This window comes from Ochotona princeps, chromosome 5, assembly GCF_030435755.1.
Source record: "Ochotona princeps isolate mOchPri1 chromosome 5, mOchPri1.hap1, whole genome shotgun sequence".
NCBI lineage: Eukaryota > Metazoa > Chordata > Mammalia > Lagomorpha > Ochotonidae > Ochotona > Ochotona princeps.
In genome coordinates this window covers 66,478,669-66,545,327 of record NC_080836.1, presented here as the reverse complement: position 1 = coordinate 66,545,327, position 66,659 = coordinate 66,478,669, and the positions used below count along the sequence as shown (strand labels likewise).

The 66,659-nt window shown below is 40.2% G+C and overlaps 1 protein-coding gene across 1 annotated transcript; it reads right to left on the bottom strand.

Annotated features, from left to right (window-relative positions):
- Positions 1–6,414: 6,414 nt before the first annotated feature.
- On the bottom strand, positions 6,415–33,347 carry WDR75 (WD repeat domain 75). Its single transcript, XM_058664711.1, has 21 exons — positions 33,179–33,347; positions 31,055–31,184; positions 30,198–30,263; positions 29,282–29,372; positions 26,575–26,699; positions 25,434–25,504; positions 23,402–23,521; positions 22,829–22,917; positions 21,117–21,275; positions 19,642–19,701; positions 19,436–19,551; positions 17,568–17,743; positions 15,755–15,912; positions 15,165–15,345; positions 14,334–14,428; positions 13,653–13,748; positions 12,597–12,766; positions 12,000–12,059; positions 7,534–7,680; positions 7,106–7,197; positions 6,415–6,800 (listed from the first exon to the last, which is right to left on the bottom strand). The coding sequence occupies exons 1-21, from the start codon at positions 33,262–33,264 to the stop codon at positions 6,596–6,598; spliced, it is 2,493 nt and encodes an 830-aa protein (XP_058520694.1). The 5' UTR covers positions 33,265–33,347; the 3' UTR covers positions 6,415–6,595.
- Positions 33,348–66,659: the final 33,312 nt, after the last annotated feature.

Genomic DNA, 66,659 nt, shown 5'->3' with positions numbered 1-66,659 from the left:
AAATACTGGGCAAATGGAGACTATATGATGGACTATGTCAGTCAGTGGATTCTCCAACGACCGCATCGTGCTTGGAGTGGTGAGAGTGGCAGCAATTCAGAACTGTTGAACTAACAAAACCACTTAAGCAAGTATCTCAGAGCATGCCCCACATCTGGGACCTGGGATGGGTGGGAGACTGGGTGGAGCTTCTTCCTCAAAATCCCCTTACATCAGATATATTAGGGAAACAATACAGAACTAATTGTCATTTTTTTTTTAAGATTTATTATTATTGGAAAGCCGGATATACAGAGAGAGGAGGAGAGGCAGAGAGGAAGATCTTCCATCCGATGTTTCACTCCCCAAGTGAGCCGCAATGGGCCAATGCGCGCCAATCCGAAGCCGGGAACCTGGAACCTCTTCCAGGTCTCCCATGCGGGTGCAGGGTCCCAAAGCCTTGGGTCGTCTTCAACTGCTTTCCCAGGCCACAAGCATGGAGCTGGATGGGAAGTGGAGCTGCCGGGATTAGAACCGGCGCCCATATGGGATCCCGGGGCGTTCAAGGTGAGGACTTTAGTGGCTAGGCCACCGTGCCGGGCCCCGGAACTAATTGTCTTGCCCATCTTCCTGTAGTGCCTGAACCTTTTTACCCTAATTATGTCAAGATTGTAAAAAGTAATAACAACAATAATAATAAAAAACATCATATAAAAAATAGGGCCCAACGTGGTAGCCTACTGGTGAGGTCCTCACCTTGCCTGCACTGGGATACCATAAAGGCTCCAGTTCATATCCCAGCTGCTTCGTTTTCCTTCATCTCCCTGCTTGTGGTCTGGGAAGTAACAGAGGACAGGCCAAAGACTTGGGACCCTGCACCCATGTGGGAGACCCGCAAGAGGCTCTGGGAAGTTGGCTTCGGATTGGCTCAGTTCCAGCTGTTGCACCTATGTGGAGAGTGAACCAGAGGATGGAAGATTTTTCTGTTTCTCTTTCTCTCTGTGTATCTGGCTTTCCAATAAAAATAAACAAATCTTTAAAAAAAAAAACTATAAATAAATAAAACAAAAAGTACCAAAAATATTATTCAGGGTACCATTGTGGCATGGTGAATAATGCCAATACCTGCAAGCTGCCATCCAGTTTGGGCACCAGATTGACTTCCAGCTGTTCACCTTCAGTTCAGACCCATGCAAAAGACCTGGGAATGCAAGAGAAGATGGCTCAGGTTCTTGTAGATAATCTTTGGCAAACCATATGAGTCCAATATGGAGAGAGATCAGAAATAAGAATGGATTATGGAATAAATAGCTAATTCTTCCTGTTGACTGATTTACATAAGGTTAATTGCAATTAGTTGTTCCTCTAACTAAAAATTTCTCAGTCCACGTACCCAGGTGGCTCCTGCTTTCAATCTGGCCTTTGGCAATTGTGTGAAGCTAAACAAGCAGATAGAAGATTTCTCTCTCTCTCTCTGTTCCTCTTTCTTTCTCTCTCTCTTCCTTTCACCCTCCCTGTTTTCCCAACTATCAAGATTTAGTAAATACCTTTTGCTTTCCTACCACAAAAGATGGCTTAGGGTGTAGAGTTTAAACTATTCACCCACAGCCTTGTATTGATTCAAAAATTGTGTAAGGTATTTTCAAATTCTGGCCAAGGAAACCAACACTTTAGGGTTGAGCTACAGTGCCCTCTAGCTTGCATGTCTGTACAGCCTGACTGAACTTTAGGATTCTATAGCAAAGCTTCAGACCTCAGAAGGCTAAGATTTTCTTCATACAATATGTTTTCTTACATGTTTCTTATGATGTTTATTATTTGAGTTATGCTGTTGGAATTTCTTATACAATTTCTTAATCTGATCTGATTTTGGGAATCTTAACAGCTTATGAAGTAGTGATATTATTAACAGCATTGCAATAAATATATTATTGACGTTACTGAGGGGTTGTATTGAATGAAGGCAAAAGAAAGGATTCTGGATTTGCAGTCCAAAGATACAAATTATAATTTGGGTTCTATTCATTATTGCAATGATGGTGAGGCAGAAATTGTCATAGGTTGTTTGGGGACAGTTCATCTGGGAGAATCTTTTCTGTTCATGTACTATTGAATCTGCTTGTATGTGATGGAGGAGGGCCTGCCTGCACAGTGTAGCAAGATTCTCTGTTCTACTGGCATATTCAAGAATGTACCAAGAGTATCACAGTATCAATGATCATAATCACTAACAAAGGTTTTGTGCAGAACACTTTCAAACATAGGTTAGTGGAGCAAGAGATGATGCAGGTTCTTTGCATTAATCACGATGTGGAAAGGACTGTCTTACAGAAGTCCAGGTATCTATTCCAAAAATTCAGCCCAGCCGTTGTGACTGAGCTGTTTCAACTTTACTGTCTTTGCACTCAGATAGTTTCCTTGGGATCAGTTTCATAAACTACTGAACAGAAAATATGGACCTAGAGAGGTTGCTATGCAATTTCCTCCTGCTTATAGAGATGCCTTAAAAAAAGAGAGAAATACTCAGAGTTGCTCAGTTTTCCACTAAAAGCAGAAGTTGGGTGAGTCAGGAAGGAGGCAATAACAAATATAAAATAGTGATGTTTTTGTGCCTAGTTCAGAACACTCCTGATTATAAAACATATAAATAAAAGGTTCTTGATTTTTAATGGCCTATTACAGCTCCCTTTTCACCTTTACAAAACAGGTGCAGACATATGGTATACTTGTAGTGCAAGATGTTTCCTTTACATTGTCTTATACAATCAATATAATATCTGCTGACAGAATCTGAACAGAAAGACTGAGAGAAGACTTACAGATTGAAGACATGAGAAGGATAGAATGGAATGGAATCAGACACACTTGGCAGAAGTTCCCATTTCCCCTCACTACACGACAAGAAGTCACGAACTGTACTGCCTGTGTTCCAGAATACACTGCTCTACAGTGGCTTCTAAGCATAGAGGGAGCTTGGGGAAAATGTGCTTATAAAGGACAAGCATTGATATTTCATTTTTTGCATTGATTGCTGAGTGTATTAAAGCCACAACACTACCTTTTCTGTTTCTTCATTTTCTAGTTCACTATGACAACAAACATGAAGATACATCAAGCATTTGTGGGAAAAATAAAAGACAAACTTATCTGGATGCAAAGAAAAATTGTGGGCAAAGTAAAATTTAAATTTTATTCTCTATGAACATTTTGAAGTTTTCTCTTAAGCGTGTGTTTTGTATCTCATGCAACATGCTTCTAATACTGTTTTCATTTATTTATTTTGCATCATTTCTGGGGATATGGCTAATGGGTTGACACAAAATGCCTCTCTGGTGTAAAGTGTGCAGAGATATAGGTAAAGGGCATCTTGAGCCAAAGGAAGAATAGGACCTGTTATTTCCTTTATTCTTTTTTAAAAAATATTATAATTCAGTTCCATAGGCTCCAAGATTACCTTTCCCTCCTCCCGAAAGTCCCTCTCTCTCACTGATTCCCGATCTCCACCATATAGTTACAATAATATGATCCTTTATAAACAGTCCCGAGTCCGTCGTTCTGTTCTTTTCGTTTCCTGACACTGTAGGTATGGACAAAGGCAGAGAGTCCAGCATCCTACTGTCAAGATGTATTTAACAGTTTCCCTGGTTAGGTTAATTTCAGGGTATTTGAGTTTCCTCTTCACTATCTTAAAGTTCTTTCTTAGCCATGGACTTTTGTTGTATTCCAGTGCCACTGATTTATGTTCATTAATTTTGTATTGTTACCCTACCAAACTCTCTTATGACCAATCAATAGTCTTGGTTCTCCTATGTGGAGAATCACGCTATTTGCAAATAGGGATAATAGTAATTCCTTAGTTCCAATTGAAAGTCTTTTAATTTGCTTTGCTTGCCTAATAGCTCCGGCAAAGACTTCCAATACTATATTGAATAGCAGTGGTGAAAGTGGACATTCTTTTCTAATTCCAGTTCTCAGTGGAAAAGCTTCCAGTCTTTCCCCATTTAGTATGATGCTGGCATTGCTTTTTCTTTTCTTTCTTTTTTTTTTTTTTGGTATATCTCTTTGATTGTTTTATAGAAGTTTCTTCTATTCCTATCTTGCTCTAGGTTTTTAGCATGAAGCGGTGTTAGATTTCATTAAGATCCATCTATTGAGATGATCGCATCATTTTTATTTTTCAATTTGTTAATGTGGTGTATCACAAATAATAAAACATCCCTGTATGCCAGTGGTAAATCCCACCCGATCTGGGTGAATGATCTGACTGATGTGCTATTGCATCCTGTTGGCCAGTATTTGTGTAGATCTTTGCATCTATTTTCATCAGATAACGATCTTTAGTTCTGTTTTACATTGTGCCTGTATCTGGCGTTGGTATTAAGGTGACATCGGCTTCAAAGAAAGCGTTAGGAAGGTTTTCCTCCCTTCCTCTTGTTTGGAATAGCTTGTGGGGGATTTTGGTAAGTTCTTATTGAAATCTTTGGCAGAATTCTGCAGTGAGGCCAGTGGGTTCAGAGTTTTTTTGGTTGGCAGTGATGCAATTACCGATTCAAGCTCAGTCCTTGATATAGGCTTGATTTAGATTGTAAATAGCATCATGACTCATGATTAAAGAAAAAAGTATAAGCACAAAACCACTAAAAGGTAGAGTTGCCACAAGTCATCTTTTGACTGAGATCAAGGTTCTTTCTGGTGAAAACCAACAAAATGAAAGCTGAGTTACGGCACTTGGATTTTACAGCTGCCCATAGGTATTTCCAAAGGAACAAGTAGTTTTAGTTCGCATTTACCATGTGAGCTGGAGCATATCAATGTTTGTATTTGAAGTACTTGTTTCCAGAGCACTTATATGCATCCTTCTGTTAAAGGTAACCAATAAGTAATCAGGATTATCAAAACCCAAGACAATGGGAAGTACTGAAGCACTTTTTATTTGTTTTTAGAGTGTTTGGATGCTCTAAGGGTAGAGCTGTCAGTGGCTGTCTGATTTGCACGAGTATTAATTACTTGAGAGAAAAGCCATCAGAAAGCTGAGGGATGGAGGGAGAGACCTGAAGATCGAACTGGGGCACTTTTCTGTGTGATTATTTCTTTTTTTGTGAACCAAATTCTCTAATCTCCTAAGCAGTTTTTTTCTAAAAAAGATTTAGTTTATTTTTATTGGAAAGTCAGATATACAGAGAGGAGACAGAGAGGAAAATCTTCCATCCGATGGTTCACTCACCAAGTGACCGCAACGGCTGGTGCTGTGCTGATCCGAAGTCAGGAGCCAGGAATTTTCTCCAGGTCTCCAACACAGGTGCAGGTTCCAAAGCTTTGGGTCATCCCCGGCTGCTTTTCCAGGCCACAAGCAGGGAGCTGGAGGGGAAGTGGAGCTGCCGGGATTAGAACCGGCACCCATATGGGATCCTGGCGTGTTCAAGGTGAGGACTTTAGCTGCTAGGCCATCGCACAGGGCCCTCCCAAGCAGTTTCTATACTAGACATGTCATGGCTGAAGATGGGGAACTGTGTCATGGAACACAGACTTAGTGCTTGGGAGACCAGTTTCTTGACTCTTCCGGGTATGCGTTAGGGGTGAGGCTATACTCCATCACATTGGCATCTGATTTAGTTTTCTGGTTGGAGGATCAAAGCTCCAAGTGGTGGTCATATCATCTAATGTCGTGATTTGAATGATAGAAACTGTTACTCAGAGATTAAGTGATTTGCTCATGCAAATATCCATATAGGTAGTTTTTCCTAGAAGATAGGTTGGAGGTGAGTATTCTAAATAGTTTTGGGAATTGTACACAACTTCGTGAATGCAAAAAAAATTAATTTTGAGCTATATGTTTTGTTCATTAAGTTAATGTTACTTTCAATATAAACAGTTCCTGTTGGCTAATCATCCTTTTGTAACCATTATTCCACTGTGAAATTCTATGAGATCAACTTTTTTTGATTCCACATGTTTAAGAGCATGTGGTACATTATAAACAATGTGTACATTGTTTATTTCATTTAACATAATGTCCTCCACTATCACTTGAATTTTGGGTAACACAGATTATTGTATCGGTTTTTGTAAGAAATTACCACACAATAGGCAATTTACATACAGGAAAATGCTAGCCCGTAGCTCTGGAAGCTAGAAAAACCAGCAAGGAGTCACCAGCACACTCATCTTCCGGTAGAGTCCATTCTGGGTCACAGATGATTCTCCTTTTCCTGTGTCCCAAGTGATGAAGGGAAGGGCAATTTTCCAGGGTCTCCTTAATAAAGAAAGGCACTAATCTCATCAATGAACATGAACCTCCTGTGACCTAATCACCCAATTATCCACTCTAAATCAGAATGAGAACACACACTCAAAGCAAATTTGTGTACATTCATGGAAATATACTCTTTTTTAGACTTTATTTTAAAAATTTTTTTCTTTTTTTTTTCTTTTTACTTATTTGAAAGGCAGAGTGACATACAAAGAGAGACAGAGACACAGTTCAGTTGGCTCACTCCCCAAGAGGTAGGTCACAACAGCCAGGGTTGGGCCAAGTCAAAGTCTTTTTTTTTTTTTTAAGTGTCAACGTATTTTAAAAAATCAACAACGTATTAGAACTCTTCGTTACATCCAAGGCCTAAAGAGCAGAGATCCAGCTGTAGTCTACTTTCCTGAGTTTTCTCAGTTCCTTTTCTTCAGATTTTGACAACTGATGGAAAATGTCTTCTCCCACATCCATGTGTTTTATATCCTGTGCCTTTTCCGTAAAAGTATTTTCTTCATCGGAGTTGTCACTGTCTTTCTCTTCTTCCATATCTATATCATCTGGAACTTCTTCAGCACTTTGACAGAATAAAATCAAAACACTACTAAAAAGTATTTCTAAACAATGACTTTCTAAAACACACACATATATAATCTTATAAATCTTGTAATGTGTGCCCCTTGAAGATTGCCAAGTTATTATTAATTATACACTAAATCCTTAAAACACATACACAGGATCTCTTTCCTGAGACTGGTTTCAAAGTATTTCACTTGACCTAATAGCACTCCATCTTTCCATTATACTTAAAATCTGAGACAGAATCTCACCAGCCATCTTGTTGCCCTAAACAGAATAAACTCATTAGAAGATCTGCCTTACCTCCTTGTCTCCTTAGACAGCAACAGGGAATTGACGAACAACGAGCACAGGAAAGAAGCAGATGGCAGCACGTGGGCTGGAGTGTGAAGGAGCTATAGTGAAAAAGAAACACAAGCTCTCATTTACAAAGTTTATCTCTGAACACTCAGTTTCTTCAATGTTCCCTGTGCACCTATTATTGTAAACCACAGGACTCAAACATTAAAGGTTTTTCCCATCCCCAGAAAAATACCAAGCCAAACAAAAGTATTTCTTTCTTTCCACATTTATGCAAACTACCCACAGGCTTCCCAAGATCACAGCAAATTAATGTCAAAATCAAATAGTGTACAGCATACAAATATTCAGGAATGGTTTATTACAGGTTGAGTATATAAAACCCCCAACTTATAATCTGTTTCACATTAGTTATTTTATTAGACACTGACCTCATTAACTGCAGGTATGTTTTCTGTTACAGGTAGTTGTACCAGTTCATTCTCTGAAACCTCATGAAATTTTTCATCCTGTTGTTGCCTGTGCTTTCCCAATATGAAATAAAATGGGGTTGTTGGAAGGCTTTCTTCTGCTAGCAGCTGTAAAGATTTAAGACAAAAGCAATCACTTTTGTGGAGAGGACCTGCCTCTGATGTAAACACAAATTACCTGGAATGGAAGAAACGTGAAGGCCTAGTGTTTCACTTCTTTTGGAGATGTTAACAGTGGACCCTTATGTGACGGAAAACAATATGGATTTACTTAGCAGGTTCCTCATCAAATCTTACACAAACACCAGCAAAGCGTATCCTGCAACAGGACATTAACTTCTAGTGAAAGTAGGAGAGATGGCCATAGTAGCAAGGAGCTAAGAAAAACACAGGCTGGCTGGAGGACTACTGAGAAAGCACTTGGGTCTTCATCTGTTCCTTGGTGCTGGCAGGCACTCACAGTGCATTCTTGGATAACAGAATCAAAATTTTAGAGTTTTAGACTGGGGGTGCGGATGTTCTTTCCATGGCTGAGTCAATTACACTTCATATCCAGGGGCTTTGAGCACACTGGCAGTCTGATCCAAATTCCTGAGATGAGAACTCTGGAAAACTTTAACTGGGCATTTTGGCCAGATTGAGAGGAAACCTAAATTTAATGACACTGAGAATTTTCCTAACAAAACAGCACAGCCAAATAATTTTGACCAAAATATAATCCCCTTACAGGAAGACAACTTTCAGAAGGCTTATTTGCTAACTTTTAAATAACAGCAGATAACCAAAAGGCATCACTGTTAAAAACCTACATTATGAAAGACAGTGATCAGAGCAGACTGGAAAGAATCAAATATCTGGGGTTGATGTTATGATATGGGTGGCAGGTTAAGCCACTGCCTGCTCTCAGCTTTGTTCTGACCAACCCAAGGCTGTTACAGGCACTTGGGGAGTGGATCAGTGATGGCCGAACCATCTTTCTGTCTTAAAAAAAAGAACCAAAAAACCCTGATTGGTAAAGACTGAATTAGGTCAGAAGTTAACAGAAAACTAAGAAAATGGAAAAAGAAAGTAATTCTTTAGACAAAACAAGATTGGTCACAAAATAAAAAACAATCGGTGACTTTTCTGCTAAGCTATGATGTGTTTACATAGTTCTGACAAAGAAATATTGACTTGATAAATTAAGATTTACTTTTATTGGGAAACAGAGGAACATATCAGAGAATGTGTTATTATTTATATGTGAGGTGTGGTGGTATGAAAGCTAACACTTCAGATTCAACAGTAAGAGATAATATCCAAATAAAAAAAATCCAGAAATACAAATAGAAACACGTCTCTTCACACTATGGAACTTAGTAGAAACTCCAGCTGAAAACAACTGCGAGTGACTGTGTTTGCGGGTAGCGGCCGTGGTAGAGGTTTCCCTGAACAGCACTGTAGTGCTACTTGTCCCTCACAAAGAACTGGCTCCAGAACAGGTCATGCCGCGTTAGGCTATTGCACCTACTGGTCTGTGGGAGCCAGGGATGCTAAGCCACAGTGTCTAACGCAGGTGAGGGGCTGTGCCAAGCTGAGTCAGAGAAACCACTGGCAGGCGCGTGATCTATGGCTGGGCACAGGCCCGGCTGGGGAGCTAAGGGGACACCCTAACTGGGTTGAGGTTCCCACCAAGGAATACTGGGCTGGTTTGGGGGCTGTGTTCTGATCAGGATACGGTCGTAGTCTCCCCTGGCACAAGTGTGGACTGGTACTGGATGAACCAAGCCGGGCCAGACTCCAACACCATCTGGTGTTCTGGAGGACTAGGGTAGACGTGGGATGGACTAGGCTAGGCCTCATCTACTACTGAACCATGTGTAAGCCATATGTGGGTATGGATGAGCCATGGCTGGGCTGAAACATCCAACAGCAAGAACCAGATTGGGTTGAAGGCCAGTCAGGAAAGGCCACTGTTCCTGCTAGGACAGGAGGTGAACTGAGTAGGGCTGCTCATGGACCCACCAATATGCGCAAAGTCTGGCATTGGGAGAGGTTCTGATGGAGGAGCCTGGGCAACTCCTCTGGCAGGACACAGACCCAGCAGGTAAGCGCAAGCAGCACGATAGGAAACAGCCCAGAACAGGCCATGGAAAGTTACCCACTGGCATACATTTGGCATGAGTTGGAGGCAGACCAGGCTGAACCAGTTCTCGTCACCCACTGGCGAATCCGAGCACCAGAACAGAGTGTGGGTCAAGCCAGGTTCGGTCGCAACAAAAACTAGTGCACAAGGTGAATGCCAAGGTGAGGTTACCTGTACCAGATGTGACCACAGTGCCCAACCAGCACACGTGAGAACCAGGAAGGGATGGGGCAGAGCCGGCAAGCGGAATATGGGTGGGTTCCCTTGCTGGACAGCTACTCCCACTGGAGAGCATGAGCTGGGATGGGGGCAGACCAGACTGGGCAGGGCTACAACACCTGTGCACCTAATGTGGACTAGATCAGGGAAAAGCCAGGCTGGGTTGATTATTCCTACTGGTGCAAACAAAAATTAGGGTGGGTAAGGGTTGTTTGGGTTTAGTTGCAGCATCAGCTGGCAATGCTGGCACAGGGGGCTAATTCTGTGAAGTTAAACTGCAGAACCACCTGGAGAGTGCATAATCCGGGAGTGGGAAAGGCCTGGGAGGGAAATAGTGGACTCGTCCCTCTTGGGTTACCACTCCCACTTCCACGGGAGGGCACGACAACTAGGACAGGGGCTGGGGTGGCTAGACAGAAAGGCACCCAACAACATCTGTGTGGACTGCATAGTGGGAGCTGGTTAGATGGAACTAAGCTTTAATACAAATTGACATGTGTGAGAGCCAAATGTGGTGTGGGACAGACTGGACTACTGCTACACATACCAGGGTAGGTGGCGGGCCTGGTGGGGGTTATTGTGGGTCGCTCCAACTAGGCTGCAGCTCCCACTGGTTTATGTGAGGCCGGAGTGTGTGCTGGGCAGAATTAGGCTGGATTGCAAACACCCATTGGTTCCAGTGGAAGACAGGGATGGAAACAGAACCAACCCAGCAATTGCAACCACCAGCTGATCAGGGCAATGGACTGTGCCGGGTCCTGTACTCTCTAGTACATTCAAGAATCTGGACTGGGAACATCTCAGACAAAGTTTCTTTGAGACCTCCCCAATCGAAATGCTGGACTCAGAACCCTATCTATGAAAAGAAGAGGACAAAACAAGCCAATCAACCACCTCAGGTATATGTTGGCAGCGAAACACTGGGCAAATGGAGACTCTAACATGGAGTATGTCAATCAGTAGATTCTGCAACGACCTCATCGTGCTTGGAGTGGCGAGAAAGGCAGCAATTCATGACTGTTGAAATATCAAAACCGGGCCCGGCAGCGTGGCCTAGCGGCTAAAGTCCTCGCCTTGAAAGCCCCAGGATCCCATATGGGCGCCGGTTCTAATCCCGGCAGCTCCACTTCCCATCCAGCTCCATGCTTGTGGCCTGGGAAAGCAGTCGAGGACAGCCCAATGCATTGGGACCCTGCACCCACATGGGAGACTCGGAAGAGGTTCCAGGTTCCTGGCTTCGGATTGGCGCGCATTGGCCCGTTGCGGCTCAACTGGGGAGTGAATCATCGGATGGAAGATCTTCCTCTCTGTCTCTCCTCCTCTCTGTATATCTGACTGTAATAAAATGAATAAATCTTAAAAAAAATATATCAAAACCACTTGAGCAGGTCCCTTGGAACATGCCCCACATTAGGGCATGGGAGTGGGCGACTGGGTGGGGCTTCTCCCTTAACATCCCCCTTTACCCCAGATACATGAAGGAAACAATGTGGAAATAACAGTCTTACCCACTTTCCTGTAGCCCTTGAAGCTTTTTAACTATGTAACGATCATCAAAACTATAATAAAAAAAATGGGGAGAAAAAAAAAAAAACTGGTTCCAGAATCAATGGCCAATGTATTCTGTGTAGATGCCAAAATACAGAGATGCTTAAATCTGAGACGGTGTGCATATAACTTATGCACGTACTCTTGTATACTTTAACTGACCTCTAGCTTACTTGCAATTCTTAATACACATATCATGTGAGTAGTTGTTACACTATCATTGTGAAATACTTAAAAGCAGTCTCTGTGTTCAGTGCAGATGCAATCCCTATCCCAACATCCGCCCCCAGCATATTTTCTATCCATGGTTGGTTGAAATGTAGAGTGAATCTCTGAGATACAGAGCACCAACTGAATTTGACTCTTGAGATAATAAGCTATATTACTGCTAGTAATTTTGAAAAATTTGAACTCGGACTGTAAGTCCAGTTAATAAATCTGTTTTAAAATGTTCATCTTTCTCAAACTTGAGTTCCAAAAGACAAGCCCTTTTTAGGGAGACAACGAAGCCTACCCAATCAGCGGCGCAGCATACCTGCTTGCTTGTCGGTGTGAGTTTCTCTTCAGGAGACTTTGTACTAAATGTCAACAAACTCTGAAAAGACAGATCAATTAATGATGCAAAAAACTGTAGAGTGCAAAGCTAAATAAAGTGATGCAGATGTTAAAAAAAATGGGAGCTTGAGTTTTTTTGCTGATATATGTATCTGCCCACTGAAAAACAACCAAAACTAACTTACACAATAAACATGGTCACAGTTAAATGACTGTGTTCTGAGATACATTTCAAGAACTGCCAACGAAATAAAACTTGCCTGATGGATCAGATTCAAGCTACTATTTTTTTAGAATGGCAAATCAAATGATTAAAGTTAAAAGAACCCTGCTAATAAACACTATTTAAAGTATTTTAGTTGTCTTATGCATGTTGACTACCCTGGAGTTAATACAGGAAATACAGCTTTAAAGGAAAAATAGCTTTAACAAACTCACACTAGTAATTCTGCTGTACTGAATACATAAAACTGTTTCTTTGGGGGAAATGCTATCGCTTTTGGGAAATAATCCTTTAGTGAAAGTATTGTACCCAGAAATAAACCAAGCAATTATCTCTTTTGAGGGTAGTGGTTACCTGTGATCTTGTTAGGAAGTAAAACTGGGACCTGTTGAGCCACTGGTAAGCTTCTAAGGTGAACGATTCAGGGACATCACGTGGAACAAACACTCCCCACTGCACTTGCTCTGTGGAGATATTCTTTTGAATATACAATGGCCTTGGTTCACTAGGCTTAAATACAAACACTAGAGGGGAAAAAAACAAACAGATCATAACATGTTGCCTGAAAATTTAGTTCCAGACTCTGGCTGGTAGGTAATACGCATGCTACAATTTACTCCATTTAGCAAATGGCTCAGCTCCTGGCTATTTTAGGCTATGACCCAACAAGTGTCTATTGGTTGCCTACTATGTGCCAAGAATATTAGTAATGAGGCATATGATGATTAAAAAAAAAAAGAGAAAAGAAAGGAATCCTGCTTCAGAGACCAAAGCCTACTGCAGAAGATAGGCTTCAAAATATTACTGCTAAATTGTCTCAAGTGAGAGAAGTGTGACCATATACATAACAAGTGAGAGAAGTGTGACCATATACATAACAAGTGAGAGAAGTGTGACCATATACATAACAAGTGCGAGAAGTGTGACCATATACATAACAAGTGCGAGAAGTGTGACCATATACATAACAAGTGCGAGAAGTGTGACCATATACATAACAAGTGAGAGAAGTGTGACCATATACATAACAAGTGCGAGAAGTGTGACCATATACATAATAAGTGAGAGAAGTGTGACCATATACATAACAAGTGCGAGAAGTGTGACCATATACATAACAAGTGCGAGAAGTGTGACCATATACATAACAAGTGAGAGAAGTGTGACCATATACATAACAAGTGCGAGAAGTGTGACCATATACATAACAAGTGAGAGAAGTGTGACCATATACATAACAAGTGAGAGAAGTGTGACCATATACATAACAAGGGGTTGGAGTAGGAAGGAAAAGGCAATGTTGAGATACAAAATTGTCAAAAGCACATCTGGTTTAAGGCAAGTGTGACTGCAGTTACATTAAGGACACCAAAATGAAAATCTTGACTGCCAAGTATGGCTTCTACTTACAATCTGAGCCCACTGAAGACCAAGAAACTGCAGCGATATTCTCTGATTGAGGATCAGGTTCCATTACGCTAACATTTAATTTTGTACTCCATTCCACTGGGAAAAAGACAAAGGTGAATCACTTCTAAAAGATTTTTAAAAAGCTTTTAACATACACAAGCCACTCAACCCAATCTGCATGTGCTTGTTTACTCCCCAAAGCATGAAAAATAGCCAGAATTAAGTAAGGTTGAAGCTAGGAACTACTGATGCGAAATGTGAGGAAAAATGTTGAAGAGTTACTTCCAACAAAGTTACCAAATCCATTCAGTATTAAACAACTATGAAGCCTTTCAAATATACTCTGATGAGCAAAACACCACTGGTTCATACTTGGAGCAGACCAACATGAAGGTGCCAGAGTCACTGCAAGGTTGACACACATTAAGGAAACATTACAATGGAGCGCAGCTGAAAGCCAGACACACTCAGTGGAGAAAGCCAGGATGATCCAATTACAATTAGTTTGCCATCAAGTAATCTGCCACAAGCCTAGCACTCTTCAGGTTTTGGATATCTAATGTGTCATGTGAACAGCTATACTCTCCAGACACAGACAGGATCACTGAGTTCAGAGTGCTAAAGTTTGATGGCAGCTGCCCAAATGCATTCTCAAGTTACATTCAGAGTAAAAAGTCTTACATGCACAACTGAGCAGATTCCAACAGCAAAGAATGCCATTTTCAGTGGTACCGACAAGATATTTAGAGCATGTCATTTTCCCAAAGCAAAGGTGCCTATGAAAAAAAAAACACAAGGAAGTTAGCAACTCGCCTCTGGCATGTCTAGTTACAAAGCTGTAGGCTTCCAGAGGCTGTAGGTAGTGCTATATTTAAATGGATGAGTTTTTGGTCATCATTCTGATAAGAAAAGGGGCAACCATATACAAAAGGAGAGGTTTATTTTACTATTCTGGTTTTGTACTTGGTTTGATGGCTAGTTCCGTAACATGAGCCTTTTTCTCTAATATGCAGCAACGAATATGCAAGAGAAAACATGTTACAATGTACCAAAGTCACTGATAAAAATGTATCCTCTTTACCTATAAAGGAAAACCTGGAATTTTAGAAAGAAATTCAGATTCACGTATGCAGAGAATTATAATAATTTCATTGGTCATCTGCATTGTGTGCTCATGCCCAGTTATCTAAAGTAAAATGAGGATACACTGTTACAGTCCCTGGCCCTTCTCAGACACAGGTTTGAATGTAGTTTAGGTTTTCTGGGAATAACCAGAATACCACTGAGGCTTACGTACAATCTCTATTATTACCTGAGACACCCAAGGAAAACCTGTAGGCTATTTAAATATTAATCCCAACGACAGAAATGTTGGCATAGTTCATGTTATAATTTTCAGCTTCTTGTTTCATTTATCCATAGGCTATCTTTGGATAAAAGCACAAATTCTCACCAAAGTGTAAGTAAGTAAAACTTAAAAGTGCTACATGTTCTCCAAATGGATTTCCATACCTTATTTTTCCAGCTCGTTGGCAAAATGTACATTTAAGCTCCCATGTTTCTGAATCCCATATTGTGACTATTTCCTCAAAACTAACTGCTAGTAAAGAGCCATCTTCACAAAAACAACAGTTAGTTGCCTGGTATTTGTGATAGCTACCCACAAAGTCGCAGGTCCAGCCGACAGCTTTTTCTGTGGAAATAAAAGCCATGATGCTTAGAAATGGTATCAATGGGGATAACATAACAGAAAAAAGAAACAAAGACATACACACAAACAAAAAACCAAAAAAGTCTTCTCACACAACTTCAAGTTGAAATGCTATGAAGTGTGGACAGATTTGATCTATACCCCTTTTGGAAGACCTTGGCCTCCCTCTATTGGAGCAGGGAAAGAACTTAAGGCAAGCCAAAATCCACTTTGCTGTACCTTGTACAAGCTAGAATAATCAGAACAAGAGTCATCAGGAAGGCCAATAAAACGCTGAGGGAAAAAGATGTAAAATGTTGTCTCTCAAACCTATTAGAATTAAGCAAAATGCTATAGAATTCAACAAGCTGGAAAATGTCCTTGACATCCAAGTCTGAGGTAATTAACTTACTGTATATATCTGAATCGTCTGTTAATATCCATACTTTGAAGTGACCATCCTTACTGGTGGTAACCAAGGTGGGATTGTCAGACCTCTCCGCATTACAGAAACAGAGAGCTGTGATTTGGTCTTCATGTGGCATGCTGATCTTTGTGTTAAGGACAAACCTAGTGGGAAGGAAATCACAAGTTCATTCTTGTATCAGAAGAATATGATATTCTGTACATATTATACATTCTAGAACAGTATCTATCAGCATGGGCAATGGAGAGGTTATCAACCAGAATGACAATGAAGTACTCTAGTACCACAGGATGTAGTATTTTTGTGTAAAATGTACTTTATAGGGATCATTACGTATAATAGTCCACCTACTGGCAAAAAATGAGTATAAAAGTCATCAATCAGCAATACCTGAAGGCCTACTGTACCGCTCTGTAGGAAAATTGTACTGATTATGATTCACGGTCTGCTTTTGCAAATGACTGGAATGCCCATGAAAGTCACTGTGTGTGGCATAGAAACTCAGAAAAGCTATTCAAACCACCTTGATCACGGTTTTCTGTTTTGAGACACCCAACTACTTCTTAAAGCTGTTTTCCAGGTTAAGAGGTGAGTGCAGTGATCTTTACACGCATAGATTGTAAGAGGAATGACAAGAGATAGCTGCCAAATCCTTTTGGGACCTTTGTGCAAATGTAAAATGTAAAACAGGCTTCTTTACAGTATTCCTCTGAAAACTGGTAACACAACAGGTATGTGAGTACTAAGCCTGGTTCATGCCATATAGCAGGGAAGTGATAAATGTTTGCTAGAGTTATCAGTCAAGAAATCAGAAGGCTCCTTGTCTAATCAAAACACAAAGATTATGGGCCCGGCGGCGTGGCCTAGTGGCTAAAAGTCCTTGCCTTGAACACACTGGGATCCCATATGGCCGCTGGTTCTAATCCTGGCAGCTCCACTTCCCATCCAGCTCCCTGCTTGTGGCCTGGGAAAGCAGTAGAGGATGGCCCAAAGCCTTGGGACTCTGCACCCGTGTGGGAGACCTGGAAGAAAGTTCCTGGCTCCTGGCTTCGGATTGGCTCAGCACCAGCCATTGCGCTCACTTGGGGAGTGAATCAGTGGACAGAAGATCTTCCTCTCTGTCTCTTCTCCTTTCTGTATATCTGACTTTGCAATAAAAATAAATAAATCTTAAAAAAAAAACCACAAAGATTACATATTATATCTTCAACTACACTTTAAAGAGCAAGGAAATATTTTTATTCTAATCTGGGATTTTTCTGTAATTTTAAAATATGTCTTTGGTGCCAAGAGCAATGGCTAAATCCTTGCCATGTAAGCATCAGGATCCTATATGGGTGCTGGCTTGTATCCCAGCGGTTCCACTTATCATCTAGCTTCCTGCTTATGGCCTGAGACACAGCACCTGGCTTTGGACTGGCTTAGCTCTGGCCATAGTGGCCATTTGGGGAGTAAACCAGTGAATGGATTGTCTCTCCATAAACCTGATCCGCTTTCCAATAGACAAATAAATAAAGGAAACACAGTACAATATTAAAAAAAGATAACGCCTTTGGGTGTTACTTTTCTATTTCTTCATATATCTAATCAGATGACATCACATCATGACTTAAGTATATCAGTGCCTTCTCAGAGCAGAAAGTTTAATTAATGGCTTTAGTATAAGAATAGCACCTTTCTCTTATCTCTAATTCTAAAATCTACTAAAATGAAACAGCTCAAAGTATGACAAATGAACAAAACAGGAAGTCAAATATTTTATATTCGGAAATTAAGAAGTGATAATGGGTTATATTACCCTTGTGTTTTCTTATTATACGTCCACAGTTTCATCTGTAATTCGGGTTCCGTTTCCTTTTCTTGCCGTTGTTCCACAGTTGCAAGCCAGTTACCAAAGCGGCCAAATGCAGCTTTTCGTAGTTCAATTTGGATCAGACCATAATCATTGATATATTCTTGCTGTATAATATCTAACTGACAGATCAAAAAAAATCACAGGTGCTTATTAATGCAAATATCTAAATGTTAACAATCACTGAATGAATTGGTAACTACCTATCTCGAAGATAACTTCTAGAATCTATAGTAAAAGTATATTGGATTTACAGGAACAGTGAATTGCTGCTATGGACCTGGTACATTATACAGCATCAATCTGGTGATGACTATTTCTCAATGATCTCAATCAGTTGCTGACCTTGTCAAGCACAGGTCGACTAAGATCTACTACTCGATACAACAGAACCTCGCACAGTAGTACTTTTCTTTCGTTTCTGAAGACAGGTAAGAAAGCTTCATATAACATGACAAGGCTAAATTCTATAACACAAGATGCACAGAGAGTTGAAATTGAACCTATTATTTTCAGTCAGAAACAAAAAAGATAAACTGTGTTCTAAGCAGGTTGTTGTTTCATACAGCGAGTTAAGCCCCCCACTAACATTCATTTGAGTGCCTGAGATCAAGAGCTGCCTCAGCCTCTGACCCAAGCTACTGCTGTTAACCTGCCTGGGAGGCAGATGACGGCTCAAGTACTTGGGCTCCCGAGTTCCTGGCTAATGGCTTCAGCCTGTAACAGCATGGCCATTGTAGACTTGCGTGGAATGAACCAGTAGATGAATGATGTCTTTTTCTGTTTCTCCCCTTTCTCTTTCAAGTATTAATAATAATACCAATAAGAACAATGAAAAAAAATCTGATATCCTTAAAAAAAAAAAAAAAAAAAACCGGGCCCGGCGGCGTGGCCTAGCGGCTAAAGTCCTCGCCTTGAAAGCCCCGGGATCCCATATGGGCGCCAGTTCTAGTCCCGGCAGCTCCACTTCCCATCCAGCTCCCTGCTTGTGGCCTGGGAAAGCAGTCGAGGATGGCCCAATGCACCCACGTGGGAGACCCGGAAGAGGTTCCAGGTTCCTGGCTTCGGATTGGCGCGCACCGGCCCGTTGCGGCTCACTTGGGGAGTGAATCATCGGACGGAAGATCTTCCTCTCTGTCTCTCCTCCTCTGTGTATATCTGGCTGTAATAAAATGAATAAATCTTTAAAAAAAACCAAAAAAACCAAAACTGATATCCTTGCCTAATTGTTAAATAAATTTAGTGGTCATTGTAAAGTGTTCTAAGCTTCAATTCTTCTTCAAGGCACTGTATCAGCTTGCTTTCTTTGAAAGGTTTTAAAGGCCACAGTGAGAAAAAGATGAAGTGTCTAGCTGCGGTGACAGAAATCTAACAAGTACTATGGGGAACAAGAAAAAAGTAGCAAGGTTTGTATTTATCAGGATTGTAAGTGTTTCTCCATATACTATACATTTTTTATTGTCAGTGTGTGAATGTGACAGTGTTCATAATAAGAAGACACAGATTTGTGTATCAATTCAAATATACTTATTTCCTCATCCATGTGGCTCAAAGGCACAGATGTGTTGGGTAGCTGAGTACATTCTGAAACAAAATGAAACAGAAAAAGACATCAAGCAGGAACATCAACTGGCTTATATGTAAACTGTAACTATGGCCTCATTAGAATTATGCTAGAACTAAACTAAGCATCGACAGGTAAGACTGTTTAAGTTCAAATAAACATAGGATGGGACTTTGTTTTGGAAGTCAACAAATAAATGACTCAGTGGTTTCCATCCATTTTAGGACTAGTTAATGGATGACAATCTTACATTGTATAATTGCTTATCATTCTGGAGAGAATAAAACTGCAGGTGTCCAGGTTTCCCATTCAAAACCAAGGCTTTAGTTCTTGGATCCACCATCAACCCAGTAAAGATGTTCCTATCTGCAAAAGAAGTGACAAATAATAGTCAAAACCTGTGAAATATTCCTCTTAAAATGTACAGGAATCCAAATCCAAAGAGCTCGGCAATACCTTTCACTAGGCCTTGAATCACTGCAGACACCTCAAGGTTTCGGTGAATAATGGTCATTTCTGTGGGTTAAAAATAAATACATCTTAGAATACAAATAGCTCAGACCGTCAATATGAAAAAAGCCACCTGAATTTGTATTATTATGAAATATACCAGATTTTAAAACAACAAGGGAAGTTCAAGTAACTTAGGGATTTTACTAAAAATTTCAAGAATGATTTAGTTGAAAAAAAAAAAAAAAAAAACCCCAGGAGGTAAGGAGTTTAGGCTGTTCTGAACATCAGTTTTATCAGTTAAGTACAGGAATACTTAACATTTAAGTATTAATTCAGAAATAATATACAACAGATACTATTATGGGGTGCAGCCAGTGACAGCCAGCACCCACTGACAGCGGGCAAATGAAATTTGGCTGTGTTCCCCAACCTCTGTCCTAAAGGTGGGTCCTAACAGCAATGGAATGATAATTCCATCCTCAACCACTTCTCCCATGTCCTAATTTAGCCAGGATATTGGATGCAGACAAGTCCAATTAGTCTAGGCATTTTTAGCTACAAGCCCAGTTCCTGTTCCTGCCCATCCAACGATCACTAATCAACTCTTTAGCCCACAACACTTAGGTATTCGCTCATGCCCACCTGTGATTCACCTGTCAACTGAGAGGGGACGGTATTGTATTGTTGTGTAACCACTCCCCTCACAAGCCCCTTTAAAAGGCCCACGAAGCAGGGGCACTCACTCTCTTTCCGGCCAGGTGCTTCCATTACTCTGACACCTCGACTCTTGGCTGACCCAGGACAGGTAATCCCCTGAGCATGGTCCCTGTTTTCTGCTTAGATGAGGCAATGGTTATAATAATGTTGTTTATGGTTTGTGTACTATCTGGAGTTCCAGGAGAGGTGAGGCCTAGCAGTAGTAGAATGTGGGCAGAGAAGCCATGGAAAGGTGAATGTCTGCAGCTTTGTAAGTGTGTCCAGGTTCTTTGTGAGTGTGTCCAGGTTACTCGTTGCATGTCTCTTAGGATAACTTATATTGTTGGGGAAGCTGGAACCTAGGTTTTCAGCTTAATGGATAGACTTAAGGATAATGACCATTTGTTCCTTTGGGAATTATGATTCATTGGATTATGATTGGTTGGATTGCCGTATGGACTTGTGATTTGCTATTGGGCTCTATTATCACCAAGCTTAGTGAATAAAGACTCCTTAATAAACCTTAGACATGTCTGGTGTGATCTCGCTCGCACCTTGCAACCATACTTGGTTTGAAACAACTCATGAATGGATTGCTCAGTGATGTTCATCAAACAGGAAGAAGCAATGAGCTCTGGGATTTGCATGAGGCCTAGCCCAGGATGAACAGTAATTGCTCACTAAATCATCAGTGACTTAATAAATTTCAGGTCTACTTTCTGCTCTTTCTGACTGCTTTTTAAAAAAAACATCTTCAAAATAAAAACAAAATTTAAACTTACTATTATCAGAGTGAGATGTACAGAAGAAATCCCCTGCAGGTGAGACGGAGATGTGCTCAATAGTAGCTCCTAGACGAGGCAGAAACTCTTTATTCTTCTCCATTGTATCACGCCATTCCACCAGCACAGATTCACGACCACCACTTAGCAGACTGGTTCCTTCAGAGCCAACCAAAGAAATGAAATTAAGTTCTTTTGAAATATACAAACAAGGCATTATCACAACTTTAAATATAAGACAAATGGTTTAATGATCATTGGTGCAAGAATGTTTCCTTCCAACAATATCTAAGCATATCTTCGCCAACGATTATAAATGCTAGTTTGGCCAGAACAACATATTCTAACCCCAGATACGTTGAAAGACATCTTTTCCTAACACTTAGTAAAAAATAAACAACTTTATACTCAGCCATGTAATCCAAAAAGAATACTTTCCAGTGTATTTCATGGGACCAAAACAACACTACAATAAAACCAGGATGAAAATCGCCAAACAAAATGTCAGCAGCCTGGATCCATTAATACATTAAAAGAGTACACGCCAATGCAAAGTTTGTTCAGAGATTATTTTGATACCTCAAAAACAAATGAGTGCAATCAACACAATTTACAGAATAAAGAGAAAAATCATTTATTTGAATAGGAGCAGATCAAGTAAATGACAGAACTCTATACCCATTTCTGGTCAAAAATTTCAGTAACTCAAAAATCAACATTTAAAAATTTTAAAAGCTTTATCAAGGCTGCCTAGAGATCGTTAATGTGAAAATGTCAAATCCGAGCATTTCAAGCACTAACGGTAAGACCATTAAGAAAACTTCAGGTACTGCCTATGATGACAGAGGGTAGACTAGGATAAGGACCCCAAATCAGAAGTCAGTGATGACAAATCCCAGTCTTTGCCCTAGTTTGGGGAGGGACCACAGTTAAGAAGAACTTGACGGGGAAAGGCAGAAGAACCATTACGATAGCAGAGAATAAATCTGGAACACACATATTCATGTGCACAGAAGCACAGCACACAGACACTCAGCACTTTGGGGGCGCTAAGCAGGGTAGGTGCAGAAAATAGTTACGTTTTTATCTGCAGGGTCAAAAGTTACTTATTTCCTTCCTAATCTCAATCCCTACATATTCTCAACTACACTCTCATTGCATGACTCTGTGTCAGACTGTGTCCCACCCCAATACACTACTTACTGTGACCAAAATGAAGACTTAGGTAAGCTGATGCCTTCTATTTCCTGGAGTTCCAGAGAATGAAACCAAGTAACCTAAGAACTTTTTAGGCACAGACTTCTCTAGCATCTAGCATTGCTTCACAAACCCAGTGACTGACACATACCAACACAACTTACAGCAGCATTTGAGGTGCTAAAAGTGACTACTAGCAAAATGTATTTTGAATTTCTACTGAAGACTACCTTATTCACTTTAGAGCTGTTTTCTTTACTTCTTACAGCTGTATTATACAAAATGGAACAAAGCTGTGCCTTATTTAATTTAAAACAATGAACGAGGCAATCCAAAGTGACAACCAAGAGCTCCAAATCTCACTTATTAGCCATGTGACCTCTGGGATGATACATACATGCTTACAATTCATCTGGCCCATGTAATTCTAAACTTCTCAAACTATAAATATGATGAGCTAAAACACTTGATTTACATACTTAAAATTTTAATTCAATGATTAATATTCTACTTACCTGTCACTGAAAAAGCCAAGTCCGTAACAATATCATGATGCCAATGTAAGCATGTGTACGTATATTTCCTTTCATCATCAAAATTCCTCCTACCAGAGGAAAACAAAATTATCTAAATCACAAATGCAGGTTAGAAAAATAGTGATACAGCAAACATAATGAATGATTATATGCCAAACATAAAACAATCTTAACATCAGGCTAACTAGTCTTAATCAGAAAAATCGGCACTGTCCGTTTCTAATCAGCCACCACAATAAGACATTTAGGGTATCCATTAAAATCTACTATTGTTACTCTTATTTTCTAGGTTAAAAGTTGACAAAAAAGTTCAATTCAACAACATGAGCGTGGGATTTTTCATAATCTTCTTACAAGCCCAATAACGGAACTGCTAAAATACTAAATATTAAATGAACAGCACAATACTGAAAGAACAGAAGGATGGCAGCCAAGTCAGTCTATCATGGCAGGGGCTTTCAGCACTTTTTTCATACATCTGCAGATAGCTGCTCCTGCAGGGGTAACATTAACAGTCACATCAATGATCATTGTGAGTCAAAGATAACTGACCAAAGCCGGATTTTGCCATCCAGGTGCCCGGATGCTATGCAATCTTCCTTTGGGTGGCATGCTACACATGTGAAATTGTTCTTAGCATTCTTCTTATTCTTAGATGAGGATAATGTAAACCTAGAAGAAAAATGTTCATTACTGAAGTCTCTAACTGAGTGGTGATGTTTTTGGGTAAAGGAGGAAATCCAAATTGGAAAGTTGCACAGCTCAGTGAATATAAATGTATTTATATGATTTTTATTTTTAGACACTTTGATCCAAGAATCAAGCATTCATTTTGCAAACATTTATTACTATAGAATATAGCTTTACAAACCTAATATTCTATCACACCAATTTTATCTAAGGAAACCACTAAATGTGTTTAAAGGGGCAAATCCACTTGTTCTAAATATCCTATTTGCTATTCTTTACCTAAGAATCTACTAATTTTTAGCTCTGAAGAAGTCAGGATCCATACTAAAAAATGCAGAGAAAACAAATGTGAGGGCTGGGTGTTCCTTGCAGAGTTAAGATGCTACTGAATACATCTGCATCATATGTTGGAGTGACAGGGCCCGAGTCTGGGCTCCAGGCCAGGTTCCAGCTTCTTGCTCACTTGTACTCCAGGATGCAGTGGGTTGATAGCTCAAGAACTTGGTCTCTGCTACCCGGATGAGAGGCCAAACTGACCTCTGGGCTCCAAACCTGGCCAATGTGGGTTTCTGGGGAATGAACCAATGCATGCGAGATCTCTTTGTTGGTTTGTGTTTCTGTTTCTCTGCCTTTCAAATAAAGTATAAATAAATACTTTAAAAACTAGAGTAAAAAGAAAATAAATGTTAATCTTGGGAGAATAAAAGGGAGCAGGAATAGCATCATGTGAAGAATGACAACTCACTGTTTAGCACTAGTCTGAATGTTTTCTTTTTCATCTTCGCAAAACTACTGAATCTACATCTGCATTTTTAAGATTATTTTTTTTTGGAAGGCAGACTTATAGTGACAGAGAGAGAGAGATATCTTCCATCCACTGGTTCACTCTCCAAATGGCTGCAACAGCTGGAGCTTAGCTTATCTGAATTCAGAAGCCAGGAGCTTCTTCTGGGTCTTCCATGTTAGGTACAGGGGTCCAAGGACTTGGGCATTCTAATGCTGCTTTTCCAGTCCATAAGCAGTAAGCTTGATCTGAAATGGAGCAGCTAGCACTAGAACCTGTGTCCCTATGGGATGCTGGTATGCAGGTAGATTAGCCTGTTGAGTGACCATGCCAGCCCACACACCCGCATTTTAACTCTATGTTAATTTGGGGTGTGTCAGGGTTCAAATGGACAAATTTGACTAACCCATGTGTCCCAGAGCTTAGACTATTTCCTATTGTGGTAAAATGGCAATGATGGTCACCTGGTGAAGACTTTTAAATTGCTTCCAAATATAATACCAAGTTTATAAGTGGGAAAAACCTTCCTAGGATTTTGTGACTAACATTCTCTCCAACACTGTCATGGCCAAAAAAATGTCTCACAAACCCTGGTAAGATGAATGTAGAAACACCTCTGGAGCAGAGAGAGGGATGAAATGAAATTCTAGCCTATGTTGTTCTAACTCATACCAGTTGTTGACCTTGCTTCATGGCTTCTCATTTATGGAAACGTATAGTGATGGAGTACTGGGATCTACCACATCCAGATGTGGGGGTATAATGCAACATGCATCCCTGCTTCCAGACGAAAGATGGATTCCCAATCAAACTGTTGGAAATGTGTAGATAAAGGGATGCTGGACTGCCTGACAAATCTGTACCAGCAATGTTGGGGTACACTTAAATAAGAGACTGATGGAATTATGATTCCTTAAGAATGTCTATACCATCGTTGCAAAATGGGGAAAATTCTGTCGGGGGAGAGAGTCCAGGGGCGGGGGGAGGGGAATCCCAGTCTATACAAAATTGTACCACATAATTTAAAATTCAAAATAAAAATATTTTAAAAAAGTTAAAAAAAATTCTAGCCTAAACGAAAAAAAAAAAAAAAAAAAAAGGAAACCTTACCTTGATGTTGTTTTTGTTTTGAAAAAATAAACAGACAAGTAAAAGTCCCGTACTGCAGCCACATACTCTCCCTGTTATTTCAAAGAGATGGTAACATTTACTAGAACAATCAACGCTGTTAAGGAAGAAGTATCATCAACACAATAGCTGGCACCAGCAGTAAATGTGATTGGGAGGATAATCCTATCTTAAAAGCAAGAATTGAAAATTGCAATTGGGACACATTTTGTCATCCTATTTTCACCTCTTTCCCACGGAGTTGGAATTGCTAGGTAAAAAGATACTTATACAACTTTAGCCCATACCCTGCCAACATGAAGTGCTCCAATGGATGTGAATCACAATCTGTGGTTTTGTGTTGAAGTGACGATTAATGATATTGAAGAATTATGATAGGAACAAGTTTTCTCTGACAAATTAATCCCTTTCAGAAGAGAGCCAAAGAAATGCTATAGAATGTATGGGTGAAGAAACAAGCCAGTGAAGTGACACCCAGGTGTGTCAGATGGCACACAATGTTTAAACAATAAAGTAATTTACTAATAGGGGACAGCTAAATAAGACATGACACGAACATTACAGTTATCACCCTCAAAAGCATTTTCCTATTCATTCATGCTGAAATGTTCAATAAAAAGAAAAAAAGACTTTTGATCCTAACTGCGTGGAAAAAGTTATTTCATACATGCTAAAGAATATGTCTACAGAGGGAACCCACAAATCTAATTCCTGATTATATATTTTATTTCCTTGCTGTGATTTGGTGTAACATCCTAAGATTCATGAAGAAGTATACTCATGGATAGCAAAGGGCCATTTTTGAAAGATGCGGCTTTAAAATGAAACCATGTGATACTAGCCTTTGTATGGGATAAGCCAAAAGATACGGCACAAATGCCCAAACACCGGGGTAATTAAAAAAATTACAAGGACAACAGAGCAGAGTATACAATCTAAGAATGGTCCTACAAACTCTATACGATAAATTTTTGCTAAAGCAATCACTTAGTTACTTAGATAGCGATCATTTAGTTACTAACAAACATATAGTTATTTAAAGCAAAATAAACCCATGATACCATAAAATGACCAGAGAAAAGAAATTTTAGGTGCGAAGCAAAAATAAGAAAACCAAACCTACCTCATTTCCAAAGGCAACACACTTGGGTGACTGATTTATATAATCCAAAACAAAGGAACGCTCTGTAGCCTGTATTTCTTGGCTTGATGATTTTGGCAACTTCACTGAAACCAGCTGAAAGACATCTAGCCATAGGAAGCTACATGAATATAAAGCCTCTTTAAAGAAATGCATTTGTTCATATGGAATCTTTAATCAGTAACTTAGAGTTATTTGAGGTCAAGATTATGCTAGGATAACTTGACCAAAGTGTAAGAGTTGAGCTCTTTGTTTGAACACGTTAAATTTTCAACAGAAATATAACTCCACAGTTCATATACATACATGTCTTACACAGGCAAAAACAGAAAACAATGTGTTTGATAGGTATATTCTACAAATCCAAGTACTTAGGTAAGCTTTAAAATGGAAACAAAACATGAACACAGGTGATTGGAACAGCCAAAAACAGCAGGCCACCTGAGACAGCTTCCAGAACAACTATGGGCTGCCACAACGGTTTTAGAATAATCTCTATTTCTGTAACATGGACAAGTGCTTCTCTTCATACACCTTTAAACACATTTCTCCCCAAGGGCTTCATGTATTTAGAAAAAAATCAAAACCTTCCCCACAGTTTACAAGGTAGTACGTGACTCATTCTCCTAGGAAGCCTCTTCCAGGTCTCCCAGGTGGGTACAGGGGTCCATGGTGTTCCATCCTCCACTGCTTTTCGAGGGCATCAGCAGGTAGCTGCATCAGAAATGCAGCGTCCAAGACTCAAAGAAGCGCCCATATAGGATACTGCTACTACAGGTGGAGAATTAGCATGCTACAACACCACGCTGGCCCCTATTTTCATTTTCACTTGGAAAACACAGAAAGAGAGGGGTCTTTCATTTACTCATTCACTCTTCAAATGCCAACACATGGAAACTGGTTAGCACATTGCACAATAGCCATCTTAAAGCTCTCTTGTTCGGACAGGGTACAGGGGCATCATGAATGCTAAGATCAAAAAATCTCTTTGGATATATCCTTCATGTTAGTGTTCTATAGTATTAAATTCTGTAATAAAGGATAATTATTTGTAATCTCACACTAGGAATCCCTAAATGTTCTGGCAGATGACAAACTAATAAGTGAAAATATGATTAATGATAACTTAGCCACATTTTAGGTTTTTAACATTAATCTATTTTATTTAAAAAAAAATTTTTTTTTAAAGATTCATTTATTTTGATTGGAAGGCAGATTTACAGACAAACAGAGGGAGAGACAGAAAGATCTTCCATCCGTTGCTTCATATCTCAAGTGGCCAAAATGGCCAGAGATGAGCCAATCCAAAGCCAGGACCTTTTTCTGGATCTACCATGAGGGTGCAGGATCCCAAGGCTTTGGGTTGTCCTCTACTGCTTTCCCAGGCTAAAAGCAAGGATCTGAATGGGAAGCGGAGCAGCCTGAGTCACAAACCGAAGCACTTATAAGATCCTGCAAGGCAAGGATATGGCCACTGGGCCATGGTGCCAAGCCCAATCTATTTTCTATAATACTTTGTACACTGATTCAAGATGCACTGATGGGTATTCAATGTGGGTAAAATGATAGTGACGCTGAAGACTGACCTTTACTAGGAAAACAAATTCTGGCCTATCTTTGCAAACAGTTTTGAAATTTGAGCTCTGTAGTATATTATTAGTCATATATAAAATAATCAAGGCTAGTTCTTTGGCACAGTGTTTAAGGTGTTGGTTGAAGTGCCTGTACCCCATATTACAGGACCTAGTTTAAGCTCTAGCTCCACTTCAGATTCCCTTTTTCTGCTAAAATAAACCTGGAGAGGAACAAAATGAGCTTGAATAATTGGGCCCCTGCCACTCATGCGCAAGACTTGGACTGTTTGGAGCTCTGGCCTTCAGCATGGCCTAGGTTGGGAAGTGAGCCACCGGATGGAAAAGTTTTCTCTGTGCCTTGGCAGGCACTGGGTGCTGCAGTCAAGATGTTTGTCTGCGTTCCAGTTGTGGCTCCACTCCCGGTTCCAGCTTCATTACTGACCTGCTCCTGAGCAGGCAGCAGGTGACAGCTCAAGTGCTGGGATCTCAACACACACGCAAGTCCTGAATTGAGTCCTAGGTTTCTGGTTTGGGGGGGCACAGCACTGCCTATTAGAGGTGTTCGGGAAGTGACTAATAGATGAAATCTGCCTGCCTGCCTTTCAAATAAATTTTCAAAAATAAAAAAGCATCATCACTGTGTATTTTAGAACTAATGCAAAGATTCCCCAAATGAACGTACAAAGAACAAATGCAATTCAAACTCAAAACATCATTAACTTGAGATTGAAATGAAAATGAAAAACCTTGAGGAGCTGGATGTGGCACAGCACGCTAATCCTTTACCAATGGAGCTGTCACAGGCACTGGTTTTGCCCCAACTGTTCCACTTTCAATGTAATTCTCTGCTTGTGGCCTGGGAAAGTACCAGAGGATGACACAAGTCCTTGGGCCCCTGTACCCACGTTGGGACCTGAGGGAAGATCCTGGCTCTGGGTTGGCTCAGCTCTGGCCATTGTCCTTGTGGGGAGTGGATGGAAGACTTCTATGCTTGTCTTTCCTTCCCCATCTATAAAAATCTTTTCCAAAAAAACACAAAATACATCTTAAAAAGAGAGAAAATGAAAAATCTAACTCATTCAATGCCAATTTACAAATTGTTACTTTCAGGATACCTGGTTCTTCTTTACTGATTGTAACAAAGACAGAATCCGGAGCAGAAGCAACAAGAAACAGAGCATGGAGTTCATGTCCCACCACGAAAGTCTGAAAGGGAAAAAGGAACATGCCATTTAATGTCTGTTTCCTCCCAAGAGGAATTTTAAGTTCCAAAAGAGCGGGGATTTTTTTCCCCCTTTTTTGCTTACTGCTGTATTCCCAAAAAAGAAGAGTACCTGAATGATGGTCAATACACTTACTAACAACTCCCAAAGTTTGGGACACACAGATTTACCTCATTTCTTTTAATGGTTGTATAGCATTCTATAGAATTTTAACTAACATGAGTATATTTTTCCTACCCAGAAACTGTGTTACAGGGACTATATATGTGTATCACTTAAAAGTGATTCAAAGTTGATATTGCTTGGGGAAAACTATTTCAGATTTACTCTCATTGGTAGTATACCAAAAATTATTTCTCTGCATTCTATCAGCAGAGGTTGTTTTTTTTTTTTTTAATCTGTTAATCTGGCTAAACTAACAGTAGAAAATGCCAGGTCATTTGTTTTAAGTGACATTTTTAATTAATAAGGTTAAGCATCTCTTTATGTTTACATGCTACTTGCATTTCTCTTACTGTGTTATCATACAGTTCTACTCTGTTTCCTCTCTGTCACTCACTAGCTTGGTGGCTTTTTCCTACTGCCTTTGGGAATATTTTTATATATTAGGGGATATCTTTTATAAATACCTTCTAGTAAAATCTTATTAGAAGTTTAAAATTTTTTATATACTTGAAACATCCTTTCTTGTTTTTCACTGAGGGTATACATTTCATAAGTAGTTCTTACAGAGGAAAACAACATGCGCATTATACAGTTTGCTACTAATCCTTTTCACCTAAGGAAAACTCAAGATCAATCCACATACCTTTATTAAAATCCCATCTGTGTAGTCCCATAGTTTAATCGTGCCATCAAAGGAACAAGAATAGAGCTAAACAGGATAAAAAAAATACAAAACAGATTTTAAAATGAAATGCATTAACACATCAAATCAACAGCTAATTTTCTGTTCACGTATTCACTGTTAGTCTTAAAGACGTAGAGTCATTTACTTACACTGCTTTTGCAGAACAACCTCATAGCCCTCTGAAGAGGACTCAACCTTAAGTGTTAACCAAAACGGAGGGGGAAGAAAAGCCAACTTTCTATCCTAAGGTGTAAATGGTTAAGTATTGGATTATGATAAGGACTAAGAGCGTTGCCCTTTTTGTTAGTCAAGCCACCTCCACCTTACGCAGGCACTTGAAGGAGCGTTTCTCCTGTGACTGGAGAACGTCCTGATGCTTGCGGCAGTGTGCTGAGCCCTGCTGTGATGCTGGCATCCCCCGTGGGTGCTGGTTTGAGTCCTGCTGCTCTACATTCTGATTCAGCTTCCTGCTAACACGCCTGGGAAGCAAGTTACCATGTGAGGCTCAGATGAAGATGGGAGATCTCCTTCTGTCTTTCCTTCCTTTCACCCAACTCCACCTTTCCATTAAATAAATAAATCTTAAAACAAAACACTGCAACACTTCAAATCCATCAGAGCTTTGGTAAAATGTAACAGGACTTATTACGTGCTTGGAAGCTGTGGCATCGACATTTCAGGACACTGGTCAGGGACCAGATTTTAGTAGCACCAATAGATTATTTCTCTAAAATAGTTTTCTCAGGCAAGTTCGGTTCAGTGTTTTCTGTCGACACAGTCAGTATGAGCACATTCAAGTATCAGCTGGTTTTCACCTGTAAATGGTTGTTGGGGTTGAGCTGGATTCCAGTCACCAGATTTTTATGTCCATGCAAAATGTGGACACACTCTTCTGTGGCTGTGCTGTAAACTTTAATGAAGTCTCCGGACACACACAAGATATACCTGGTTAAAAAGAAAAGCAGTGATTATGTGCTCCTTAAGCAGCATGATCTTGTATTACACAGGATAAAAACAGTAACACGGGCCAGTGTTGTGTTGTAGTGGGTAAAGCCGCCACTGTAACACTGCATCCCATAAGGGCACAGGTTCATGTTCTGGCTGCCGCACTTCCATCCAGCTCCCACATGGATGGCAAGGACACAAACACGTGGGTCATCTTCCACTCTCTACTCAGGAGAAAGCTGAAGTGCAAGCAGTACACTTAGGTTGTAAACTGGCTCTGTGATAATAGAACACCAGCATGACAAGTGGCAGGTTATACTACAATGCTAGATCCACCATACATTTTTATAAAGTCAAGTGCAGATAACTTCAATTGCCAGCCTTATCATTTTCTGTATGAATGACATCAGAGAAGTTGCTTAATATTTGTAAGTTCCACTGTTTTTCACTGTAAAATGTAAATAATTATTAAAGAATTTAAATGAAACAGTACAAAGACATGTAGCAAGCACTCAATAAATGGCAACGGTACCTAGATCTTGTGAATGGCAAAGAGGGCAATACAGTCACAAAGCCTGCCATTTAGGACTCATTTCTGTTAACATCGTAGAGGAGAAATTATGGGTGGCTTCAAGCAGGACCCAGGATTTAAACTAGGCTCTTAAGGAAGTATAACTTAATGGCTGGGAAGGAAAGAGAAATAGCAAAAATAAAAAGCAGGGTAATAACTAACCCCTATTTAGATGAAAAATAGAGTGTACCAACCTGACAAATAAAGTGTGAACAATACATAAACACAATATGAAAAAGGAGAGTTGAGCCAGAGCAAGGCAGGCACTGATAGCCAGAGAGAAGACCTGTTGTGAATCAGGCAACAGCAACAAAAACATCAGAGCGTTCTGACCAAGAGTAGGGATAAGTGTTAGGTAATAAACTTCTAGAAGAAATGTTCCAGCATACAGAATGATCTGCAAGCGGAAAATTATTTAGAGCCAGGGATGTTAGCATTGGAGTCATTTCGGAATGTAAAAGCTGGGAAGGCTGGAAATGTGGAAGACAACACTGCCCCACGGCTTCAGTGTTCTATTTCCCAGCATTCTAACGCCATAAAGGACAGGACTGAGTAGCAGCTGTTGGGGGGCTGCGGGATGCGAGAGGCCAACAGTCCTGGCTGGGAAGCAGCAATGTCTCGCACCGGAAGACCAAGGACTTCCAGGTTACCCACCACGCCCCACTTGCAACAACGCATTCTAGTAGGCCGAACAGAAATGTTGTCCTAATATCAACAGGAATGCCACTCTATCCCTAAGTGGTCTGGGCATCTTTTTTTCTTTTCACAATGTTTCTTTCACATAATGTTGACAATGAAGCAACATTGATGACAAAGGAGCTACACTAAGTCGTTAAATGCCAGGCACTGCCAGGCACTGGCCATGCCTTCTAATCGGAGTACTAAATATTATTCCCATTTTACAGATAGAGCAACTGAGGCCGACTTAAGCAATCAGATCTCAACATGGTTTCAGCTTGCTCACAATTCAACACGTTTTCATGCTCAACTCCAAAACGGGCGGCTTTTATTTTTGGCTATGGAGAAAGTATAATTGTTAATTACTTACTCTTTCCCAAACCTGATCTCTATACGACACACCGGCTATTACTGCAAACGCAGTGAGGTACTCACCGGTGCCTGCCCCATTTTCCCTGCGTCCCAGCGTTCGGAGCTGCTTCTAGACACGTGCACCCGCCCCCGCGCCCCTCAAGTAAAGTGTTCTGCAATGGGGAGGCGCACCGCAGCCCGCAATACTACAGATACAAGGGGATTCTTGGTGCTCTAACACAGCACCAGCGCCGGCTGCCTGTCCCCGGCGTGCCCGGTGCTCGCCCGCGCTCGGCCAACTCCACTGCCCAGATCGGCCCGCAGGCACCTCGCCATGCGCCTCACAGTCCCTCCCCGCCCTCGACCCGGCCAAGGACACTGGGGGTCCGCATACTTAGAATCCGCAGAGAACACGGCCCTCCTGAAGTTCAAGGCGCTGCCGCCACAGCGAACCACGCGGGGACTCTGCTCCGCCACCATCTTCGCGCAGACGCAAGACTCCCTGGCCCGAGAAGCCTCAGACTTCCTTAACTGAGCCGGGTAACTGGGCGTGTTCCCAGCGCACTGAACCCATCAAAGGTTCCTCTAGGCATGAGACTCTATGGTAGAACTCAGCGCCTGTGTGGCCATCTTTTGTTTGGGCATTATCAAAGAGCCAAATGAAACACGTTTTTTTAAAAAAAAGGGCAAAGTCAAAACAGAAACGACGAATTCATGTTGGAAACCTCTACACAGTTTGTTGGAAGGATTTCTCTTTGGCCTTGTCAATCCACATGTAAAGCTGCTTCCGCCAGAAGCGAAAACGGCCTCAAACTATATCACGTGACCTCCAGCCGCCGCACGACGCTCTTCGCCTTTCTAATAAATACATCGGGCTCGGCTACATGACGCAAGCCGTTCGCGCCGTCTGATGACTTGGTGGCGCGGTTGAATTCTAGGGTGGCAAGATAATATTTCTTCTTGTGCAGGCATGTCTGTGACCTGTTTCTGAGGAAGTCGCATGCGCTCCTACTGAAACTCTACAGCCCCGAGCGCCTTTGCTTTTGCTTGGCGAGCCGGTTTCTCCGAGGTCCCGGTGAACTGACTACGCGTGTCGCGAGACTGGTGTTTCCTACTCCCGCCAAGTCCCGACAACCGCTCTCTGATTTGCTAAGCCTTGTTTGGGGCGTGTTACCTTGGCCTAAAGCCTTTGGTTTGGAAGCTCTGAGTGTTTATTTTACTCCTCCAACTCCAGGTCCTGGTCCATGCTATGTTGAGGGGTTTGTCTCTATTCAGCCGTTCAGTCTGTTATTATTTACCCGTTTGCTGGCCCTTGTGTCATTCCTAAGGATGAATAACCACCGTTGGGTTACTTTTAACAGGGGAACCTGTCCCCTGTGGTTAAATTTACCACAAGATTTCTGAGTATCACAAAGTTTCTTCAGCGTGGGAAAGTATTGTAGTATTCGGAAGGGTCGAAGCATACGTTAAGACATCACCGTTGCAAAAAGCAAGGATAAAGTTACTTTTTCCTGAGGATTCCTGGTCTGAGAAATAGAGTTATTTTTGGAGGTGGAACTCGATGGGGACTCACTGATTATTTTTGTTTATTGCACACTGCAAAGAGCTATCTTTGATGATTGTGATATGCTGTGGAATAGTGGAAGATGGATAAATTATTACTTTTGTGTCTACAGACTTGCCGTATTCCCTTCCATTTTTGGATGTCTATGTAATTAATCTTCCTTGAATACTTTTAAAGCTGACGTTTGCTTACTCTTATTACCTGAGCCAAGGGACAGAATAAAAATTTCAGTCATATATGGAATATTTTGTTTAGAATGACTAAAAAATAATCAAATCATTCCTGTTGTACACCTGATGCCGGTCAAGCAAGCTGGATTGATAGCTGTGGGAGGCTTATTTTCACACATCTATAACCTATTAAAGTGTCAACATGCTAAGTCAGTTGGGTTTTGAAATCTTTATGTGCTCATGTAGGAGCCAAGGCCCCTTGGAGCTGCTTCATCAGTGTGACTTGGTTTTATTATGTAGCAGAAAGGCTGAAGATAATAGGCCAAGGCTGAAGATGCCAGCAGGGAGATGTGGATTTTTCGATTTTGTTCTTCCCATTTAAAAAGTTTTTTGAAAAAAATTTTTTACCATTGCAAAGTCAAACGTACAGAGAGGAGAGAAAGAAAAATCCTCCATTCGCTGGTTCACTGCCCAAGTGGCCACAAGGGCCGGAGCTGAGCTGATCCAGAGCCAGGAGCCAGGAGTCAGCAGCCTCTTAGTGCAGGCTTTGGGCCATCCACTACTGCTTTCTCAGGCCACAAAAAGGAAGCTGGAGGGAAAGTGGAGCAGCCAGGACTTGAACTAGGGTCCATACAGGATCCTGGCTTTTTCAAGGCAAGGACTTTATCCACTAGGCCACCGTGCTGGGGGGCCCGCCATGCTTTAATAGTGCTTTTTTTTTTTTTTTTTTTAAGTTATTGATTGAAGATGGTCTGGATGAAGGATAAACTTGTTTTAGTGCTTGTGAGTTGACACTTGGGATGAATACTGAAGTACATGTCATTGCACAGTTGGAAAGCTGGTCCAGAAATCAGGGCTACAGGTTGTGCTGGAGAAGCCTGGTTGTAGATGTCCATCTATTTGTATTAGATGAAGGAAATAATGACTGGACTCTAAAGCTACTGGGTGACCCCTAGAGGCCAAGCCGTGAAACGTCAAGGGACTGGAGTGTCTCTAGTACCACCTAAAAGGTAAGGCTAATGTCTTTCCTTTATACAAGATGGATTTCTGGCTGACCTTACCCAGGATGATTCTAACTCATTTAGAGTATGACACATTAACTATATCAAGTAGTGTTATTGAACATATTATGTATTTTAATGTATCAGTAGCGTTGATGTGAGATTCAGGCTGCTAGTCTGAATGCTCACCTCTAGGATTTGTGATTGCTAGGATTTGCCCATGCCATTTGGGAACAGAGGTGGCTTTACTTCTTGACTTTTGGTATGTCTTGTTTGTTTTCTTGCTTATTTGCTCTGAGTGGAACTTTCAGTTAAACAGGCCTACTGTGGGTTAAAGTGGAAAGTGCTCTTTGTGGCTAAGTTTTCAGTCCTTCATCATGATGTTAGCCTTGTGTTTTTCCAAAGTATCTTTTATTATGTTAAGGAAGAGCTTGTCCGTTACCACAATTCACTAAGTGCTGCGTTTAAGAAAGGATAATGAACCTTGTTAAATGAGTTTTCTGTGTCAGTTGAGATGATCATATGGTATTTTTGCTTCAGTATATTATTGAGATGTATTATTGTTTTCCATATATTGGCACAGTGTTGCATTTCTGAAAAACACCTCTTAGTCATATTGGTGTAATCCTTTTCATACATGTTGAATTTCATTTGCTAGTATTTTGTTGAACATTTTTTATCTTCTGTTTATAATAAATACTGGTTTATAGTTTCCTTGCATTGGCCTTCTGGCTTGTATATCATGGTGCTGCTGGTTTCTTAGGATGGATTAGGAATTTCTCCCTTTATCTTCCATTGAGAGGAACTGATATTAAATATTTGGTAGACTTCATCACTGAAATCATCAGGTTGTGAAAATTTCTTAGTTGGTACATATGTGATTTCTAATCTCTACTTGTTAGATCGTTGAGATACTTTATTTCTGTCTCTTTTGGTGCTTTAAATGTTTTTAGCAGTCTGCCCATTTCATCTAGGCTATCTAATTTGTCTGCTTATAATTGTCCATAGTATTTCCTTGTAGTCCTTTTCATTTCTCTAAGGCCAGTAATAATGGCCCCATTTGCATTTCTGATTTCAGATGCATCTTTTATTCTTAGTCTACCTAGAAATTTGTCTGTGTTATGGATCCAATTCTAGTTTCACTGGTTCATTCTTGTTTTTCTACTTTATTTATCTCTTCTTAAAAGATTTATTTTTTTTATTTGAAAGGAAGATTTTTACTAAGGGAGAAGAAGTGTCTGAGAGCCCACTCTTCCGTCCATTGGTTCACTTCCCAGAAATGGCTGCAGTGGCCAGAGCTGAGCTGATCTGAAATTGGAACCCAGTAGCTTCTCCTGGCCTCCCACATGAGTGCAAGGGCCCAAGACCTCAGGCCTTCCTCTGCTGTGTTCCCAGCCATAAGCAGGAAGCTTATTCAGAAGTGGAACAGCTGAAATATGAACTAGTGCCCATATGGGATGACGGTGCTTGCGGCTAGAAGATGAGCTAGCTATGTCAGCATGCCAGCCTGTTTACCTCTATGATCATTGCTATTTTCTCCTTTCTTCAGCTACCTTTTACAATATTTATGAAGGCCTGGCACAATGGTTCAGTTGGCTAATCCTCCCCTTGCAAGCACCAGGATCCTAAATGAACACCAGTTGATATCCTGGCTGCTCCACTTCCCATCCAGCTCCCTGCTTATGGCCAGGGAAAGTATTGTAGGATGGCTCAAAGCCTTGGGACTCTACACCCATGTGGGATACTTGAAGAAGCTCCTGGTGCTTTGCTTTGGCTCAGCTCTGGCCATTGCAGCCATTTGTGGAGTGAACTAGTAGATGGAAGATGTTTCTCTCTGTCTCTCCTTATTTCTGTAAGTTTGCCTTAAAACAACAACAACAATGCCTGGTGCATAGCAGCTAAAGTCCTCGCCTTGACACGCGCCAGGATTCCATACGGACGCCAGTTCTAATCCTGGCAGTTCTACTTCCCATCCAGCTCCCTGCTTGTGGTCTGGGAAAGCAGTTGAGGACGGCCCAAAGCTTTGGGACCCTGCACCCATGTGGGAGACCTGGAAGAAAGTTCCTGGTTCCTGGCTTCGGATTGGCACAGCACCGGTATTGCAGTCACTTGGGGAGTGAATCATCAGACAGAAGATCTTCCTCTCTGTCTCTCCTCCTTTCTGCATATCTAACTTTGCAATAAAAATAAATAAATCTTTAAAAACAACAACAACAAGATGGGGGGCATTGTGATTGTGGCTTAGCATGTAAAGCTTCCACCTGCAATGCCTGCATCCTAGCTTCTTCTCTCATCCAGCTTCCTGCTAATGTCCTGAAAAAAGCAATGGAAGATATTCCAAGCTCTTGGGTTCCTGCTACTCATGTGCAAAACCCAGAGAGTGTTCATGAAAGAGGCCTTTTAATAAAATTGTTGTGGGTTGTTTCTGCTGAGAATGGCTGCCACAAACCAATAATCCTTTTTAGTATTATTTTGCAGCTTCTTCCATCAAGAGGTAGAGCATTTTCTTATTTGCCTTGAATCTTCAGCAGCCCTGTGACTAGCAATGGGCAACAGAATGTTCAATTGCTTTTTTAGAGCCAAGGTTTTAAGGAGTCCGGAAGATTCCACCTCTGTTCTCTGGGACACCAAATCTAGCTTGGGCTGCACTATTGTGTGAGGAGGGACCATGTAAGGAGAGAAACCATGTGGAACAAAATCAACACACCCAATTGACAATTAGTGTCAAGGTCTCAGATACGTGAGGGAAGCATCATTATTGGATCTTTCAGCTCTGATCAAGCCTAATTAGTATCATACCAAGCATCTGCATTGCACTTTGCACACATTATAGAAGCATGGAGTTATGAGGAAAATAATGGTTATTTTATGACACTAATGTTTGCCGGAGACCAGCTGTAGCCATATTTGGAACTCAAGTAAGAGTTTGTGGAGTCAGTGAGAAACAGTGAACCACAATCACTCGGTGCTCTGAATGGACAGCTCAGGAAGCTGTCTTCATCATTTACACAGCAATCATCACAAGTTTCTGCACAGACACTTGATTGTTCTTTTTTACTTCATGACTAAGCAGGTGTTTTAAAGATAATTCGGACATTCAGTTATTCTATTTTGTACTTTGTGGCTAAGCGGGTTTTTAAGAGATAATTCTGCAATGATTACAGAATTATTTCACTTCAAAGCAAGCCATTATTCATTCTTCAGTAGTAGCTACTGGGCGACAGCCAGGACTCCAGGGCCAGGACACAGTAAGGTGTACAGGAATGGCATGGGCTGCATTTTAGCTGTGTGCATTATTTCTCGTAAATTGTTAAAGGCCCACTCACCAAGATGTTATCAATAACAGTAATTCCCAAGTTCACATCAGTTGTAGAAACCATCTCACAAGGGCAAATAGCAATGCCTCAATAGATTTTAGAATTCTTTCTTGGGGTGGTTGAGTATCCGTGCAGAAGGAGTGAAACCATGTTGAGCTGGTTGGAAAGACATCTGCCAGGCCTTGCTGAACAGCTGGCAGCGCCTTGCAGCCTTGCCAGCAGGGGAGCTGTTCTCTTTAAACCTCTGTGTCGTTCACCTCCCAGCAAATGGTGGTGGTAATGTGTTATATAATATTATGTAAATAAATCCAGAATTCAAATGAGAATTATAAGCAACAGAAGTGTTGGGTCACAATTTAGAGTTTGTGCTTCTTTAGTGCTAGATAAGATAATGGCAGATCTGTAATTAAAGATGACTTGGCATCTGTGGAATGTAATTTCAATTGCCCTAGAACAGAAATGATTGAACCAGGGTCAGGAAGATAGTGAGAACATATAGACTTGTGACTAAGAGAAAAATCTTAGGCTTCACGTCAAAATCTTTGGTGCTGAAGGTTGCTTGGCATTGATTCTAGAAGAGATATGTGGCTAGTCTTTTACTTTCTAATATTCTTTTTTAAAAAGATGTTTTAAAAAAATTTATTGGAAAGTCAGATATACAGAAAGGAGGAGAGACAGTGAGGTTGATCCTCTACCTGTTGTTTCACTCGCTAAGTGGTTGCAATGGCCAGAGCTGAGCTGTTGTGGCCAGAGCTGAGCTGATCTGAAGCCAGCAGACTGGAGCCTCTTCTAGGTCTCCCATGTGGGTACAGGGTCCCAAGGCTTTGGGCCGTCCTTGACTGCTTTCCTAGGCCACAGAGAGCTGGATGGGAAGCAAGGCTGCGGGATTAGAACCGGCGACCGTATGGGATCCTGGCGCATGCAAGGTGAGGACTTCAGCCACTAGGCTAAAGTGCTGGCCCCCTGTTTTCTAATATTCTAGTAATTGTCTTAAAGAAAGTTCAGAGAGGAACAACAGAGGTCCCATAATAAAATGTGCCTCTGATTCACTGACAAGGACATTTTTGTGATCAATTGAATCTGTCAAGATCTACCTTTAGCAATTTTTTATTATTGTTGTTTAGAACTTTTAGGTAAACGAAGGAATACTCTTTCTGTCTTTGGCATAGCAGGGCAATGTCATTTGATTTTCTTTTGTGACTTCTCTGATATTATTTAAAATTTTTACCTTTTTAAATATGTATAAGATGTTAGTGCAGCTATCTGTATAATTTTAAAATACATAAATATACTAACTGGCAGTGCATACTTAACATTTTTAAAAAGATTTATTTATTTTTATTGGAAAAACAGATTTACAGGAAGAGGGAGAGACAGTAAAAAACATCTTCCATCCACTGGTTCACTCCCCAAGTGGCTGAAATGGCTGGAGCTGAGCCAGGAGCTTCTTCCAGATCTCCCATGTGGCTAAAGTCCCAAGGCTGTGGGCCATCTTCTGCTGCTTTCCAAGCCCATAAGCAGGGAGCTGTGTGGAAAGTGGAGCAGCCAGGACTTGAACCCACACCCAGGTGGAAGCCTAGCCTACAGCACCGCAACACTGCCGCCTTAATGTCTTTTCCTGTTTAACTCATTATATAGATGAGAAAGCCATTTCAGAGACTGACAGTAGACATGATAAGCTATAGGAAAAAACACAAATTCTTAGTAAAAGGCTGAACTTGGGACAAATGACAAAACATTTTATGTTTTTTTTTAAAGATTTATTTATTTTTATTACAAAGTCAGATATACAGAGAGGAGAAGAGACAGAGAGGAAGATCTTCTGTCTGATGATTCACTCCCCAAGTGAGCCGCAACGGCAGGTGCTGCGCAATCCGAAGCCAGGAGCCAGGAACCTCTCTGGGTCTCCCACATGGGTGCAGGGTCCCAAAGCTTTGGGCCGTCCTCGACTGCTTTCCCAGGCCACAGGCAGGGAGCTGGATGGGAAGTGGAGCTTCCAGGATTAGAAGTGGCGCCTATATGGGATCCCGGGACGTTCAAGGCAAGGACTTTAGCTGCTAGACCACGCTGCCCGGCCCCATTTTATGTTTTTGAATGGGAAGATTATACAGTGTAAAATGTTAATTTCTTATCAAATTTACATATAGCAAATGCAATTGTGATCAGACTTGTGTAGGAATATAAATGCCATGGAAATGTCAATCAAATATGAAAAAAAGACCTTACTAGAAATTGAAGTATATCGCCGTAGATACTACCCTGGAAAGAGTCAAATTTGTCATTGAAAAACAGTAAATAATTCAAGCAGAAGGTTCAGATAATGTTATTTCTAAGTATGAAAAATTGCAGATCAGGTCAGTGAGATATTGTACTTATTTATTCAATAATGCATTATATTATCTGCCATAACTGATAATTGGAAGAAAATTAAAACATACTTGCAAGTCTAATTGTAATCGAGTGAAGGAATTAACTGCAAAATCAAAACAATTAAAACATTTAAAAATAATGTATAAAACCATTTAAAATTTAAGGTATGGGTGATCTTGTTAGCCACGAGTGATAATCTTTAAGCATGAAGAATACACATTATTTAATTTTATACAAATGAAAATGCCTTAATAGCAAAAAGTCAGAAACAAATCAGAGTACTTACGAGATGGTCCACATTATGTTTTCAAAAGGCATTGTCAAGGATAAGCTACAAATGTTTTAGAAATGAGGGCGAGAAAAATATATCAGAAAAATATAATTTAGAGTAATATAAATTAGAACATTTTATTAAATGTATTTTTATTTATTTGAAAAGCAGAATTATGAGAAGAGAAGAAGAGAGAGAGAATGAGAGAGAGAGAAAGAGAGAGAGATTTTTCCATACACTAGTTTACTCCCCAACTGACTGTAATGATGTAATGGCCAGGGCTGGGCTAAGGCAGATGCCAGGAACCAGAAAGTTCATCTGGGTCTCCCATGTGAATGCAGAGACTCGGGTACCGAGGTCTTTTTCCACTGTTTTCCTAGGTATATCATCAGGGGGCTAGACTGGAAGTGGAGCAACTGGACCTGGAACTGGTACCCATATGAGATGCCAGTGCTTTTGTTTGTTTCTCAATTTTTAATTCTTGATGTTAACAAGGATGCACACCCAATAGGGCCAGGACCAGGCTGGGGAGGATCTAAGCACAGAGGAAAGTGGGTGGGGCAAGTGCCTCCAGTTTCCCCCTCCTTTCCCCTCTCCTGTATCTAGAAGGTGGTACTGAGGGAAGGGGAGACTGTTCCCAGCCGCCAAGCTGATCAGTCCACAGGGATGGGGGATGTCCACTTGAGGTGGACATGTTAGAAACCCCTGTGTGGGGCCCGGCGGCGTGGCCTAGCAGCTAAAGTCCTCGCCTTGAAAGCCCCGGGATCCCATATGGGCGCCGGTTCTAATCCTGGCAGCTCCACTTCCCATCCAGCTCCCTGCTTGTGGCCTGGGAAAGCAGTCGAGGACGGCCCAAAGCTTTGGGACCCTGCACCCATGTGGGAGACCTGGAAGAGGTTCCTGGTCCCGGCATCGGTTTGGCGCGTACCGGCCCGTTGCGGCTCACTTGGGGAGTGAAACATCGGATGGAAGATCTTCCTCTCTGTCTCTCCTCCTCTCTGTATATCTGGCTTTTCAGTAATAATAAAATCTTAAAAAAAAAAAAAAAAAGAAAGAAACCCCTGTGTGGAGAAGAATATTCTGAGAGTATTGCTTGAATAGTTTTGATAATTTTGAGATGCTGTTGGTTTTGTTGCTCCAATGAAAAGAAAATACTTCCAAAGTCCATTGGCTGACAGAGTCCATCCCGGTACGTCTACTCATCTAGACACTTACGAAAGCTCAGCCAACATGGCACTTGCCATCCTCTGCAGGCCCAAATGAGCTAGCTATTCTGTCCTCCATATGCACCTGAGCATGTTGTCTGCTACACAAACATCAGCAATTGAGGAGGCACAGTCTAAATGCATACATTCTAGGGTCAGACCACAAACTCTGTGGCTGAAGTTTTGAGTCCAGTGGTCTAGTTTAGGAGTCTCCCAAAAAACTTCACCTGGGATAACCCCCAACTCGATTCTTGTATGTGCCAGCCAGTTCAGGGTCCAGTTCAGTCCATCACATATCAGACTTTGCATATATTGGTGATTGTAGTTGTCTGGTCAGTTTTGTCTCCAGCCCCATGTCCTATGCAAGCCTACAGGTGCTGTGACCCAGCCCAACCACGCCTGTCAAGAGCTGACCCTTACATACATCAGTAGGAATTGCAGCTTAGTTAGGGCAACCCCTAATAGCCTCCACCAGGCCCAACCCAGCCCTGGTTCTTGCATGTGCCAGTATGACAGTAGATGAATCCAGTCCATGCTGCATCCCAATCAGGTCCAATGTGGTTTATGTAGTTGAGAAGGACCTATGCCCGTATGGACCACCTATTAGGATGGGGAGGGTTGAGGCATGTATCTCAATGGAGGGGGCACTGGAAGGAGGGCTGCTCCTTGCTGCCAAACTACATCAGCACTTTGGGATGGGGGTATCCACTTTGATGTCATCTTAGAAACCCCAATATGGGAAGGAAAGTTCTGAGGGTATTACTTAAGTGGTTTTGATGATTCTGAAACATTGTTATTTTTATGGTTCCAGGACTGAGAAAATCTTTCCAAGGTTTATTGTTTGACGAAGTCCACCTTAGTGCATCCACATACACAGACATTTGCCTTCAAACTTGGCCAGGAGAGTTGTCCAACCTATTCTGTTTTCCATCCTGTGATGTGGCACCTGATTTCCTCTGCTGTTCTAAATGAGCTGGCTGTCATGTCCCCTATGTACATTTGAACATGCTTTCCACTGTACAGACATCAGCAAGTACTGCAAGGTTAGACCATATTTATTGTGATTTCCCTGTGGTTGGGATTTGAGTCCAGTGATCTAGTTGGGGAATTCCCCAAGAAATCTTGCCTGGGATGACCCCAGAGCTGACTCTTTGTGCACCAGCTAGTGTGGGGTTTGGTTCAGCCTGTCACCCACACCAACCTATGCACATACTGGTGACTGCAGTTACCTGGTCAGTTCTGTACCCAACCCTATCTCTTATGCAAACCAACAGATGCTGTGACCTAGCCCAACACAGCACACTACAAACTCAGCCTTTATGCACATAGCCAGAACAACAGCCTTGTTGAAGCAACCTCAAATAACCCCCAGCAGGCCCATCCCAACCCCAGTTTCTATGTGTGCCAGCATGTGCAGCAAACTAGTCTGTCCCACCTCCCATCGAGCTCTTGTACCCATCTGTGGGCATTGCAGCCTAGCTTAGTTTGACCCATCCCTAGACCTAGCCCACTTACGTGTCAGTGGGTACTGCCTCCTTGTCCAGCATGGCCTGCTTTCAGCACTGGCTCTCATGCTCACCAGCGGGAGCTGCAGCCTACCAGAGTACCCATAGTTTCCCTACTAGGCCAACTCCCAGCCCTGTATTTTACACTTACCAGGGGATGCTGCATGCAGCCTGACATGACTTGCACCCAGTCCTGCAACTTGTCGACAAGAAGATAATATGGAAAAGCATGCACCAGCAGATGTGGTGGCCTAGCCTAGCCTAGCCTGGTCCTCCCTCAAGCCCAGCTTACATTCAGGCTAATGGGTGTTACAGCTCTGACCTGTCTGGTTTGCCCTCAATCTCAGCTCATGCTCACCAGTGGGAGCAATGATCCAGCCAAGGAGTCCCTGATTTTTCCCTATTAGGCTTGACCCCTGCCCTGGGCCTTGTGTATACTGGTAGGTGCTGTGGCCCAGTCTGGCATGACTCACCTCAACTTGGCATTCATCTGCAGTTGCTGTAGCCTGATTCTGCTCAGTTAGCCCCTTTCCCAGCCCTTATGTAAACTGGCTATTTTTGTGGCCCAACATGGCCTGCACGTTCTCCTGGATCTCACACTTCCCAGTAGATGCTGTGGACTGGCCCACATGTGTGTTAATGGCTGCTGTAGCCTGGCCTGGCTTGGGATGTCCCCAGCCTCAGCTCTCTTGTTCACCAAAGGGAGCTGCATCCTAACAGGGGAGTTCCCCAAGTTCCTCTGTCAGGCCAGAACCTAGTCACTGATCTCACATGTGTTGGTGGGTACTTTTCCCATCCTGACATGGTCTGCCTCAGTCCTGGCATTCATCAGTGGGTACTGCAGCCCTGCCTGACTAGCCTGCACCCAGGCCCACCTGGCCCACTTCCCGACCCAGCTCTTACATGGATTGGTGTGTGACACCATCTAGCCCCACCTGTCCTGCACCCCATTCTGGCTCTCACGAATACCAGTGGGTGCTGGGGCCTAGCCAAGTCTAGCATGGCACCAGACCCAGCCCACACACATGCCTAGGGATGTTGCAGCATGTTCAGCCTAGTTCCGCCCCTTCCTCCTCTCCCCCTGCCCTTATTCCCAGCTCTCACTCTCACCATTGGGAACTGCAACCTAGCAGTAGAGGCTCCTTATTTCCCCTATGAGGCCCGCTTCCAGTGTTGTGCTGGTGGTTGCTCCAACCCAGCCTGGCATGGCCTGATCCCCATCTCTATACTTGCCATTGGTTGTTATAGCCTGGCCTGGCCTGGCCTGTTGTGGCCTGCCCCTAGTCCCAACTCTCACTGGTGGGTGCTTTGCCCAGACTATCCCCATCCCTGACTGTCATGTGAATTGGTAGGTATGATAGCCTAATCTGGCATGGCTCACACCCCATCCTGGTTCCTGTGTGTGCCAGTGGCTTGTCTTGGTCCTGCCTGGCCCACCCTCTGAGCCAGCCCACATACATGCTTGTGAGTGGTGTATCCCTACCTGGTCTGGCTCACACCCAGCCTTGGCTGTCGTGCATATTAGTGAGAACTGTGGCTTATTAGGGGAATCCCCCAATCTCTCCCACCCAGCCCACTCCCAGATCCAGATCTCATGCATGCTGGTGGGTGCTACAGTCCTGTTTGGCATTGTTTACCCTCAGGCCTGGCTTTTGTACACACCAGCAGGTGCTGAAGCCTGGCCCAGCTCAATTTCCTCCCAGCCCAGGCTCCCATGAGTGTCAGGTGAACTCTGAGGTCCAGCCTGGCTCAACCCATCAATACTGCCAGCTCTCAAACTGGTGGGTGCTACAGCCTTTCAGAGGCAAGTCCACAAGTCCCCCATAGAATCTGCCCCCAGATCCAATTGTCTTGTTTTCTGTTGGATGCTGTGGCCCAGCTTGACATGGCCCATCCCTTGCTCCAACATTCACTGGCATACACTATGGCCTATGTTCTTGAATTATTTACTGCTATTTTCTTTTTTTAAAAAACACCTATTGTTACTATTATTGTTTTCCACGATAAAATTTTGTAAGTATGGAGATTCCTCCCTCAATCCTCCCTTCCCTCTCTCCCGTTTTCATACTAGAGTCCTAAAGCTGTTGCTGACGGCTTCGGAAAAAGTTGGAAGTTCTTATTTAAAACAACTACAGAAATGCAAATGTACCACATGGTGGCAGCAAAGTTACATCATTATTTTTGCAGATTTATTTTATACTTAGTCCACCCGAAATCACAGAGATCCTATCAGAAAATTGAACAATACTATAAATGTTTAACTAATTAATGAGAAAACTTAGTAAAATGCTATAGACTGAGCATTTCTTAACATAAATAAATGCAAAAATATCTTTATGTGCAAAAGTATCTCTTGAATCTCTTAAATTCTGAAAGCCTCCATATTGTTTTTACAACCAGAGTCCTTTCCTGCACTGTGTTTCCCCCCCTCTGTGCTATAAAAGTTTCATGAAAATTAAGATGGTGTTCTGTGACATTTGGACTTTGAGACTGGAGTCATTCATGGCTCAAAGGATATTACACTGTGCAGAATGTGAACCTATACAAATTCCAGCTGTTAATAGTACACGTAGTTCTTTTTCAGATGGCTTTCTTCTTAGGCATGCTGCCTGAGTTTAATTTCCATGTGTAAAGTCATACTTAAAGTATGTAAACTGAAACAGATGTTAGTACTCTTGGTGCACGAAGGAACGGTTCTCTAGCCTGCCCTTACACTCCTGCTTGATTTTGAAAGCCCTTTTGAATAGAGAAGGGTCTCTAGAGAACCATCTAATGTCTTTGACCCCATTAATGTGTAACAATTTATTCTTGGGAAACAGTTGTCCCACATAAATATTAGATTATGTTTGAAACTCCTTTCTTGATATGATGTTCTTTCCTGCTGTATAAACTATAAACTTTGTTTATACTTTAATTAGGAAGATGTTTACCCTAATAATGCCAGTTAATTCTTACAGATATTACATTCAGTAACTCTAGACTTGTATTTTCCCAAAGATTACCAATAATAGATGCCTTTACATTTCTGTAATTTTTTGCTGCTGTAGTTCAAATTTTAAATACCATATTAATATGTAAAATATTTTGAAAGATCTCTAGTATCTGAATTATGTTGCAACAAATGGTAAATAGATTTCTAACCGTGCAATGATTTCTGCTTCCAATAATCTTTTTTTTTTACTTTAAAAAAAGATTTATTTATTTATATTGGAAAGGCAGATTTATGGAGAAAAGGAGAGGCATAGAGAAAGGTCTTCCCCCTGCTGGCCTGCTGGCTTACTGGTTCACTCCAAGTGGCCGCAAAGGCTGGAGATGAACTGATTCAAATCCAGGAGCCAGGAGCTTCCTTTGGGTCTTCCACATGGCTACAGGGTCCCAAGGTTTTGGGCCATCCTCTACTGCTTTCTCAGGGCATAAGCAGGGAGCTGGATAGGAAGTGAAGCAGCCAGGGCATAAATCAGAGCTCTTATGAAATCCCGGTGTTTGCAAGATGAGGATTTAAACAGAGCCATCGTGCTAGATCCCCAATAATCTTTTTTATGTAAAATATTTATTTTATAAGAAAGGCATGGTTACAGAGAAAGAGTGGGAAAAAATAGACACACACACACACACACACACACACACACACACACAGATCTTCCATGTGATGGGTCACTCTGTAACATCCAGAGCTAGGCCAGCTGTACAGCGGCTCTGTCCAGACAGGGGAGGAAGTTGGAGGGCAAAAGTAGGTGAAGGAACTCGAAGAAGCCATGGTCAAGAAGAGCAGCGGGCAGTGTATAGGACTCAGCTTCGGCAAGCAACAACGCGCATTGAAACTCGAGTGAGATCACACCAGACATGTCTAAGGTTTTATTAAGGAGTTTTTATTTACCAAGCTTGATGATAACCGAACATACTAAAATAACAGATGACAAGTCCAGTCAAAGCACTATACAGGGACCATGCTCAGGGGATTACCTGTCCTGGATCAGCCAAAAGTCAAGGTGCCAGAGTAACGCAAACACCTGACCAGAAAGAAAGAGTGAACCCCTGCTTCATGGGCCTTTTAAAGGGGCTTGTGTGGGGCGTAGTTACACAACAATGCAATACCATCCCCTCTCAGTTGATAGGTGAGTCACAGGTGGGAAGGAGTGAATACCTAAGTGTTGTGAGTTAAGGAGTTAATTGGCGCTCATTGGGATGAGCAGGAACAGGAACTGGGTTTGTAGCTAAAAAGACTAATTGGACTGATCTGCCTCCAACATCCTGCCTGAATTAGGATGTGGGGGGAATAGTATACAAGGAGAGGTGAAGGAGCAATCGCTGGCTGCACTCCATAACAAAAGCTGGGTGTCAGGGGTTTCTTCAGGGTCTTATACGTGTGTTCATGAGCCCCAGTCTTTAGGCCATAGTTGTTGCCTTCCCAGACTATCTGCAGGGAGCTAGGTTGGAAGTGAAGCTGCCAGGATTTGGATCATATGGGATTATGCAGGTGCCACTGTGCTGCTCCCATTTCCAATAATCTGAGATAGTTATTAGTCTAACTACTTTCTTTTATTCCCTTTTACTCTTTATTCTCTTTCATCCTTTTTAAAAAAAATGTTTTCTGATTCATTTATTTGAAAGGCAAAACAACAGAGAAATGGGCAATGACAAAGAAAGAGACAGAGATCTTCCATCAGCCAGTGTACCTCAGGTCTAGGTCAGGCTGAATCTAGAAGCCTGGAACTCCATCTTGATATCCCATGTGGATGTCAGAGGCCAAAGCAGCTGGGCCATCTTCTGCTGCCTTCCCAACTGCATTAACAGGAGGGTGGACCTGAATCAGAGCAGCTGGGCCTTGAACTGGCACTAGCATTGGCATACTGGTGTCACAAGTGGCAGTTAATCCACTGTACTCCAACATCGTCCCTCCATTCTCTCTTTAAGAGATAATTGTTAAGGTTTGTATTGCAGGTACTATGTTAAGATGGTACTACGTTAAGAAAATGGGAAAAAGAAGGATGATTAAAACAGAATCTAGTCCTAAGGATAGTCAACATAACTTAGGTATGAGACACATAGATATCAAACTATATTGGTACAGAAAAAAGTTTTGGTAAGAAATACATTTGATTCTAAGGAGTGAAAGGAAGCTTAGCAGAGAAGACAATGTTAGGATTACGCATTGAAAGATGGAGGAGAATTGCTTCAGGCAGGGAAGAAGTATATTTTCTAGGTAGCAGAATGGAATGACCACAGAATAATGGGTTTATGGGACATTTTAGGATGATTTTCCTATAGATAATTGGACAGAGTAATAAGGTGATGAGAGTAGAAACAAAGGATGAAAACAGATTAGTCACAGTTAAAGGCTTGAAAATATAAATGCAATGTATTACTTAATATATTAATCATTATAATTTAAAGTACTTTAATTTGTAGCAAGATTGTAATATAGTATCTTAGAGTAAAAATTTAGATAGATATCATTAAGATTATTTTTTATTTGCAAATAGATATCATTGAGATTTTTTTTATTTGCAAGAGACATACACAGAAATAGAAAGAAAAGAAGTACTTTCAGCTATTGGTCTACTCCTCAAATATCTTCAATGATCAGAGCTGGATTGTACTGAATCCAGGAGCCAAAAACTCAATCCAGGTTTCCCATATGCCCGGCAGTGCTAACTCCCAGGTCTGAATTAGCAACAAGCTGGAAGTAGCAGTCAGGGCTTAAGCTCAGGCATTCCATTATAATATGCAGGTGTACATACTGGCATCTTAACTGCTAGGTCAAAAAAGTCTGCCTCCTAGATTGATAATATTAATGAATTTCCTTCTGTTTTTATACATACAATACATAGATTGTGTAAAACTGTAGGCAGTTCATGTATATTCACATGATTTTTACTTTTTAATGTGAATATAATATATCTCATTGAATTTTTATTTAAATATAGAGACATTGATTACTTAGGTCCATATTTATTTAGCTTATAGATTAGGGAGCAAAACTTTAGTGAAAAATGCTATTGTTTTATGTGTGCAAGGGCTGTATTTGTGATTAATAATTTGGCTTTTCCCAGTGGCCATAATTTATGGCTAAATGATAACCCTAATAAATATTAAATATAAAAAACAACTATCTAGATCAGATTTTCCTCACAAAGTACAACTTGGTTCAACATATACATATATATGTATATATATATGTGTATATATTTATATGGAGGAATTTATGCTTAATAAGTTTTATATGATTTTGCCTGGATGTTAAAGCCATTGGTAGAAATGTTATCAGTGGTTTTCTGTATTCATATATACAGTACTATTTTTTATTTTATTTATAAAAATAAGTTAAATTTCTTGACTTCTGGTTTTGATATATGATTTAGTTTCAAATCATTCATTATTTGTTCTTGTACTAAAATCTTGGCTATATGGAAGAAAAAGGGTAAGTTATTTGTTAGGACATATATGCATGTCTTTAAAAATGTTGAAATATGGCCTGAAACATTGTGTGTGTGTGTGTGTGTGTGTATCATATTATTAGAATATAACATTCTTCTAAGATAAGGGAAAGCATTCAATATCCTCTTCCATTTAATGACTGACAGTGGACTCCTGTTTTGTTTTTACTGTCTGAATTGTAACTACAAAGCAAGCAGATTCTAATTGCTCTACTTTCCATTTAAAAATTTCTGTCAAACTGTGGTTTGTGAGTGAAGAGAAAATGATTATGATATTCTTCAGGTTTTCTAATCAGCCTGAGTGATTTCATAAATAAACAGTAAAACTTCAGTAATTTATGAAAGCCTCTTGTATAAGGTAATTGGTTAATAATGTTGTCATAAACAAATTTAGTCTCAAAAAAGGGCATCATACAGTTTGCATTGTATTTTCCCTGTAACTGTGGTTAGAGAATGATGAGACTAGCTTTTAGATCAGTGAGTGATGGTTTTAATCTCAACTTTTATAGTTGTTGAAATATTTACATTTTGCCAATTAAAAATAGAAATTACTCTTTTATAAAAATCCTCAGGGTAAGTATTAACAGGAAATTGCAGATAATTTCCTACTTTCCTTAATTCCTTACATGGTATGTAGAACAATGTTAATTGAACCATTGGATTTAGATTTTTAATGTAAGATCCTATGTTAATTTTGTGAGTATAATTTTCTGTTTAAACAAAGCACACTATTGACTTTCAGGAAAATAAGAATGAATGCCAAGAATTGAACATTTTATAAACAAAAAGTTACATAATGGAATGAATTGGTGCTGGTTTTCAGGTAAATGGCTATAGTCATAAAAATTAAATTAGTAAGAAATTTCAGATTGTAGATACCCTCAGTTATTACCTTTTGCTTTGACTGTTTCCAGGCTACATTTTTTTTTGCAACCAAAATCAAGAGAACCCACTGAATAAATAATGCAGTTCATTGTACTCTAACAGACTGGCAAATTTAACCGATTAACTCAGGATAATTTTGATAGTCGGCTGTGTTAAGATCTACTTGAAGTACTCTTTGGTGCTCAATGCTGCTGCAATTCTGCTCTAGGTGAAGTCAGTGGACTGAGAACAGTTGATATTGTATCCTCCATGGCTTCTGAACAGTGTAATATTATGAGCAGGAATATAATTCAAGTTATTTTACATTGTTATATTCTGGTTCTTATTATGAATATTGAAGGTCATCATGATCTTTGAGCTTTATTCTCTAATTTGCTTTCTTCTTATATGTCTGTTAGGTTTCAGACCAGTAATAAGAGTAGTGATAAGATGAAGAATGTAGTGTGCAAACTGTATTTGCATATTAACAATATTTCTTTGCAGCATCACATTATCTGAGAAATGAACAAAACAGTATAACTGGGCACTGTAGTTTGTACATCATGGGCAGTAAATTAGTGTCTGTGAGGTTGAATTGCTTTATTTTTGGCTTCTGTTTCAGTTAGGACCTCTTGCTTCAGATAAGTTATTTTAGCTCAAGTTTGCATTTACTTACAGTTATCTCTCACTTAGAAAAATGGCTTTGTGATTTTAAATGAGTCTAGTGTTAAATTATTGGCTACTAGAGCACAATTTTTCTACAATTGCACATCAGGGCAGATTTTATGTTTTGATCCAGGAAATGAGTCTGGGTCAAAGGTGGCTAGCTAGATAAATCTAACTAACCCAATCTATATTGAACAGCTTCAATAATGTGCTCTATTTTCACCATAAAGATATTGCATCCTTGACTAAAGAGATTTCATCTGCTCTAAGAAGTTGTGGCTTTTAAGTTTCTCTTACTGGAAAAGTAACCTTAATATTGTTCTTTTCCCAGAATATGAAAAAATAGACAAACTCCTACTTTCTGACTAGTTGGCAGCTACTACAGATATCTTAAAGCAAGCAAATGAAGCCTGTGAACATGATGTTCAGTACAGCGATTCTGATTCAAGATGTGTTGTCTTGCATCAGTATCCCTCAAGTTAGTAAAGAGATTCTGTTTCGATTAGAATATGTCTCTTTGGGCAGATGACTCATAAACAAGACCAGGAGGTGGAATCAGTCTCCTGAGCCTATTTACATTCTTAATCATACACAGCTGCTCAGTGGATGGCAGATTTTGGATTTTTTAAAGGCAAAAGAATCTTATCTTTTGTGATCATGCATCATGGTCACATTAAACATTGCCAAGTAACACAATTATAGAAACAGTTACAGAAAACTGAATTTTAAAGAAGGTGCATGTCCCTTTTAGTGCGCAAGGACTTTCCTTGTCGGTATTCTGAACTCATCTTTTAGCACATTTTAAGAACCAAATTTATTTTGATGCAAAACAGCTGTATCTACATACAAATATTCCTCTCAACAGCCTCCGTATTGTTACAAGGGATTTAAAAACTGCATGTTCTTATGATACACTGTGCATTTTCTATGACCATAACTTTTTTAAGAAAATAGCACTTTATAAAAAAACTTTCACAGGAATAAAGTCTGAACACTTACTTTCAGAAAATAGCCTAAAAATGTATATAAGCAACTATTTTCTTAGTCTAAGATTAAAACATAGTACAAGAATATATAAATCTTCGAATGCATTTCTGCTTAGAATGAACATGTCCAGCTCAGATAATGAAAATAATACATGATAGATATTTGAGTTGAAACCAGCAGGCTAATTATATTTGTTTTCCCTTTTAGTTTTTACTTTATAACTTCATCTTTACCTGTGTTTTTGTGATGACTTGTGTATGGGTTCTTTTTGTAATGATGCCAGGGTGGCATCATTTTGCATCACGTTAGCAACAACTAATAGGGTAGTAAAAATGAGGATTTACAAAGAGCTTCAGAAACTTAAATACAGCAGAAAAACCAACCCTGTGAAGAAATGGGCAAAAGAAATTAACAGACATTTTTTTTTTCAAAGGAACAATTTCAATAGACATATGGAAAAATACTTAGACTCTGTAACATTCAGGGAAATACAAATAACAACCACATTTAAGTTCCACCAAACTATATTGAGATTGGCCTACATTTGGAACTCTACTGCAACACTTGCTGATATGGATGTGAGGAAGAAGATACTCTACTCCAATATTGGTGGGAACGTATGCTAGTACAGCCACCAAGTAAGTCAGTATGGAGAATGCTAAGAGATCTCAATATTGATCTACTGCATGATCTAGCTGTCTCACTTTTGGGAATATATTAAAGGAAATAAAATCTGCATATGAGAAAATGACCTGTAATCGTATATTTACAGCAGCACAGTCTGTAACAGAAAAGACATGGAAACAACCCAGATGCCTGTTGAAAGAGGAGTGGATAAAGAAATTGTGGTACATCTACTCCATGGAATACTACTCAGCCATTAAGAACAACTAAATTCTATCATTTGTAACAAAATGGTCCCAGCTAGAGACCATTATGCTTAGTTAAATACGTCAATCCCCGAAGGATAAATAGCATATGTTCTCTCTGGCATAAGGCAACCTTTACGCAAAATACAAGATCAATAGATTTCTATATAGGTAAACAGGAATATACATAGATTTACCTAGAAGAACTGTATAATGGGGGCACGTATACCATGAAGTGAAACTGTTAAAAATAGATCTTGACAATAGGATGCTGGACTCTCTGCCATTGTCCATACCTACAGTGTCATGACACACTTAAATAACAGAATGATGGACTTGTGACTGTTGTTGAGGACCATACCATTGTTATAGGGGAAAATAGTAGGGGGTGAGGCTAAAGGGGAAGGGTGCAGTGGGAAATCTATGAGCCTAAGGAACTGTATCATGAAAAAGTAAAACAAAAACAAAACCGTCCCTAATTGTCTTCAAATATTTCTTTTGCCTTTATTGGTGGTTTGCACAAATGACTGCATGAGCCTATGGGATACTTACTCGAAGAAAGAATATTTATAAAGGAGCAAATTAAGTAGGAGAAGTTTCTGGGTTGATTCCATATCTTAGCTACCATGAATTCAGTTGCAATAAACAGGGTACAAGTAACTCTTTTATATGATGATTTCATTTGTTAAACTCAAATGTCTGTGAACCTACAGCTGCATTAATAAAAATGTGTATAAATACACTATGGAATCCTAGTCAGTCATAAAAACAACAACAACAAAAAAACCCTGTCTTTTGTAACAAAATAGTCTCAACTGGAAATCATTATTGCTTGGTGAAATAAGCAAGTCCGAAAGAGACAAATATCACATTTTTTGTGAAATGTGGTAGTTAATATAGAATTCAAATAAAGATATAGGAATAATTAAATTTTGTAAATTGTTGTTTTTAGCCCTTTTTTGTATTTCTATGAAACTATAACCTTCCTTTATTTGTTTCATATTATCATTAATGGTGTACTAAGCCTGTGCATATAAATGAATTGAAATTATGCTTTTACAAGATTAAAAAGAAAAAGGAGTAGGGGAATGGCAGGAGTGAGAGGAGAGTGAGTAATTAAGGGATTTGGCCCACAAAAGATGGACAACATAAAAATATACTTGAAAATGAATGACAGTATAGTGGATGAATGTTTTCTTAGGTTGTAAGAGTGAAAAGGCATCTGGGAGTTAGTATGTTGGTGAAGTCCCTGATGTCATGAAGAGCCAAACATTAATGTGCTTTGTCACTGTAAATGGGAAATATTGAGACCATTTTGGAAAAAGCAAAGACACTTAAAAATTCTTTTGTTGTTTATGAACAGACCAAAGAAAAACTTTAAGTGTAGAGGAAAAAAGAACTAGCTGTTGAAATATCCAATGACCATCTTATGACTAATGCTTCTGTGTTGATTAGGAAAGAGTTTGTTTGCATTGCTGTTGTCCAGGGGAACTTAACTTTAAATCTCATTTTTATAAACAACATTTCTCACGAATCTATCCTATCAGCCAGTAGACATTATACAGATACTTCTGTCGTGATGACTAACATTTTCTCTCCAAGTGAAACTGAGTGTTCATAAAATTGAGGTACAGATGTTAATTAGACTGCACAAGTAACAGGTCTCTGTGCTTCCAGCCAGTATTTAAGATGATGAAAATATTTAAGGAGGAAATTATAGAATGTATAAAATATGAAGCTTTCCAGCTACCACAAGATGGAATAGTATAATCCTGCTTAGTTTCCAGTTTTCTTTCATTTTAAAGATAATACTGTTAAAGTATAGGACTAGAGAATAAACATTGATTTGCCAGAGCCCAAACTGGAAAAATTCATAGAGATTTTAGGCATGCAAAATGAAGTTATTTTGTATCTGTTTTTCTGTAGAAAAAGATTTTGAAGATCTCAACAAAGTGTTGAAAAGTATGAGGCTATAAGTTCCAGGGGGGCACATATCTTTGTATGATGATAAAGTGGAATGATAGGAGAAAATTGGTAGTGACTTTGTTTCAATCTATTTGTAGCTGCACAACAGTTTTCCCTCATGGGTAAATGTGGTGTCTCTTAAATAAATTCCTTTTGCTTGGTGACAGCACCCTCAGGGTAGATGCTTAAGCTGTTCAGGTGATTGGATAATTCATTACTAGACTACACTGAAAGAGGGAATGCTTATCCAGGCTTCAAGGCACAGTTAGAAGATAGATGATCCTTCAGATGCTTCCCTGTACCTTGGGCTATGTGTTGAGAGTGATTTAGTGGGCCTCTCACTTCTAATACCTCAGCACATTCTTACCCTGGCTCTCTTTTTCTCCTTTCCCCATTTGTAGCTTGCCAGGCTGAGGCCAAACTGTTTATAGTGTAGAATTAATGGGGTGGAGGGAAACGACTTCTACTGGTGATAACGTAGGATGATTTCACTTCAGATCAGGCATCCTAAAAGCATATTCTGTATAGTTGGAGGATGAAGGAAAGAATGATCCTTATTGCCTAAGGTAAGAACATATAAACTGATTTTGTTTTGAGAGTTAAGGAAAGAAGACATAATAATTTGGTACAAATGAGGAGATTGCGACAATAGCTAGCACAGAGTAGAACTGTACAAGATAAGGAGAAAGACAGGGTGACGTTATGAGGGAACATTTCCTGAATGTTGCAGTTCTAGTTGAATTCATGATCTGTTAACAAAACTGTAAGGCTTCCCATTCTTAGGCCTATATTGGCCATTTTTCATATCCTTAAATTTTACTGTCCAGATTTATTTGTAGTTTTGAGTGGTTAAGTCTAATGTCTAAGTTTTTAAATATGTTGTTATTTGACAAATAAATATTAAAATATTAAATATAAGTATTTTCCCAAATTATTTTATTTTTAAAAATAGTGATAATTAAGATATTAATATGTATTAGCACAACAAAATACTTTAATAAAGAATGAGCTAACATGTCACAAAACACCAGATGGAAACACGTCTCCTTCACCTGTTCACGCCTCAGAACCCTGCAGCTGCCAGAACTGCTGAATCTGGAAGCCAGGAATTTGATCGATGTTTCCCACATGAGTGACAGGACCCAAGTATGTGAGCCATCATCTGCTGCCTCCCAATGTGGGCATTAGCAGCAACTATTTGGAATTGTGGAGCCAGGATGAAAAACTAGGGGCTCTGATCTGGGGTACAGGCATCCAAAGAGCTAGTTTAACCTCTACACAAAAGTTTTTCCCCTTGCTTCTGTATCCTGACTTTTTTATGTTTCACTTTTTCCATCTGTAAATCTTCATTCATTTTCCTTTTCTATTCTAACCTTGATGACCATGTGTTTCTAGGCAGTAGCAGCAGCCATATTTGATGTAATTCACATTAATAGCAACTTCTTTTGTTTTGCGCTTTTCTTTAGGGGATTTACCTTTAGTTTTTGGTACTGAGGAAATGTTGCTGAAGTTTATTTATTTCAATCATTTTAACAGTTTCATTAAACTTGTTTTTATCCTTCTAAACATTTTTGGTAATTCTTAAGTCACACCAAGCAGGTATGCCCTGCTGGGATTGTGCTTATATTGGCTATGTATCTGGGTGTGTGTTGTTGTGGTTTGTGGTAGTCAGTTTCTAGGGTCTCAGGTTGCTAAGGTGGTGAATCTTTTAGTTAAGCACACAGTCATCCTCTGGAGGCCCATTTTACAGCATTCTGTTCTGTTTTGGCTATGTTTTAGAATGTAATTGCCAGATTTTGGTCAGGCTCTAGGGATCCAGTAAGACTGTAAGTGCATGTGCCTGTTCCAGGCTTCAATCATCTTGTTCATTAGAATGAATGACAGACCAGTGTGCTTCCATGACTAATACGTTTTCACAATTCAAAACAGTGACAGCAATTCTAGGTTTTAGGATATGCAGTGAGAGGCCATTTGTGTGGATGAAATTTAGCGTCTTGATGCAATACGCTTTCCTTCCATTGGAAGCATTTAGATTTGCTATAACTCACTAGTGTTGGCAGATAAAGATGCATTAACATTTCCACTTCAGTTATAATCAGTTTATATTTGAATAGCATTAGTTTTCACCAGTGATTCAATTGATTATCTAAATATGCACAGATTTTATCGTCTGGCTGACTTTTTTCTTAGCATAGAACAAGAATAAACATCACATTAAACTATGTATTTCAGAAATATGCATTTGTAAAGTTTATTCTGATTTAAAATTCTTAGAGTGATTATTAAAGATTTTCTTGTCATGTGTATTTAAGCACTATAAAGACACTAGAGCAGATAGATTTCTGTAAGGAATAAGGTAAAACTTCTTAAAGTTTTACTATTAAAGAACTTTAGAGAATATTTTAGTAGAAGAAACTGTACCCTTGTATTTGTCTTCAAATCTTTTTTGCACATTACTTACCAAGGAATTTATTAAAAATTCCTAAAAAAACAATGATCTCAAAATCATTGACTTTTAGAAACTGAAGATATCTGATTTAAAACTTTTGATTATATCTATTTGGTATGAAATTTCAGAAATATTTGCATTTTCCATTAGCATTTCATGGAATCAGTAGAATTGTTTAAAGTACTGGAGATGATCATGTGCTTGTGATTAATTTCAGAGTCTAGCAAATAAAATGTATATAGAAAATGTTAACAGTGTGAAGGAAATAGAAAATAAATGACTGGTAGAGAAGAAGTATATTGGATGAACTGAAGTGATACTCTGATTAACATCACTATTGCCTAACATTAGGAAAAACAGAGATCTTCTAATTTGTGAATTTATTAGGCTAATAATTTTATTTCCCTTTCACTTAAACTTTACTTTTATAGAATTTTCTTTTTTCACCTATTATTATTATCATAATTTTATGATATAGTTCCCCATGCTCTTGGATTTCCATTACCCCTCCCCAAATTCACTTTTCCCAAACTGTGTTCCCCTATATTATTACAGTAGTTTAGTTCTTCGTAAACAGTCATAAGGCCATCACTGTGGGCCTGGACAATGGCAGAGAATCCAGCATCCTATTGTCAAGATATGTTTAACCATTTCATTGGGAGTCCATCTTTGATTTGAAGTAGAGTTGCATACTGTGTTGCAGCCTTACATCTAGATATGATAGTCTCCATTACATAGTTACTATACATGCCCTTAAATGAAAAGCCACAAAACAAAATCACAACAGGAAGAAAAACAGAAATTTACAATGCCATGAAGCTAACCAACATGCCACTGTGTTAGGAGCCACAGATTTATGGGCCTTAGACTTGGCATGCCTAACAACCTGTTGCATTCCAAAACCTGCCTTGGGCAAGCAGGACCACAGCAAGCAGGATATTATGGCTAGAATATCCTGTGCAAAGCAAGTGGAACAGAACCTCCACCCTTGTTCCTGTTCAAATAATTAGTTCCTCCCCAGCTTCAGTATTGGTGATTAGTTTCTTCCCTGCTTCAATGAAGATGATTACTTTCAGGAAACCCCTCTCCTTCCCCTCCTCCCGTAGAGAAGAAGGTATTTATATATGAGGAGTAGAATAAAAGCAGGAGGCACTCTTTTCCACCAAGTTCATGTGTCTATGTGTTTCTTGGGGCAGCAGCCCGGGGGGGCTAGCAGACCGGCATTCCCAGTCCACCCTCAGGGTTTGAGCATCATTTCCTGCAGGTTGGGACACTACTGGATATGATAGTCTATTACACAGTTACTATACATACTCCTAAATGAAAAGCCGCAAAACATAATCAACAATAGGAAGGAAAAAAAATTTACAATGCCATGAAGTTAAATAACATGCTACCAAATGACTAATGTGTTGCTGAAGAAACAAAAAAGAAAATCAAAAATCTTCTTGAAGAAAATGATGCTTCTGTACGATCAATGAGTCAGTGAAGAATTTAATGAGAAAAAATTGATTAATGAGTTTAATCCATTACATTTGGGGTTAATATGAATGGGTGGTAATTTAGTCCTGCCATTTTAGCAGTGGGTTTTTCATTGATTTAGTGTTTTGTTGTTATTTTACTGGGATGGATAGATTTTTTTTTTTTTTAGGTTTTTATGGGATTTATTTGTCTGTTTGAAAGGCTGAGTAACAGAAAAAGGAGACAGAGAGATCTTCCATCCACTCATTAACTCCCCAAATGGCTGCTGCAGCCACTACTGTGTGGACAGTTCTGCCTGCCATGTAGGAAGAACTTTATGTTCCTAACTCCTTCCCACCCTTTAACTCTGTTTCAAGTTTGCCTCCTTAAGGAGACTTCTCATGACTGCTCTACCACACTTTACAGCACTGCCTGCAGCTCTCCTTGGCTGATCACTAGTGTCTATATGTGGCAGCAATGACTTGGTGATTCTATCTACCAGGAGAGCCATCTTCACTGCTCAGTATCTAGAGCAGAAGTTGACAGCAGCTGAAATCATAAATAACTGAGATTTTGATCACGTTTTTATAGCAGATGTGTTTTCAGATTTCTAAAGAATATCCATACTGTCTTCCATAATGGTTGATATAGTTTACATTCCTACCAACAGTGGATTATATACTTTTCCCCACATTCTCATCAGCATTTATTATTTTTTTACTTTTTGAATGATAACCAAACCAGCTTGGGTGAGCTGAAATTTCTTTGTAATATTTTATTTGCATTTCCTCAATGGCCAGTGATCCTGAGCATTTTAATGTATGTTTATTGGCCATTTATATTTCATGTATAAATAAGGCCTTTAATAAGGCCTGTTATATCCTTTGCCATTTCTTAATTGGATTGTTTGTTTTGCTGTTGTCCAATTTCTTGAGCTCTTTGTAGATCCTGGGTATTAATCTTTCATCAGTTGCACAGTAGGCAACTTCTCAAATTCTGTTGGCTGCCTTTTCACTTTGTTGAGTGTTTCTTTCAGAATGCAGAAGCTGCTAAGTTTGGTTTAATCCTATTTGCTTTTTTTTTTTTTTTTGCTTTTATTGCCTGTGCTACTGGATCCTTTTCTAGAAATCTTTGCCTAAGTAGGCCTGTATCATGAAGAGTTTTTCCAATGTTTTTTTAAATTTTATTTCTTTATTTTTGGCAATCTTTACATGGTTGATTAGGTCACAAAGGTTCAAGGGCTACAGGAAAGTGGGTAAGACTATTCTTTCCACATTCTCTCTTTTTTTTTTCCTCTATCTGGGGTAAAGGAGGAGATAAAGGGAGAAACCCCACCCAGCCTCCTACCAATCCCAGGTTCATGATGTGGGACATGCTCCGAGGGTCTTGCCCAAGTGGTTTTGATAGTTCAACAGTTCTGAATTGCTGTCAATCTACCATTCCAAGCACGATGAAGTTGTTGCAGAATGCACTGATTGGCGTAGTCCATCTTAGAGTCTCCGTTTGCCCAGTTTTTTACTGCCAACATATGGCTGGGGTAGTTGATTGATTTGTTCTGTCCTCTGTTGTGGTGACAGGTGTCCTCTGCAGGTTCCAATAGACATATCCTTCAATGTTTTTATCTAGTGATTTGGTGGTATCAGATTGTAGATTTAGATCCTTCATCTGTTGTGAGTTGATTTTGCATAACTTATGAGGTTATTATCGGTAAATACTGACTTGGTCTTACCATTTTTTCCCATAAATATTCCTATTGTTTGCTTTGTATTTCCTTTTCACTTTTACCAAAAGTTTTTGTGCCTTCACAGTCTTTCATGATAAGATTGATAATGGTTTTTCGTCACATTCCACAGGCTTAAGTATTATTTATAAGGTGCTCTCTTCTTTTTGTAGAATTTCCATTGAAAACCTCTCTCTGTCTCTCTCTCACTGTATCCTGATAATTCACTTTCTTCCCTTTTTTTCTTCTTTTAGCTCTGTAGTCAGAATTAGCACATCTTTTCCCTATTCTGCCATATTAGATTTCTCTGTTATTTTTTCCTACTGTGTTTAATCATTTTACTCTATTTTAATTCTGATGCTAGTTTTAATTTCTTTTCAATAATTTTACTGTTACTTTTGTACAGTTTAATATTTTACTATTTTTTAGCTAATTTTAAGGTGAGGAGATAAAAGTATCTGTGTAATATTAAATTATACTTAATATACAGTTAAAGGCAAGTAGATGTTTTATTTCATTTCAGTAGTTACTATCACATCCTACCCTTTTCCATTTGTAATGCTGTTCTTAAAATATTTCATGTGTATTGAGACAGAGAGGTAGGCCACCCTGGGATAGTTCCTGTTATGTCAAGGCCTGAAGGAATTTGGTGTGGTTCCTCTTGGGGCTTGAGATGTGACAGACCTTGTGCCTGAACCAGATTCATACCTACTTAGGGGGCAAGACTGAAGTTGGTTAACCACCCTTATTATACACTCACTGAAATATATTAGCATCCTAAGTGATGCTACCATTATAGAAAACATGGAGCTACAAATGGATTTAAAAGAGGTGGCAGCTAGACTCCAGGGAATCCCCACCTACTTCCCAGGAAAACCATCAATATTTCCTGTGCTCATTATACTGTACATCCCCCTTTATTGAGTGACTCAGAGAATGGTGAACTCAGTTCAGAGCTGGTTCACTTAGTTCACTCTCTTCAGAGTGAGTCGGTATTTCATTATGCAGTGTGTACTTTCACCTTCTCAACAAACACTGGGCACTCACTATTCACTATTTTTTATACTCACCCCTAAATTTTTTTCTCATGGCAAAGTATAGAATCTGGATATTGGGCAGTGCTCAACATCCAACGCCAGAAATATTCTGAAAGATGTTGGGCAATATTTCCTTTAAAGATGATGCTCTTGGGCCCAGTGTGGTAGCCTAGTGGCTAAGGTTCTCACCTTGCATGCACTGGGATCCCACATGGGCACCGATTCATGTCCCAGTGGCCCCACTTTCCTTCCAACTCCCTCTTTGTGCCCTGGGAAAGTAGTAGAGGATGGCCCAAAACCTTGGGATCTTGTACCCACATGAGAGACCTGGAAGAAGCTCCTGGCTCCTGGCTTCAGCTCAGCTCAGCTCAGGCCTTTGCAGCCACTTAGGGAGTGAATGAGCAGATAGAAGATCTTCCTCTCTGTCTCTCCTTTCTCTGTGTATGTGACTTTCCAACAAACAAATACATAAATAAATCTTAAAAAAAAGATACTTCTTATGTGAATAGCATTTTTTTTTTAAAGATTTATTTTTATTACAAAGTCAGATATACAGAGAGAGGAGGAGAGACAGAGAGGAAGATCTTCCATCCGACGACTCACCCCCCAAGCGAGCCGCAACGGGCCGGTACGCGCCAATCCGATGCCGGGAACCAGGAACCTCCTCCAGGTCTCCCACGCGGGTGCAGTGTCCCAATGCACTGGGCCGTCCTCTACTGCCTTCCCAGGCCACAAGCAGGGAGCTGGATGGGAAGTGGAGCCGCCGGGACCAGAACCGGCGCCCACATGGGATCCCGGGGCGTTGAAGGCGAGGACCTCAGCCGCTAGGCCACGCCGCTGGGCCCGTGAATAGCATTTTTAACTGCTGAGACTATTTCTTGATTACTCAATACCATGCCAGTTAATTCCATAATGTTGTAAATTGTTGTTGATGTTGTGCTGGGGCTTCCAATTGAATGGGATGATAATCTGCCAGCTCTACCTTCAGACCAAAGAAGGTCTCCCCAAGGAACTGTTGAAATTATCTGGACAATAAAATGCTGGACTCTATGCTTGGTATATGGTTGCAATGAAAGAATCTTGACTTAATTTGAACTGTTATACTGCAACTAGGTGGAGGAATCCACCATGGGGGGAAGGCATGGGGAGGGGATGAGGAAATCACAGAACCTATGAAACTGTCACATAATGCAACGTAATTAATAAAAAAAAAAAAGAGTTACCTGTTGTAAAATCATAAATAAGAATTACATATTGTGCAAGTTTGGTTAAATCTGTAACTTCATACTTACTTCAGAAGAAGTGAAATTCCATTAAGAAAAGATCCTTCACGTAAGGTCAATGATTTAATTTTAACAAAATCCATGGTATTATCAATCTTCTTTCTGAGCGGAGTTATGGAAGGAGTTCCTTAGAATGTACAATTTCTAACTCCCTCTGGAAATTTTAGTTTTGCCATTTATAAACCATAACAAGCTGGAAAGCCATTTGACATCTTTGAGCTCTTGTTTCTTCATATTTATAATATGGTAATGCCTAATGTACCATGAAAGTAAAATGATTCATGCAAAGTACCAAGGATACAGAAAACAACAAACATCATTTAACATTTCTTGAGCCTTGCAAATCCCAAATATCTACTTGCTACTGGCTTTGTTTTACCTTTGAAACGTCTGTACCCTGCCTTCTGTGTCTGTGGCCTTGATAATGAGATGTCAATTTTAAGACCTGTCTGTTGAGCTGCTGGAGCCTAAGTCATTTCATCCAGCCATAAAGAGATCCGAAGAAGGAGAAATTGACATTGCCTTTACAGTTTAATGAGCTGTTCGCAAAAGGAAAGCTGCTGTCAGAGAAGGGAATTTGCCTGTGGGTTTTCAAAGTCATTCCGATGAAATATTTTAGGAGTTTCAGTGAAACTGAAGCCTTGACTCATTTATCTTTTATCTAAAGTGTTGTCTGAAAATTGATTAAATGTGAGTAATTATTTGAAGTGTGTGTACTCCATTTGTAGTCTGGTCCTTGTGACCTCTGGATGGATTTCCAGGAGTCAGTAAGCTCCCTTGTATGAGGCTGAAATTCTATGCATTTTTGTACTCAGAAGTCTAATTGTCAGAGGATTCTTAAAGGGCTCATAGCTTAAAGAATTTAGAGCCACTCTGATCATTGTATTGGGAAGAACTAGACCAAGATAGGATTTTTTTCTTTGGATCATATTAATTTAGCCTGCTTTGTACTAATTTCCACTAAATTTTGCTTTAATATAGTATGTAATATAATACATTATAGACATTTTTATCCTAGGCAAGTACTCTGAACACAGTTGTTGAGGGTAAAGCTCTCCAATTACTGTTAGGTTTCACATATAAAATTTTCCAATGAGAATTTTCTTGTAGAATGCAGTACCATAAAAGTCTTAGCTTCTTTGTAGTATCTACAATGCCAACTTCTTTTGTTTTTAAATAAGGGAAATTATAAAAAATAAAACAAGAGAATAATGAGAATTTGGTTACCCATTATCTTTTAGTTTTATCTTTTCTTTCAAGAAATCAAAAACAAATTCAATGATTGCATCCACGCTGCTTTTACAAATTACATATTTACGTTGCTCCATAATAACTGTTTTGTATTTCTAATTGCTTTTTATTATACAAATATTTTTGCTTATTATCTTGTATTCATTCTGTAAAAATGGACTATAATAAACACACAATAAAAAGGAAATTCCTTTTGGATCTGGACAAGTGAGAACTCAGGAGACAAGGATCTTACTCATTCCAGTCATCAAGTAAGAGAAGAGGGAGCTATCACAACAAAGGGTGCAAACTTCTTTCTTTTTTTTTTTTAAAGATTTATTTTTATTACAAAGTCAGATATACAGAGAGGAGGAGAGACAGAGGGGAAGATCTTCCATCCGATGATTCACTCCCCAAGTGAGCCACAACGGGCGGTGCGCGCCGATCCGATGCCGGGAACCAGGAACCTCTTCCAGGTCTCCCACGCGGGTGCAGTGTCCCAATGCATTGGGCTGTCCTCGACTGCTTTCCCAGGCCACAAGCAGGGAGCTGGATGGGAAGTAGAGCTGCCGGGATTAGAACTGGCGTCCATATGGGATCCGGGGCGTTCAAGGTGAGGACTTTAGCCGCTAGGCCACGCCGCCGGGCCCACAAACTTATTTCATAAAAAAATTGTAAACAGATTTTTCCTCCAACTTTCTCAGGTAACTGTCGAAAGAGATGTTCTTAAATCTTACGTGTGGATCAGATGTTCCTCATTAAGTATGTGTCAGACCACAGAGAACAATCGGGCTAGTTTATTTACTACAAGTTGTTGAATAATTGTTCACACACACTGTCGCCACCGCCCAGCAGCGGCGACACTAAAAACATGGAGGTATACTCTTGGGGGTTTGGGAAAAGCTGGCAACTGGACCCTTCACTGCCCAAAGCGGCTGCGTTTAAAACTTTCTCTCCACTGCGCCTGTACCCATTGGTCTAAGCTTTCCTACCCAGTTCTTCCGCCACCCTTCCTCCCGTTTTCTGCCACCCTTCTTCCCATTTTTTCTTCCCGTACTCTCTGCTTCATTCCCCAGTCTTTCTCCTTGTCGCCCCCCAGTCTTTCTTCGTCTTCGTCGTCTGCTCCGTCTGTCCATCTCCGTGTCTAGCTATTACTGGCTACTTTTACATCGTTCTCCACCAATCACTTCTCCCCGTGGGTCCACTTGGTGCTACTGATAGGCCAGCAATCGCAGCGGGGGGCATTAGCCTATCCCTGTGACTTCCTGTTTACCTGCTGGTGAGACCAGCTCCGCCTCCTGGCTCTGGCCAGCCGCCATCTTGCCACGGCCTTTATCAATCCCTGAGTGGGTTCAGCACCCCGCTCCCCACAACACACAAAAAAGAAGTCACACAATGTGTCTGTTCTGCTGTGATGCATAATTCTTTTAAAGTCAGTCTTTCTCTTCAGAATTCACCATCTCCTCTAGGAATATGGAAGGAGGAATGAGTGTAAAGATTAGGT

Bases quoted from the DNA above. Each gene is read 5' to 3' on its own strand.
- WDR75 (XM_058664711.1), bottom strand. From the start codon at position 33,264: ATGGTGGCGGAGCAGAGTCCCCGCGTGGTTCGCTGTGGCGGCAGCGCC. The intron at 19,552-19,641 runs GTATTGCCGAGC...CTTCTTTTGCAG, and splicing joins GATTCAAGGCCTAGTGAAAG to ATAGGAACATCTTTACTGGG. The intron at 14,429-15,164 runs GTATGGAAATCC...TTTTTTTCATAG, and splicing joins CAACGAGCTGGAAAAATAAG to GCACCTTTGCTTTGGGAAAA.